Source organism: Ranitomeya variabilis, chromosome 2 (assembly GCF_051348905.1).
Source record: "Ranitomeya variabilis isolate aRanVar5 chromosome 2, aRanVar5.hap1, whole genome shotgun sequence".
Taxonomy (NCBI): domain Eukaryota; kingdom Metazoa; phylum Chordata; class Amphibia; order Anura; family Dendrobatidae; genus Ranitomeya; species Ranitomeya variabilis.
In genome coordinates this window covers 616,751,832-616,823,696 of record NC_135233.1, presented here as the reverse complement: position 1 = coordinate 616,823,696, position 71,865 = coordinate 616,751,832, and the positions used below count along the sequence as shown (strand labels likewise).

General features: G+C 48.8%; 3 protein-coding genes across 4 annotated transcripts in view; 1 reads left to right on the top strand and 2 right to left on the bottom strand.

The window, feature by feature from the left end:
* CYBA (cytochrome b-245 alpha chain) overlaps positions 1-8,758 on the bottom strand; it is a 10,193-nt gene extending 1,435 nt beyond the window's left edge. The window contains exons 1-4 of the mRNA XM_077288803.1: positions 8,607-8,758; positions 4,414-4,483; positions 2,268-2,342; positions 1,900-1,983 (exon numbers count right to left, since the gene is read on the bottom strand). Of these exons, the coding sequence (XP_077144918.1) occupies positions 1,900-1,983; positions 2,268-2,342; positions 4,414-4,483; positions 8,607-8,664 (287 nt within the window). The 5' untranslated portion in view covers positions 8,665-8,758. The remainder of the gene's footprint in view (positions 1-1,899; positions 1,984-2,267; positions 2,343-4,413; positions 4,484-8,606) is intronic.
* Positions 8,759-14,259: 5,501 nt separating this feature from the next.
* Positions 14,260-23,347, bottom strand: MVD (mevalonate diphosphate decarboxylase). 2 transcript variants are annotated; one of them, XM_077288802.1, is made up of 11 exons: positions 23,097-23,347; positions 21,641-21,709; positions 21,337-21,407; positions 20,916-21,030; positions 20,031-20,174; positions 17,826-18,025; positions 17,504-17,578; positions 16,539-16,757; positions 15,822-15,937; positions 14,846-14,954; positions 14,260-14,593 (listed from the first exon to the last, which is right to left on the bottom strand). In XM_077288802.1, the coding sequence occupies exons 2-11, from the start codon at positions 21,690-21,692 to the stop codon at positions 14,513-14,515; spliced, it is 1,182 nt and encodes a 393-aa protein (XP_077144917.1). In that variant the 5' UTR covers positions 21,693-21,709; positions 23,097-23,347; the 3' UTR covers positions 14,260-14,512. The 2 variants fall into 2 exon arrangements, with proteins under 2 accessions (XP_077144917.1, XP_077144916.1); XM_077288801.1 differs by having other exon boundaries at positions 21,513-21,709; positions 23,097-23,169.
* Positions 23,348-30,193: 6,846 nt separating this feature from the next.
* CA7 (carbonic anhydrase 7) lies at positions 30,194-55,674 on the top strand. Its single transcript, XM_077288800.1, has 7 exons — positions 30,194-30,328; positions 36,130-36,327; positions 37,830-37,948; positions 38,179-38,274; positions 38,611-38,673; positions 51,788-51,943; positions 55,095-55,674. The coding sequence occupies exons 1-7, from the start codon at positions 30,289-30,291 to the stop codon at positions 55,221-55,223; spliced, it is 801 nt and encodes a 266-aa protein (XP_077144915.1). The 5' UTR covers positions 30,194-30,288; the 3' UTR covers positions 55,224-55,674.
* Positions 55,675-71,865: the final 16,191 nt, after the last annotated feature.

Below are 71,865 nucleotides of genomic sequence, written 5' to 3'. Positions count from 1 at the left end.
CACTATAACTATCAGCTGTGACCACCCCTGAAATACTCTGTGCTCCTGGAGAACCTGCCCCCTCCACTATAGCGATCAGCTGTGACCACCCCTGAAATACTCTGTGCTGCTGGAGAACCTGCCCCCTCCACTATAACTATCAGCCTGTGACCACCCCTGAAATACTCTGTGCTGCTGGAGAACCTGCCCCCTCCACTATAACTATCAGCCTGTGACCACCCCTGAAATACTCTGTGCTGCTGGAGAAACTGCCCCCTCCACTATAACTATCAGCCTGTGACCACCCCTGAAATACTCTGTGCTGCTGGAGAACCTGCCCCTCCACTATAACTCTCATCTGTGACCACCCCTGAAATACTCTGTGCTGCTGGAGAACCTGCCCCCTCTACTATAACTATCAGCCTGTGACCACCCCTGAAATACTCTGTGCTCCTGGAGAACCTGCCCCCTCCACTATAACTATCAGCCTGTGACCACCCCTGAAATACTCTGTGCTGCTGGAGAACCTGCCCCCTCCACTATAACTATCAGCCTGTGACCACCCCTGAAATACTCTGTGCTGCTGGAGAACCTGCCCCTCCACTATAACTCTCATCTGTGACCACCCCTGAAATACTCTGTGCTGCTGGAGAACCTGCCCCCTCTACTATAACTATCAGCCTGTGACCACCCCTGAAATACTCTGTGCTCCTGGAGAACCTGCCCCCTCCACTATAACTATCAGCTGTGACCACCCCTGAAATACTCTGTGCTCCTGGAGAACCTGCCCCCTCCACTATAACTATCAGCCTGTGACCACCCCTGAAATACTCTGTGCTGCTGGAGAACCTGCCCCCTCCACTATAACTATCAGCTGTGACCACCCCTGAAATACTCTGTGCTGCTGGAGAACCTGCCCCCTCTACTATAACTATCAGCCTGTGACCACCCCTGAAATACTCTGTGCTCCTGGAGAACCTGCCCCCTCCACTATAACTATCAGCCTGTGACCACCCCTGAAATACTCTGTGCTGCTGGAGAACCTGCCCCCTCCACTATAACTATCAGCCTGTGACCACCCCTGAAATACTCTGTGCTGCTGGAGAACCTGCCCCTCCACTATAACTCTCATCTGTGACCACCCCTGAAATACTCTGTGCTGCTGGAGAACCTGCCCCCTCTACTATAACTATCAGCCTGTGACCACCCCTGAAATACTCTGTGCTCCTGGAGAACCTGCCCCCTCCACTATAACTATCAGCTGTGACCACCCCTGAAATACTCTGTGCTCCTGGAGAACCTGCCCCCTCCACTATAACTATCAGCCTGTGACCACCCCTGAAATACTCTGTGCTGCTGGAGAACCTGCCCCCTCCACTATAACTATCAGCTGTGACCACCCCTGAAATACTCTGTGCTCCTGGAGAACCTGCCCCCTCCACTATAACTATCAGCCTGTGACCACCCCTGAAATACTCTGTGCTCCTGGAGAACCTGCCCCCTCCACTATAACTATCAGCTGTGACCACCCCTGAAATACTCTGTGCTGCTGGAGAACCTGCCCCCTCCACTATAACTATCAGCCTGTGACCACCCCTGAAATACTCTGTGCTCCTGGAGAACCTGCCCCCTCCACTATAACTATCAGCCTGTGACCACCCCTGAAATACTCTGTGCTGCTGGAGAACCTGCCCCCTCCACTATAGCGATCAGCTGTGACCACCCCTGAAATACTCTGTGCTGCTGGAGAACCTGCCCCCTCCACTATAACTATCAGCCTGTGACCACCCCTGAAATACTCTGTGCTACTGACAAGTGCTGAATCCCGCATTATCAGATGCCACATACAATAATGAATGGATACCTGGACGCAGAGGGCAGAATCAGGCGCTGCGACATTTGCCCCTGGGACGTACTTACCCCGCGTGTAATATGGCGCGGACGTAGTAATTTCGTGTCAAGGGTCCGAACGCTTTCACCACTGACGACATGCACTGCTGACCGCTGCAAATACAAGAACAGCCTCCATTAGAGCACAGCATTGTGTGTGGGGAATCCACCTACTGGAGGCGCCATGTCCCTCCTGCTTTACACTGCAGCTCTGCCTGCTCAGTGCAGCACAATCTCAGCAGTGTATCAGTGCACAGAGAGATGAGGCCTCAGTGACAGCGAATTCTGCACAGATCAATGGGTTTTCACACCCCATTTAGAGCGCATGCATGCTCAGCTGAGCTGAGTGTGCACGTGTTTGGGGAGGACAGGAATAACGCTGTGGGATGACCACTCACCATCGCTCCATGGTCGAGCCCTTCTTCCTTCTGCTTCTGGGATACTCCAGCAGAGTAACGAAGACGCCGGCCGCACTGAGGGCGAAGGATAAGGATCACAGGTCGACCCCAATGTAGAGCCCCGGCCTAAAGGGGAACTGTGCACTGCATTACTGGGCGGACTGTAATCTGGGGTGGGGGGTATTATAGGGTGGTCCGACCAGTGTGCATTTCCCCTCCCCCATAGAGAACTGCACAAGGACCAATGGGGACTGAAAGTGAAGCTTTGCCAAAAACGATCAATTAGTTGTAAAAGTATCTGAATATAAAAGGAGGAGGAAGTGGCGCAAAATGACAGGGCGACACACAGCGGAAATCCCACTGACAATGCTACGTCATCGAGCGCCGCGCTTATTACAGGGCGGGATACTGTGGGAATCCCACCGACAATGCTATGACAAGCACCACACTAATTAATGGGCCACACACGGCCGAACTGCCACCGACAATGCTGACGATTGCCGAGCTAATTACAGGGCGACACACGATGGGAATCCCACCGACACTGCTATGATGAGCCGCGCTAATTACTGGGCGACACAGGGTGAGAATCCCACCGACACTGCTATGATGAGCCGCGCTAATTACTGGGCGACACAGGGTGAGAATCCCACCTACACTGCTATGATGAGCCGCGCTAATTACTGGGCGACACAGGGTGAGAATCCCACCGACACTGCTATGATGAGCTGCGCTAATTACCGGGCGACACACGGCGGGAATCCCACTGACAATGCTACGATGAGCTCCGCGCTAATTACAGGGTGACACACGGTGGGAATCCCACTGACAATGCTACGATGAGCTCCGCGCTAATTACAGGGTGACACACGGTGGGAATCCCACTGACAATGCTACGATGAGCTCCGCGCTAATTACAGGGTGACACACGGCAGGAATCCCACCGACAATGCTACGACAAGCGCGGCGCTAATTACAGGGAGACACACGACGGGAATCCCACCGACAATGCTATGACGAGCGCCGTGCTAATTAATGGGCGACACACGATGGGAATCCCAGCGACAATGCTGATAAGCGCGGCGCTAATTACAGGGCAACACACGGCGGGAATCCCACCAACAATGCTACGACGAGCCTCGCTCTAATTGCAGGGCGACACACGGCGGGAATCCCACAGACAATGCTATAACGAGCACCGCGATAATTACAGGAACATCATTTATAAGGTTATAATGCTCCGGCGCAGAACCTCCGGTAACCTTATAATGCTCTGGCGCTAGGCACAGAACCTCCGGTAATCTTATAATGCCCCAATGCTTGGCACAGAACCTCGGTAGTCTTATAATGCTCCGGCGCTCGGCACAGAACCTCCGGTAATCTTATAATGCTCCGGCACAGAACCTCCAGTAATCTTATAATGCCCCAGTGCTTGGCACAGAACCTCGGTAGTCTTATAATGCTCCGGCGCTCGGCACAGAACCTCGGTAGTCTTATAATGCTCCGGCGCTCGGCACAGAACTTCCGGTAGTCTTATAATGCTCCGGCGCTCGGCACAGAACTTCCGGTAATCTTATAATGCTCCTGCGCTCGGCACAGAACCTCGGTAGTCTTATAATGCTCCGGCGCTCGGCACAGAACTTCCGGTAATCTTATAATGCTCCGGCACTCGGCACACAACCTCCTGTAGTCTTATAATGCTCCGGCGAGCGGCACAGAACCTCCAGGAAAATCCACAATTACCACAGAATAACATCAGGATGATGAAGTTGTTACTATGTCAGCGCACAAGTGGTTAAACCTGATGGTGCTGCATTAATTAACTATTTCTGTTCCTCCTAAATTGACTTCCTTGTCCCCAGATTTCCCAGTTTCTAGGCTCGGTGACCTGATGTTGCAATGCGCACGGCCTTAAAGTGACACGGACGTCTGAATCACCTCTTGGAGGCCATTGTTCTGACCCCGCTGCCATACTCCAGAGCCCAAAGGTGGCAAAACGCAATGTGACAGGCAACCCTGATAAAGTGCGACATTTCATGAGATTTGGCCTCCTGGAGACAGGATTGGCTAAGAAGAGGCCGGCCCCCGAGGTACACGGACTGATACATTGTGTCACAGGAATGCTGACGCTTGTTACAAAGGATACATAGCATACGCTCCAAACTGCCAACCCTTAAACTGTCCGGCCACAGCAACGATCCCGCCAGAGAGGAGGACTGTGGAGACAGGAAGCAAGAGAATGCGGTCAGCACAGCGCCCCCCGGAGGTGGTCGTACACAAGACAAGCATTATGGTGCTGCATGAAAGTGCCAGGATTCTTCTTATTCTTTAAAGTAAAGCAAAATGGGAGAACACATTATAAGCTGCAACCAAATAGGAAGCAAAGAAAAAGAAATGCAAATGTCACCCCCTAAATATGTCCTTAGAGAGGAGGCGCCGTCACCGGCAGCGCTGTTCTGCGTAGCACAAGTTGTGCCCAATCTGCTGCTGAGAAATGATATTGGTCGTATGATGCAGCAGATGCCAGATGTTCCACAATGCAAGGACTTCGCCTCCCACAGTGCAATGCAGCCGCACATGCTGCGGATCTGCAGCCTGAGAACTAACAGCAAGGCAGCATTGCTGACGCTGCAGCCGGAGCGGACTGCACACACCACAGAGGCTGCAGCCGGAGTGGACTGCACACACCACAGAGGCTGCAGCCGGAGTGGACTGCACACACCACAGAGGCTGCAGCCGGAGTGGACTGCACACACCACAGAGGCTGCAGCCGGAGTGGACTGCACACACCACAGAGGCTGCAGCCGGAGCGGACTGCACACACCACAGAGGCTGCAGCCGGAGCGGACTGCACACACCACAGAGGCTGCAGCCGGAGCGGACTGCACACACCACAGAGGCTGCAGCCGGAGCGGACTGCACACACCACAGAGGCTGCAGCCGGAGCGGACTGCACACACCACAGAGGCTGCAGCCGGAGCGGACTGCACACACCACAGAGGCTGCAGCCGGAGCGGACTGCACACACCACAGAGGCTGCAGCCGGAGCGGACTGCACACACCACAGAGGCTGCAGCCGGAGTGGACTGCACACACCACAGAGGCTGCAGCCGGAGTGGACTGCACACACCACAGAGGCTGCAGCCGGAGTGGACTGCACACACCACAGAGGCTGCAGCCGGAGTGGACTGCACACACCACAGAGGCTGCAGCCGGAGTGGACTGCACACACCACAGAGGCTGCAGCCGGAGTGGACTGCACACACCACAGAGGCTGCAGCCGGAGTGGACTGCACACACCACAGAGGCTGCAGCCGGAGCGGACTGCACACACCACAGAGGCTGCAGCCGGAGCGGACTGCACACATCACAGAGGCTGCAGCCGGTGCGGACTGCACACACCACAGAGGCTGCAGCCGGAGCGGACTGCACACACCACAGAGGCTGCGGCTGGAGCAGACTGCACACACCACAGAGGCTGCAGCGGACTGCACATACCACAGAGGATGCAGCCGGAGCGGACTGCACACACCACAGAGGCTGCGGCTGGAGCGGACTGCACACACCACAGAGGCTGCAGCGGACTGCACACACCACAGAGGCTGCAGCCGGAGTGGACTGCACACACCACAGAGGCTGCAGCCGGAGCGGACTGCACACACCACAGAGGCTGCGGCTGGAGCGGACTGCACACACCACAGAGGCTGCAGATTCCTGCATTTTGTCTGCATGCTGCCTACGTGATGAGCGCCTGATTCTTCATCGCTCCTCTTATACCAGCATGGTGCAACATGAGCACAGGACATATTAGGAAATACCCAATGCAGCAACAGCCTTCCCCTCCACTTCCCTCCAGAAAGATGAACTAAATTATTTCTTCCATTTGTGTAATCGCCCAGACTCAACAGTCAGTGGAAATCTGGCAGAGCGGGGGAGGGGACCGCTATTAACCCTCACTATGCCCCAAAAGTGTGCAGAAGACAAACAAATGTATATGGAGTATAGGCTATGTGCAATGAAAAAGTATTCATACCCTGTGAACTTTTCCACCTTTTTCAGCTTACACCCACAAATTAAAACGTATTGAATGTCACATCAACATAAAGTAGCAAGTGTTTGTGAAGCGTAAAGGAAATGAGAAAAGGTTTTCTAAACATTATGACCAGTGCGCCTTCTTCTATGTGTCATGTACAGGGCACAGTAAGAATGTGGAAGAAGGTGCTCTGGTCAGAGGAGACTAAAGAAGATTTTTTGGGCTAAATGCAAAACACTGTGTGGTGGAAAACTAACACTGCACATCACCCTGAAAACACCATCCCCAACAACACACATGGTGGTAGCATCATGCAGTGGAGAGGCTTTTCTTCAGCAGGGGCAGGGAAGCTGGCAAGAGGTAATGGGAAGATGGATGGAGCTAAATACAGGACAATCCTGGAGAAAAACCTGTTCTAAGCTGTAGGAGACTATGGACTGGGGTGTAGCCTCACCTTCCAGCTGGACAACTACCCTAAACATTCTGCCAGAGCCACAATGGAGGGTGTAGATCAGAGCATATTCATGTGTGTGATTGGTGCAGTCACCGTCCCAGAGAATCTGCAACAATATGTGAAAATTACTGATCACAGACATCTCCATCCAATGCCACTGAGCGAGAGCGAGGGGTCAAAGAAGAAGGGGCAAAATGTCACCTCTAGAGACAGACCCCAAAAGACTGCAGAGAAAGGTGGGAGAGACCCGAAAAGACTGCAGAGAAAGCTGGAGAGACTGATCCCAAAAGACTGCAGAAAAAGCTGGAGAGTCAGACCCCAAAAGACTGCAACAGAGAAAGCTGGAGAAACAGACCCCAAAAGACTGCAGAGAAAGCTGGAGAGACAGACCCCAGAAGACTGCAGAGAAAGCTGGAGAGACAGACCCCAGAAGACTGCAGAGAAAGCTGGAGAGACAGACCCCAAAAGACTGCAGAGAAAGCTGGAGAGACAGACCCCAAAAGACTGCAGAGAAAGCTGGAGAGACAGACCCCAGAAGACTGCAGAGAAAGCTGGAGAGACAGACCCCAGAAGACTGCAGAGAAAGCTGGAGAGACAGACCCCAGAAGACTGCAGAGAAAGCTGGAGAGACAGACCCCAAAAGACTGCAGAGAAAGCTGGAGAGACAGACCCCAAAAGACAGCAGAGAAAGGTGGAGAAGCAGACCCCTGAAGACTGCAGAGAAAGGTGGAGAGACAGACCCCAAAAGACTGCAGAGAAACCTGGAGAGTCAGACCCCAAAAGACTGCAGCAGAGAAAGGTGGAGAGACAGACCCCAGAAGACTGCAGCAGTGATTGCAGAGAAAGGTGGTCCTACAAAGCACTGACTCGGGGGCTAAATACAAATGCACCTCACAATCTTCGGAAATCTATTATGACAATAATTAGTACACCCCGTATCATTTCCTTTACTTGTCACTAATACTTGTTTCTTTGTGTTGCAGTCACATAAAATCCCAATAAAAAGATTTACGTTTGTCGGCGACGTGTGGAAAATTTGATGGGGTATGAATACTTTTTCAAGGCCCTATAGGCTGTGTGTATGAGGGGTGAGGCATTAGGGGCCCCGGTGACCTCCCGGCTACGTGTGGAGCCACCATTGCTGGATGCACGATAGCGGCTCAGCGCCAGGTGCGGCTCCTGAGTGCGGCCACTTCCTCCTCTCACTTCCTCATTCACTTAGATCTGTGTTTACATTAGAGCAAAGAAAGAATCTTCCCCAAGTGAAAAACACAAGGAGCAAGAAACCCAAATTCACAGCCGCTATCCTCCCATGTGACCTGGGGGGGTACATACTGCTACCCTCCCACATTCTATGGTCTTACATGAGACTGCCGGCAACATATGCTACATTATCTGTCCTCAGGGAGTTATCACTGTGTTATATGTGGTGTTACATAGGACTGCATGTGACATCTACTACATTATCTGCACTCAGAGATTTATCACTGAGTTATATGTGGTGTTACATAGGACTGCAGGTGACATCTACTACATTATCTGCACTCAGATTTATCACTGAGTTATATGTGGTGTTACATAGGACTGCAGGTGTCATCTACTACGTTATCTGTCCTCAGAGTTATCACTGTGGTGTTACATAGGACTGCAGGTGGCATATACTACATTATCTGTCCTCAGAGTTATCACTGTGGTATTACATAGGACTGCAGGTGACATGTACTACATTATCTGTCCTCCGAGAGATATCATTGTGTTATCTGTGGGGTTACATAGGACTGCGCTGACATACTTAGATCCCTCCATCTATAATGTGACGGGTCCCGCACTGATGGTGACGACAGATACTCACTCAGTCCTGATGCCAGCGCCTGCTCGTTCGCCCACATTGCCCATTCTATCTGCCCCATGGCTGCAGCCAGCAGGAGAGTCTCGAGTAACTTGTGGAGTCAGTGTCACTTCCTGCTGACGAGAGGTTATATAGGGAGCAGCCTCCTCGCCCTGCCCTCCCTGCCAGCAAACTGTGCACAGCACCACCTCCCCAGCTCACCTCCTCCCAGCATCTTACCTCCTCACCTCTTCTCCTCCCCAGCTCACCTCCTCCCAGCATCTTACCTCCTCACCTCTTCTATTCTCCTCCAGAGCTCACCTCCTCATCTCTTCTCCTCCCCAACTTACCTCCTCGCCTCTTTTCTTCTCCTCCCCAGCTCACCTCTTCTTATCTCCTCCCCAAATTACCGCACCTCTTCTCCTTTCCAGCTCGCCTCATCTCTTCTCCTCCCCAGCTTACCTCCTCACCTCTTCTCTTATCATCTTACTTCCTCACCTCTTCTCTTATCATCTTACCTCCTCACCTCTTCGCTTCTCCTCCCCATCTTACCTCCCCACCTCTTCTCTTCCCCATCTTACCTCCTCACCTCTTCGCTTCTCCTCCCCATCTTACCTCCACACCTCTTCTCTTCTCCTCCCCAGCTCACCTCACCTTTTCTCTTCTCCTCCCCATCTTACTCCTCACCTCTTCTCCTCCCCATCTTACCTCCTCACCTCTTCTCCTCCCCATCTTACCTCCCCACCTCTTCTCTTCCCCATCTTACCTCCTCACCTCTTCGCTTCTCCTCCCCATCTTACCTCCCCACCTCTTCTCCTCCCCATCTTACCTCCTCACCTCTTCTCCTCCCCATCTTACCTCCTCACTTCTTCTCCTCCCCACCTCTTCTCTTCTCCTCCCCAGCTCACCTCCTCACCTTTTCTCTTCTCCTCCCCATCTTACCTCCTCACCTTTTCTCCTCCCCATCTTACCTCATCTCTTCTCCTCCCCATCTTAACTCCTATCCTCCCCATCTTACCTCACCTCTTCTCCTCCCATCTTACCTCTTCTCATCATCTTACCTCATCTCTTCTCCTCCCCATCTTACCTCCTCACCTCTTCTCCTCTCCATCTTACCTCACCTCTTCTCCTCCCCATCTTACCTCCTCTCCTCCCCACCTCTTCTCTTCTCCTCCCCACCTCTTCTCTTCTCCTCCCCAGCTCTTCTCTTCTCCTCCCCAGCTCACCTCCTCACCTTTTCTCTTCTCCTCCCCATCTTACCTCCTCACCTCTTCTCCTCCCCATCTTACCTCATCTCTTCTCCTCCCCATCTTACCTCTTCTCATCCCCATCTTACCTCACCTCTTCTCCTCCCCATCTTACCTCACCTCTTCTCCTCCCCATCTTACCTCTTCTCATCATCTTACCTCCTCACCTCTTCTCCTCCCCAGCTTACCTCCTCGCCTCTTCTCCTCACTTCTTCTCATCATCTTACCTCCTCACCTCTTCTCCTCCCCTTCATCAGTTCTATAATAGCAAAAAGTAAAGTTATTTCTCCTATGAAACGTGGGACAAAATAATCTGAATCGTCTCATTAGTTTTTGTCTAACACAAAGCAAAGAACAGAGGAGGCAAGAAAAGTCGTCAGAAGCCGCGGAAATGTGAGAAATGACATAGCCCCCCGATACCCAAGCAAAGGGAAGAGGTGGGGGAGAAGGGGCTTGAAAAGGGGTCGTCAAAGTCTCATAGATATCGCCTAACTATAGGTCTGCAGCTAACAAATGGGAAAGTGTAGTGGGCATCATCTGGGACCTGTGCAGAAGGAGGTGGTGAGCTGTGACATCTACTGTGAATGGTGGATCCTCTGTTATCTACTGTATATAGAGGTGTTATCAGTCATTGTACAGGAGGTGAGCTGTGACATCACCTATTGTGTATGGTGGATCCTGTGTTATCTACCTGTATATAGAGGTGTTATCAGTCATTGTACAGGAGGAGGAGGTGAGCTGTGACATCATCTATTGTGAATGGTGGATCCTGTGTTATCTACTGTATATAGAGGTGTTCTCAGTCATTGTACAGGAGGAGGTGAGCTGTGACATCACCTATTGTGAATGGTGGATCCTGTGTTATCTACTGTATATAGAGGTGTTCTCAGTCATTGTACAGGAGGAGGTGAGCTGTGACATCACCTATTGTGAATGGTGGATCCTGTGTTATCTACTGTATATAGAGGTGTTATCAGTCATTATACAGGAGGAGGTGAGCTGTGATATCACCTATTGTGAATGGTGGATCCTGTGTTATCTGCTGTATATAGAGGTGTTATCAGTCATTATACAGGAGGAGGTGAGCTGTGACATCACCTATTGTGAATGGTGGATCTTCTTGTCTCCTGTATAGAGAGGTGTTCTCAGTCATTGTACAGGAGGAGGTGAGCTGTGACATCACCTATTGTGAATGGTGGATCCTGTGTTATCTTGCTGTGTATATTAATCAGTTATTGTACAGGAGGAGGTGAGCTGTGACATCACATACTGTGAATGGTGGTTTCCGCGTTATCTACTGTATATAGAGGTGTTGTTATTGCAGAGGAGGAGGTGAGCTGTGACATCACCTATTGAGATTGGTGGATCCTGTGTTATCAGCTGTATATAGAGGTGTTATCAGTCATTGTACAGGAGGACGTGAGCTGTGACATCACCTATTGTGAATGGTGGATCCTGTGTTGTCGGTCGCTGTAATCCACAGAACATTAATTTCAGTCTAATGGTGGCTGTGCAATTGTTAGGGTGAAAACTACAAGATTTTTATTTTTTACCCTACATAATATTGGAAAGAAAATCTTAATGATAGTTTAAAAACGACGTTTCTTTATAAGTCTCTGAGCATCGACAAGGGAGATCCGTGGTCCGTCGTGTGCAGGCGCAGGCTCGCTATGGGGGACCCTCTGTCCCGCCGTCCCTCCTCTTGGGGGGGGGGGGGGTAAGGGATTTGACTGTTCCGGCGATATAATCATATCTTGATATCAAGGGGAACCCAGCAGTTGATTCTTGTTCCCAGACAAGATGCCGGAGATTCAGAGAAAACGTTCTACTATTTTTGCCCCATTTTCCTGACCAGATCCCATCTGATCACACAATGGCTCCCTCAGTATCGACCGAGATCAGGCTGCATGAGATCTAAGGAAAAGAACTCTGCAATGCAGAAATGTGAGAGCAGCGATGGTGGGGTCAGGGGGTATCAGCATTTAGGTTATGTGCACACGTTCAGGTTTTTTCGCATTTTTTCGTGATAAAAACGCTATAAAAACTCATTAAAAACGCATACATTATGCATCCTATGATTTAGAATGCATTCTGCATGTTTTGTGCACATGGTGCGTTTTTTTTCTGCAAAAAAAACGCATCGTGGTAAAAAAAGCAGCATGTTCATTAGTTTTGCGGATTTTCCGCAATTCTATGCATTTGGAAAAAATGCACAAAAAACGTGTAAAAAACGTGTGAAAAAATGCGAAAAAAACGCATGCGGTTTTCTGGCAGAAATGTCCGTTTTTTGTCAGGAAAATTTCTGCAAGAAATCCTGACGTGTGCACATACCATTACTGTTCCTTTGGAAAACATTACCACGAACCCCCCCCCCCCCCCCCCCCTTCCCCAGAGAGACATGGCTGATAACAAAGAGCAATTGTTTGCATTTAGCTGTCCTACAATCGCTCTCTCCACAGCCAAAAATACCAGAATACAGCAAACAGCAGATTGTATTCTGCATTCACCTGGCGTAAGGTCCCATACGCCGAAACCACCCGATATCATCTGAGAGACTGATGTGTACAGGGTGGGGGGCTCCCGAGAAGGAACCGGCCTGTTACATGGCCAATCCCTGGTTATCCAGGAAAGCAGCCGCTGCCAGAGGGGTCCAGATAATGTGGGGGGACCAAGAGGAGTCCGGATGATGGGGGGAGGGGGACAAGAGGAGTCCAGGGGGAGGACCAAGAGGAGTCCAGGGGGAGGGGGACCAAGGAGTCCAGATGATGGGGGGGCAAGACAAGTCCAGGGGGAGGACTAAGAGGAGTCCAGATGATGGAGGGGGGGGGGGGGGCAAGAGCAGTCCAGGGGGAGGAGGACCGAGAGGAGTCCAGGGGGAGGAGGACCGAGAGGAGTCCAGGGGGAGGAGGACCGAGAGGAGTCCAGGGGGAGGAGGACCGAGAGGAGTCCAGGGGGAGGAGGACCGAGAGGAATCCAGGGGGAGGAGGACCAAGAGGAGTCCAGGGGGAGGAGGACCAAGAGGAGTCCAGGGGGAGGAGGACCAAGAGGAGTCCAGGGGGAGGAGGACCAAGAGGAGTCTGGCAGTGGCTCTCACACAGTACTCAGCTGAGCTCCTGTATGGGGGAGACAGATTTCCGCTGAACATTCGCTTGGCTGACAGCCATTACTGTATGGGGGGCTTTACTGACTGGTACCAGGAGCACATGGAGAGATTTCAGGGACGCTTTCCTTATCCTATGCTAGGTGAAGAGAATGGGGCATCAGACTGCGCTGCTCGCCTGTCAGGATAATTGACCAGAGAAGTCCAGGACTATCCTGAGGAAGTGGTGTGATCACCACGAAATGCGTAGAAATAAAGTCTATTCTCGATTACATCTACTTGGGACTTCTCTGGTCCATGATCCTGACTGGCGAGCAGCGCAGTCTGATGCCCCATTCTCTTCATCTAGCAAAGGATCACCACACCGGGGCTTGCAGCAGCCGCCAATGCTAAGTGCAGTGGTTGTGTCTCACACAACCATAATAGGTGAGTGAATGTATATTATCTCTCACGAATATTCCCTTTATCTCGGATAAGACCCTATGTGCGCTCTATATTCCTCCTAGCTACCTTTCCTAAGGGTACCGTCACACAGTACCATTTTGATCGCTACGACGGTACGATTCGTGACGTTCTAGCGATATCCATACGATATCGCAGTGTCTGACACGCAGCAGCGATCAGGGATCCTGCTGAGAATCGTACGTCGTAGCAGATCGTATGGAACTTTCTTTCGTCGCTTGATCACCCGCTGACATCGCTGGATCGTTGTGTGTGACAGCGATCCAGCGATGTGTTCGCTTGTAACCAGGGTAAACATCGGGTAACTAAGCGCAGGGCCGCGCTTAGTAACCTGATGTTTACCGTGGTTACCAGCGTAAACGTAAAAAAAACAAACAGTACATACTCACATTCCGGTGTCTGTCCTCCGGCGTCTCAGCTTCTCTCCACTGTGAGCGCCGGCCAGCCGGAAAGCGAGCACAGCGGTGACGTCTGACGTCACCGCTGTGCTTTCCGGCTATGGCGCTTACACAGTGGAGAGAAGCAGAACGCCGGGGACAGACACCGGAATGTAAGTATGTACTGTTTGTTTTTTTTACGTTTACGCTGGTAACCAGGGTAAACATCGGGTTACTAAGCACGGCCCTGCGCTTAGTTACCCGATGTTTACCCTGGTTACCGGGGACTTCGGCATCGCTCCAGCGCCGTGATTGCAACGTGTGACCGCAGTCTACGACGCTGGAGCGATAATCATACGACGCTGCGACGTCACGGATCGTGCCGTCGTAGCGATTAAAATGGTACTGTGTGACGGTACCCTTATCCTATGACATTTATCTCGCCATCTATGGCCTCCGCATAATCCACTGTAGATAAGACAGAGAATATTCTCATTATCCCCACCTTCCAAATGAGTGAAAAATTGAGGCAAATTTATTTGTGTATTTTTTTAACATTTTCCCATTAAAACTGGGGAAATCGGATATAAAAATTTTATGATGCCAAGAAGTTGCATTTCTTTTTCCTGTAGAAATCCATCTGCTTTAAATAATTATTTTCCTGGAGATGTTCTGAGGAACAAACCGATGCTGCTGCCGTTAGAAAAATGTGATAAAACAATTGTCCTGTGACATCCGGTGACTTCAGACACTTGACTTGGGAAGGCCATCAGATCCCAACAGATCCAAGGAGAGATCTTGTGACTCCGTGGGGCCGGGTCCTGGCTGCAAAATAAATCCGTGAAGAGTCAGAAGACATCTATGCGGAGCGGACGCATTCATGGAGATTTAGTTTCGATACATTGAACAATATCTGAAGTTTTAAATACGGATACAATAACTTTACAAACGCTCTGATTATTAGTCACATCACGTCTCTAGTCACATTCGGAGCTGCAGTTACAATCTAAGTTCATATCCATGAACTCTGTGACGGCCGAGCTGTCTCGTTATCAGTAATGGATGGGCACAATATACCTGTGTGACAATGACGTAGCGCACTGCTCCTGGGCTCACATCCGTTTCTACAGCAGACAGAAGCTCCTGAGACAGATGAGCCGGAGCGACCGACAGTCCCTTCAGATATCTGTAGAGGAACAGACTATGGGTCAGACAAGGAGATGAATGTGGGAAAGTTCTGAGGGACGATCTTAAGCGTCAATGGAGTCACCCAGCTTTCCCAGGATTAGACAAACCTTCATATAATAATGGAGGATCTGCAGACGGGAATCCGCCTCTAAGACTTACACAATAAGAAGAAAGTTTACAGAGAAGGGTAAAAACTGTGTAACGTGTCTTGTGAAACGTGCGCTGCCTAATAGAGGATGAAGTCAGCGATGCGGAGGAAGGTAATGAGGCGAAGTCTCAGCTGGAGATTGCGAATTCCTCAATATCGTGCACTTTGCCGTTGTGATGATGATGATGGTGGATACTGTGACTACAGAACCTTACACAATCGCTCCCATACTGCACTACTGTAGTCATGGCATCCCGGGAGACATCTGACAGTAACACGATGGGAAAACTCACGCGGTGTTCTCTAGAGATCTCCCTGCGGTGAGCAGTAATGCAAAAAGCTAATAAAGTGCAAAGTATCGAGAGTCCAAGAACTAAGAGAAGCGACCGCTGTGCAGTCACTACTTAAGCGTTCCCCAATATGGCGGCTTTATGAATTCTGCATCACTCCCATGCGATTTTGGGATTTTCTGGAGCACAGAACTGTATATATTTGTTGCATAAATCTCTGTGAAGGCTCCATACATCGGAATGGGACTTATAAAACCCAAAACAGCCCCAATCAGATGAATAAAAAGAGATTTAGTTTCAGAGATTTCTACAACAAATCTGCTCTGTGTGAACGGACCTGGACAGAGCTTGTAGCAACATCCCAGTCCCAGTGGTCTCTCAGGCTGCGGGTCATCGTACCTGAGATGAGGGCGATTCTGTAACTTACGGGTCTCCGTTAGACTCCGGAGGGAAGGAACGCTTCACCACCTCCACAAACTCATTGACCGTTGGCTCCAGGGTGAAGATGACGGCGTTAGGACCTGCATCGAAGCTATAAGCAACCTACAAGACACGCAAAACATGGAAGGAGAGTGCAGGAAGAAGGGTCGGCAATAAAATCTGCACAGGCTGCAATAATAATCATCTTTATTTTTATATAGCGCTAACATATTCTGCAGCACTTTACACTCATTATCATCGCTGTCCCCAATGGGGCTCACAATCTAAATTCCCTATCAGTATGTCTTTGGAATGTGGGAGGAAACCGGAGTGCACGGAGGAAACCCACTCAAACACGGGGAGAACATACAAACTCTTTGCAGATGTCCTTGGTGGGATCTGAGGACTCCAGAGCTGCAAGGCTGCAGTGCTAACCACTGAGCCACCGTGCTGCCCAATCAGACCTGGGGTACAGAGATGGACGGTAAAGAGGGATCCTGCTGCCTTGTAGGAAGCAATAAGGACAGGCAGCAACTCTAATACACAACCGGAACAAAAAACCAAGGGGCTAGGAGGGAAACAGATGGAGGTGAGCAAGCAGCCAGCAGAACCAGCAGGCCACAAGCAGGTGAAATCCAACACAATCGATCAGTCAGGACACCCCATACACATTAGATGGTCAGCCGCTCCCGCCAAGATGGGAAGACGTTTGCCTAATATTTACCTTGGTCTGGCCATAGTGGGCATTGTACCGGTGAACCAAGCCAATGATGTTCTGGGAGACCTGATTAAGGTAAAAGATCGGGGGGTGGGTGTCCAGGCACGTAGCGTGGAACTGGTTACTGTCTTTCATAGTCAGCTGCCCAAAAGCTTCAAAGTCCTTTTTTTTAATAGCGTCGATCATCTCGACCATTCGTCCTGGCACGACCGATTCAGCCCGAAACTGCAGGAAAGTAGAACACAAAAGGTAACACGAGCGGATGTCTGCTCTGCCACCGCCACTGCCCGGAGCTCCAGGACTTATATTAGTACAGCAGTGACTCCCCTCGTCCCCCCATTAATCTAGATGCCTCGTCACCCCATTCATCTAGGCTCCCCTCATCCCACTTCATCTTGACCCCTTGTCCCCCCCATTCATCTAGACTCCCCTCGTCCCCGCTTCATCTTGACCCCTTGTCCCCCCATTCATCTAGACTCCCCTAGTCTCCACTTCATCTAGACCCCCACCCCTTTGACCTAGACCCCTCTTGTGCCCCCCGTCATCACATGCAGAAGTAAATATCCCAGGAGATCAGAGATATAAAGTCGTCATCGTGGGTGCCGCGGTTGTGACCTTCCTGCTGCACATTCAGCTGGAAATCTACAGACTGCATCTACCTTGGCTGATAACAGGGAACAAAAGACTGCGTTCTACTGTATAAGACATAGAAAAACAGACTGAAGGCATTAGGGTTGGTTCACTGTTGAAATCCTGAATTTCCCACCAGGCTTTTACTGCAGAGAACCCTTTCCAGAAAAAAAATAATTTGGAGACATAGGGCATGCGGCAGAGTATATTACACGTGCGGCAATAGTGGAATCCATGTGGGTAAGGGTTGCCGTGGGCTTACCTAGTGCCCGTATATACACCTGCTTACGCTGTTAACCCTTCAGGTGGTGCTGGACATTTTGCACGTAAATCTTACTTACCTTCAGCAGGGGACTTGTCTCTACACTCGTCTGCATGCCCGCTGTGCTGCCAACGTGCTTCTTCTCAGCGCTGGCCTGAAATAGTAGGTGCACAGCGTTTACTGCCATCCTGGGCACCATCAGGGCAGAGCGGTTTATAAGGTGACGGCACATTGCCGGGAACGTCGGTAATCAGGGACAATCGTCAGCTCATTGCTCTCCTAGCACTGCGACCCCTTTATGCTCAGGGCCACTGGAGGTCCCAGAGGCCAGGTCATACAATGGCGGCCCACCCTGGCGATACGCCATCACTGTGATGACCCCTTACTGCCCTCGGACGTACCACCATGATCAGAATCCGCAGCTCCGGCCAATGAGTCTCCGCTTCCACCAGCTGGGCCAGGCTGTCCTTTCCGTCTTCTCTCTCACCCATGACCCATTGGACAAATCCCCCATACATGCTCCTGCAGGCGCTGCCAGAACCCTGCCTGGCAATCTCCGACAGCTCACCGTCCACACCGTACAGCTTGGCCAGCGAGTACACTGAGGAATCAAGCAACCATGATTATAGAAAGAAAATAACAATCATCGTATGCCTCCACGTGTCACCAGCAGGACATGGACCGCAGCTCTGGATGTGAATGGAGAAATGGCAATGTGCAAAACGTTTACAATGTTAAAGGGAATCTGTCAGCAAGTTTTTGTCATGTAATGTGACAGCAGCACGATGTCAGGGCAGAGACCCTGATTCCAGCAATATGTCATTTACTTCACTGGAAGCAGCAGTTGTGATAGAGTCACTGTTTTCTCTGCTGCAGATCTAGCAATGCTCTGAATGCTGAGCTCTGTATAACCTCACACACACCACTGATTGACAGATTTCTGTGTACACTGTGCATAGGCAGAAAGCGGCTAATAAGTACTGGGGGCTGGGTTGGACTAGGGACACGAGACATCTAGTCCTGTAGTGATAATCTACTGATTACTCACAACCCAGTAAGTGACATCACTGGAATCAGAGTCTCTGCTACTCTCAGATTACACAGTAAAAACCTGCTGATAGATTCCCTTTAAAGGGAATCCGTGAAATCAGTGAGGGCCCCGGACAGCAGCCAGACAAACTGATTTCACCAGTCGGTCACAGATATGTATTGGGGCAGATGTTTTTGTGTATTTACATATATGCATCATGGATAATGCCTGCACCATGGACTCATTGCTGGGGAACAAGGAGAGCGTGCATATCATCAAACGATTCCTGCACGGTGGACTCACTGCTAGCGGTCGATGAGGGGAGCGTGCATATCATCAGACGATTCCTGCACGGTGAGCTTATTGCTATATTGCTAGCGGGGGGGGGATTGCGAATGAGGGGAGCGTGCATAACTGACGCTTCCTGCACGGTGGACTCATTGCCAGCGGGGGGGGCGATTGCGAATGAGGGGGGCATGCATATCAGACGCTTCCTGCAAGGTGGACTCATTGCTGGTGGTGAGGGGAGCGTGTATATCATCAGATGCTTCCTGCACGGTGGGCTTATTGCTAGCGGGGGATGAGGGGAGCGTGCATATCAGACGATTCCTGCACGGTGGACTCAGTGCTAGCGGGAGATGAGGGGAGCGTGCATATCAGACGATTCCTGCACAGTGGGCTTATTGCTGGTGGTGAGGGGAGCGTGCATATCATCAGACGATTCCTGCACGGTGGGCTTATTGCTGGTGGTGAGGGGAGCGTGCATATCAGACGATTCCTGCACGGTGGGCTTATTGCTAACGGGCGGGGGGGGGGGGGGCGGGGGGATTGCGAATGAGGGGAGCGTGCTTACCAGATGCTTCCTGCACGGTTGGCTTATTGCTAGCGGGGGTAATTGCGAATGAGGGGAGCGTGCCTATCAGACGCTTCCTGCACGGTGGACTCATTGCTGGTGGTGAGGGGAGCGTGCATATCATCAGATGCTTCCTGCACGGTGGGCTTATTGCTAGCAGGGGATGATGGGAGCGTGCATATCAGACGCTTCCTGCATGGTGGGCTTGTTGCTAGCGGGGGATGAGGGGAGCGGCATATCAGACTCTTCCTGCACAGTGGGCTTATTGCTAGCGGGGGATGAGGGGAGCGTGCATATAATCAGCCTCTTCCTGCACGGTGGGCTTATTGCCAGTGGGGGATGAGGGGAGCATGCATAGCATCAGACGCTTCCTGCACGGTGGGCTTGTACCTAGCGGTGGGGGGGGACGAGGGGAGTGTGCATATCATCAGACCCTTCCTGCACGGTCGGCTTGTTGCTAGCGGTGGGGGGGGGGGGATGAGGGGAGCGTGCATATCATCAGCCTCTTCCTGCACGGTGGGCTTGTTGCTAGCGGGGGGGGGACGAGGGGAGCGTGCATATCATCAGCCTCTTCCTGCACGGTGGGCTTGTTGTTAGCGGTGGGGGGGGGATGAGGGGAGCGTGCATATCATCAGCCTCTTCCTGCACGGCGGGCTCTGCTCACATGTATAGTGACAGCACAGCGGCACCCTGGTGATAGCCTGCAGTGAAGCCATTACTTACCCAGACAGGCATATCCGGCCGCAGAAGACGCCAGCCCGGCCGCCGTCGGGAAGTTGTTGGCTGAGCAGATGTGGACCTTGTAATTCAGGACCCTGGAGACGCCGTCCTCTCCGCTGCTTCTCCTCTTTCTGGCCAAACGGCGGACTGCAGCGAATCGGAAAGAAAACAAATAACGGTGGATATACTGGAAATATTCACTGGTGGTCACACAGGTCCTTAATGGCGAGATGAGTGGTGTAAATGATGGGTGAGTAGTGTTCATCTGACATTGTGTAATGGATCTTGTACTGAACCTCCACCTGTGCGACTCCCCAAACAGCAAATACAGCTCTGTTAGGGGTTACCGGAAACAGTCAGCAAGATGGTGAGACATCACTCGCCTCAGCCGAGCTCCGCAATGCAGATACTTTATCAGATGACTGCAGTGTCCGGTGTACAGACCAGAAAAGAGGAGAATCTGAGCTCCAGCGTCTGTAAGAGACTAAACTGTCAGGGGTCTGTATACTATGTCCAATAACACAGCAGAATAGTGAGTGCAGCTCTGGGGTATAATACAGGATGTAACTCAGGATCAGCAATGTAATGTATGTACACAGTGACTGCACCAGCAGAATAGTGAGTGCAGCTCTGGGGTATAATACAGGATGTAACTCAGGATCAGTAATGTAATGTATGTACACAGTGACTGCACCAGCAGAATAGTGAGTGCAGCTCTGGAGTATAATACAGGATGTAACTCAGGATCAGTAATGTAATGTATGTACACAGTGATTGCACCAGCAGAACAGTGAGTGCAGCTCTGGAGTATAATACTCAATGTAACTCAGGATCAGTAATATACTATATGTGAAGGTTATATACATTTTCATGCATTCTGTCACTTACTCTCACGTAAGCAGGACTGGAGCCTCGGGTGACTAATATTCTCCTCTTTGCCATTCAGCCAGATCCGGTCCTCGGTGAATTCCCGACTTGCACACACTGTGGTTGTGGTTTTTAACTGTGAATAACAAATCATATAATGAGTGGATGAGGAGATGGATTTTTCAGCTGCAGTTTGGGAGGAGCGGCCCCAGCTGGAGCCATGTTGTCCCCAGTACATGTAATGCTAATTCCCTCCTGTCACGTTAATACTGGCAGTGTGGGAAGTTCTGCTGATTATCGGGGGGAGTTCTCCGACCCTCACAGACTCTGCATTCACAGTCAGCACTGCAGAATATATCGGTGGTCTCCCTGCAGCCCCCAGTCTCCTACATTTACGTCACTTTTTGGACGTCTCCTGTATGTAGCAGCAGACATCACCCACCTGGTCCTGGTGCAGCGTGACACTGAGGGAGGAGTTAATTGGGAGAATCAGTTCCTCGTTCCTCTTCCCCCCTATGAATAGAGACAATTAGATGAATGTGAGATTTTTCCCGGCGCTGCGCCCCCCTCTGGCGTCTTCTCAGCACAGCGGCCCCCCGACGCTCGGCTGTGCAGGACCTGCGGTCGCCCCGTCGGCAGTAGGAGCAGAGAGCTGCCGGTCTCGTGGGGCCGGAGGTTTGGGCTCGGTGAATCCCCTTTGATGCTTTCTGTAAACGTCTCCCATCTTCCCACGTGCAGCCACTCACAGTATTTGATGACGGCGATGTTAACGGGAGCCGTGCAGGTCACCTTCTTCATCGTCAGAACTGTGTGCGCTGAAAAGGTGAAATAACGGTGAGAAAGTCCGATACATGTGTGTGCACTGTGACATACAGCCCCGCTGCCGCCATCACCAAGGACCCGCGGCACGGGCCGCCCTCCCGATACATCACACCTGGGCACGGGCCGCCCTCCCGATACATCACACCTGGGCACGGGCCGCCCTCCCGATACATCACACCTGGGCACGGGCCGCCCTCCCGATACATCACACCTGGGCACGGGCCGCCCTCCCGATACATCACACCTGGGCACGGGCCGCCCTCCCGATACATCACACCTGGGCACGGGCCGCCCTCCCGATACATCACACCGCGGCACGGGCCGCCCCCCCCCGATACATCACACCGTGGAGCGGGCCGCTCTCCCGATACATCACACCTGGGCACGGGCCGCTCTCCCGATACATCACACCTGGGCACGGGCCGCCCTCCCGATACATCACACCGCGGCACGGGCCGCCCCCCCGATACATCACACCGTGGAGCGGGCCGCCCTCCCGATACATCACACCTGGGCACGGCCGCCCTCCCGATACATCACACCGTGGAGCGGGCCGCCCTCCCGATACATCACACCTGGGCACGGGCCGCCCCCCCGATACATCACACTGTGGAGCGGGCCGCCCCCCCGATACATCACACTGTGGAGCGGGCCGCCCCCCCGATACATCACAGGCCGCCCTCCCGATACAGCACACCGCAATGTGTGTGTGGTGTCCGGCATGTGGGGGGGGCCGGTGTGTGGGGGGGGTCGTCTGGCGTGTGGGGGTGTCCGCCGTGTGGGGGGCCGGTGTGTGTGTGGGGGTGTCCGGCATGTGGGGAGGGCCAGTGTGTGTGTGTGTGTGTGTGTGTGTGGGGGGGGGGGGGGGGGGGGGGGTCCGGCATGTGGGGAGGGCCAGTGTATGTGTGTGGGGGGGTCCGTCATGTGGGGAGAGCCAGTGTGTGTGTGTGTGTGGGGGGGTCCGCCATGTTGGGGGCCGGTGTGTGTGTGGTGGTGTCCGGCATGTTGAGGCGCGTGCGTGTGTGTGTGCGTGCGTGCGTGTGTGCGTGGGGGTGTCCGTCATGTGGGGGTCCGGTGTGTGGGGTGGAGAGTGGATAGCATGTGGAGGGCTGGACGAAGGGGAGTCTGGCATGTGGGTCGGTTGACGTGTGGGGGGCCAGTGTGTGTGGGAGGCAGTGCCTGAGACCCCCAAAGGGAATAACTAGTAACACACCATGCCGGAGTGTCAGTAGTACAGCGGCGGTCAGTAGCAGCGTCTGTTCACACCGTGCGGTCTTATACAGCGTTAATCTACCACTATAATGCCAGTGTAACAATTACCACTGACAGCACCACCCTCCCTATACCGCCAGTGTAGCCCCCGCTGCCGCCATCTCCTACCTCCTCTGCTCTCCGCTCCTCCGTGCTGTTCTCCGCTGTCACACACTGACTGCAGCCTCCACACTGTCAGCACATCGCATGCTTTGTTACTATTGGTCAGTTCACCACCGGCTGCTTCCACTCTAGCCAATGTCTGCCCAGAATCCTCCCAAGCTCCGCCCTCACGTCACCCTGCGACCAATAGAACTCATCGGAAGACTAAAGTCAGAGCCTGTTCGGAACAAACATCCCCCGGAACCAATGTGTCCTGTGATCTGTGTCAGATCGGGGCGGTCTCGATGTAACATTCATCGTCAATGAAGTTCAGCATCAGGTGGTCATGGTCACATGACCTGCATGGCCAGCAGAGCTCCTGAGACTTGTAGTTCTTGACTTTTTTTGTCCTGGTTATTGAGCATTTCTTGTATGTAATTTATAACCAGGACCAGGTCCCTCCTTCCCCATAATCTGCTGCACTGACAAGGATTTTAGACACCAGGTTGTCGCATACTGGCCGCTGTACGGTCTGAAGGGACCGGTGACCTCTGCGCCGTGATGTGGCTCTGGTTTCTCCTCTTCCCGCCGCGTCTTTTTCCCATTTTTGAGGTTTCCTCCTTCCGTCAGCCGCAGTTTTGCATTTGTCCGCAGACGCAGCCATCTTACGGGGCTCGGTTTTTCCAGGATGATTTGTACTTTTGATTTTCCATATAATTGTGTTTTTCTGGCGCTCACGGCTCAATGTCGCGGCTCCTGAGGCTGCTGCTCTTTACACTATGGCTGATGTCCAGAAGGGGTTAATCCCGATCTGCAGAAATGCTCTGTCTTCATTCCTCACCCTATTTAAGATCTCTGCTTGCTGTCAGTGAGCGCTGCCTTTTACAGGGTTTACATCGTGACGATCCCCTGCCGGATTCCCTGACGCGCGTCGCCATCTGTGGCACATTGGCTTCCTTCCTAATATCGAGTCCTTCACTGCAGAGATCTCGTTTTCACTGGATGCCTTCATATTGGGCAGCGCCGTCTGCGGCACGATTTACCCAGGAGCTGCACGGCGACGAGTCGCGCCACGTCGGGATCGTGGCAGCATCATTCCCTATAATGTTGCACTGCGACCTGTGACCCTATTGCTTTATCTATGTCTCCATGCAGATAAAGGGTGGAGATGACACTAAAGTTTTGCCATGCGGTTACTACTATCCGTCACCAGATGGCACCACAGTATCCCAGTACCGTACTGGGACGCGCCAAATGTCCATTTTTATGGAAGAGCCGTCTTTTGTGTCATACAATCGGCAGAATTGGAAGAAATGTCTTCACTGGATAAAATCTACTAAACTCCAATAAAAGACAGCGAAGGGCAAGGGGTTGAACAAAAATATCCTGTGGAACGTTTAGAACTACAACCATTTTTCTACAAAGTCTCCTCATTTCAGGGCTCAAAAGTAATTGGACAAATTAACTTTACCATGCACTAAAATGTTCATTATTGATCCTTTGTAGAAAACCCTTTGCAGCAATGACGCCCTGAAGTCTGGAGGCCATGGCCATCACCATCGCTGGTCTCCGGTGTGAGGCTTTGCAGCAATGATGGGATGGCTGGAGTTTGGAGGCCCTGGACATCACCATTGCTGGCTTCCTCTGGTGTGAGGCTTTGCAACAAAGATGGCTGAAGTCTGGAGGCCGTGGACATCACCACCGCTGGTCTCAACCAGTGTGAGGCTTTGCAGCAATGACGGGATGGCTGAAGTCTGGAGGCCATGGCCGTCACCACCGCTGGTCTCCTCCGGTGTGAGGCTTTGCAGCAATGACGAGATGGCTGAAGTCTGGAGGCCATGGCCGTCACCACCGCTGGTCTCCTCCGGTGTGAGGCTTTGCAGCAATGACAGTCTGGAGGCCATGGACGTCACCATTGCTGGTCTCCTCCATTGTGAGGCTTTGCAACAGTGACAGTAAATCTGAAGGCCATGGACGTCACCATCACTGGTTTCCTCCAGTGTGGGGTTTGGCCACCTTTACTGCAGTGACTTCAGTTTTTGTTTTTTTGTGATTCTTTCTGCCTTCAGTTTTGTCTTCAGCCTGTGAAATGCGGCTCGTTGGGCTGAGATCTGGTGGGGACTCGGCCATTGCAGAATATTCCACTTTTTGCTTTCGCAGGATGTTTTGAGTGATTGTTCATCTGAACTGTGAAGCGTCATCCAATTAACCTTGTTGGATTTGGTGAATTTGAACAGAAAGTACGGCGCTGTACACACAGGCTTCATCCGGCTGCTTCTGTCTTCAGTCACATCATCAATAAACACTAGCGACCCGGTGTCATTGGAAGCCATGGTTGCCTGCACCATCACACCACCTCCACCATGTGTTACACAGGATGTGATGTGCGGAGGATCAGGAGCCGCTGCAAACCTTCTCCAGACTTTCTTCTTCCCATCATTTTAGTACAGGTTGATCTTAGTTTTGCTTTTCCAGAACTGGGCGGCTTTTTTAGATTTTTTTTAGGCAAAGTATAATCTGTCCTTTCTATTTTCAGGCTGATTAATGGTTTGCATCTTGTGCTGAACCCTCTGTATCTGCTTTCATGAAGTCTTCTCTTTTTTCGTTGACTTAGATACTGAGACACTGACTTCCTGGAAAGTGTTCGTCACTTGGGTGGATGTTGTGAAGGAATTTTTCTTCATCATGGAAAGGATTCTGTGATCATCTACCACTGCTGCCTTCCGTGGACGTCCTGGCCTTTTAGAGTTCCCAAGCTCTTTTTGTTTTGCAGAATGTACCAAACTGTTGATTTACCTGCTCCTAACATTTTTGCTATGTCTCTCATGGATTACTTTTTTTTCAGCCTAATGATGGTGCGTTTCTCTCCCAATGAGAGCTCCTCTGATCTCATGTTGTGGGTTCACAGCAACAGTTTCCAAATGCAAATGCCACACCTGGAATCATAACCAGACATTTTATCTGCTTAATTGATGATTGATTAATGAAGGAATAACCCATGATGCTCATTAAAGAGCTTTTGATATAGATATCCAATTACCTTTGCTCCTTTTAAATATAGGCAGCTACATATTAAAGCTGTAATTCCTAAACCCTTCCTCAAATTAGGATGTTAATATCTTCAAATTAAAGCTTAGAGCTGGCACTTTATTATTATTATTATTATTGCACCATTTGTTCCATGTTTACATTAAGCTCAGACTGATTATAGAACTGGGTCTGGAATAAGTTTTGATAAATGGGTAAAATGCCAACATTTGTGTCACCGTCCAAATATTTCTGGACTTAACTGTGTTTATATCGGTGACAACCTTTATCTTTTCATATCGACTAAAGGTTGTCACAGCCCCTCCCCCACATCTTATACCACTATCACCGGACAAGTGTAAGCTCGTTCACGATGTCAGTGCCTTGTATAGAGGTACAAAGGGAGAACCACCGCAGGCTCCGCACTAGGACTAAAGGGCTTAGCCCTGTTCTTGTGGTTTTCGGGATGGGTGGGGTTCTCAGTGATCAGACCCCTAGGGATCAGTCCTCCATCGCCTATTCTCTAGGGACTAACCCTGTAGCACAGTGCATCAATTCGGCTTGATGTGTTCTCTGGGTAAAAACCAATATGGCAGCACCTTCCAATGGCGCCGGATAAAGTTCTGCCTGGTCCTGTAGTAACATTAGAGAGGGAATATACAGTATTACTCAGAGAGCTGAACAAAAAGATTTGCAGGAGCCCAATTTAATATGCGCATAGAACGACCTGAAATAGATCTGTAATCTTTCATTTAGCGCGCACAGGTCGCCATGATTCTCGGCAGCATGGTTACACGTGATGATGTGCTGCCGAGAATGATGATGGTTGGCAGCTCATTTACACGGCACCATTATTATCGTGTTCCTAGGATAGTGGGGCAGCGTAAATCCAGCATTAGTGACAGGCGAGGACGACCCAGTGACCAGTCCTGCTATCTATTCCCATAGTCACTACTGGTTCTTATCAGCAGATTTACAGCTCCTAGATGGATTGTACATATATAAGTATAATAACCTGAGCTCCTCCTGACATGTAGAGATATAAAGCCGCCTGAATTTACCTTCACATGATCCTGCCCAGTATGGTGGCTGTTAATCTGTCTGGCCGAGCAATCCATCATCAGCAGTAAGGAAACGTTCCTATTCCAGGGATCATCCATGATCAGAGCGCCGGGTCCTACTATAGGCGGCACTTTCACCACACCAGGGGCAGTTACTATAGACTCATGGCTGTCAATTGGGAAGCATGCTGGGAGTTGTTGTTCAGCATGGGATCCTCATCCAGTACTGGACCGTGATCCTCTTCTGACCTGTCTAATGACCCCATACACATTACTAGGGTTGGATAACGGACTCATTTGCAGTCTGATGAGCATGGGGCCTCCTGACTCGTCCCCAGCAGATGATGTCGAGGAGAGAAGGATCCAGTACGTGTGATTTCGGATGGCCGATCCCCTTGTTCTCGGTGAGATAAGTCGCCGGCGGAGGAGTCTCATGTTTGGCTGAGACAAGCGCTTCTATGTATGGGGGAGTTGGGAGAGCGCTGTCCGATTTAGGTTTTAATATGCCCAATCTTGGGTTCTCCTGGGAGATAAAATGCCCTCCAGGGTCGGACTTACCATTGGTGCAACCTATGCAGCCACACAAGGGCCCTAGAGGTAGGGGGCCCACATCTATTCACAAAGCAGGTGAAAATGTGCATTAAAATGAACTATTGGCATGCAAAGGGCCCGTATACTCTTCTGGCACAGGGACCCTCTGTCTGTCCGCTCCTACTGCCCCCAGAGGATTCTGGAGGGTACAGAGTCATCTGTTGTGATGGGGGCTTTGTGGAGTTTGGAGGATACAGAGTCGTCTGGAGTGATGGGGGCTTGGTGGAGTTTGGAGGGTACAGAGTCGTCTGTTGTGATGGGGGCTTGGTGGAGTTTGGAGGGTACAGAGTCGTCTGGAGTGATGGGGGTTTGGTGGAGTTTGGAGGGTACAGAGTCTGGAGTGATAGGGGCTTGGTGGAGTTTGGAGGGTACAGAGTCTGGAGTGATGGGGGCTTGGTGGAGTTTGGAGGGTACAGAGTCTGGAGTGATGGGGGCTTGGTGGAGTTTGGAGGGTACAGAGTCTTCTGGAGTGATGGGGGCTTGGTGGAGTTTGGAGGGTACAGAGTCTGGAGTGATGGGGGCTTGGAGGAGTCTGTAAGGGATAGAGGGGTCTGGGGATCATGGGGACTTGGAGGAGTCTGGGGGCGACGGAGTTTGAAAGAATCTGGAGGTGACGTGTCTAATAGCAGCTCACTCCCCTCTCCCCATTAGGAATACATGCCGGCTCAGTAGACCCCTATATGTATTTGCACTGGGGAGCTGGGAGGAATAGCTGCCAATGGAGAGCAACATGTTTGTGGCATTTTGTCCACAGCGGCCTTGTCAGCATGGAGGACGGTGGGTGTCAGAGGAATGAGTTTGTTCCATCATTAAACCCCCTGCAATGAGCCGATCTCTGTGAGTCCAGATCCACTGAAACAAATGAGTGATCGTCAGTGTCAAAACTTGAATCCTGTGGGCCCCAATGCAAAAGCTACAACGGGGCCCCCGATTATTGCAAGTCTTTAATAGTAATGGTGTTTTCTTATGCCTGTACGCTCCTGGGTAGGAGGCTCCGCTCCCTATATGCCGCCCACCGGCCATAATACAGGAGCCCCCGTAACGCTCGGTCCCTGTGGGCACAGCCGGCCCCGGCTCTCATGGCTTTCACTGCGGTAACGAGATTTAGGTCTCCGATCTGTTAATAATTGGCTTATGGAGACAGGTCCCGGCCGAATGTCAGGGTGACAGGGGATGGATGGCCCTGAGATTACACATAGCGCTGAGCTGATGATTAACATCCCGATGACAGCTCGTCAGCCTCTTCCTCTTTCTCTGAACTCCAGCATGGCGGTACAATGTGTCAGCGCTGTAATACGGATCCCCAGCGGACATCCTCCATTGTCCGGGCTCATCGTGTCTGGGTATGGAGTCGCCCTTTAAGCGTATTCTTCCCTGGAAACAATGGTGATTTTGTGTCAATACTTTACCATTGAATGCAGTGAAAACCCTGAAGAATGGGAAATGCGATGTGATCCCCCCGGCACACAGCCGCTTTCTGGGGACCCTTTGTCCTGTCCTCTATACATTGTCTATAGGGGCCGGTATATGTGTACACACAATGGCCAGATCTTGTCTCGCTGCTATTTCCACCCCATTATTTGTCTGACACTGGATCCCTGTAACCCTTCAATGCCTGGACAGAACCAGACGTCCCTGTCTCGACCATATTAAGGACCCCGTTTCCTGCCTCATCCCAGGGGTCCGCGGCCAACATCAGACATTCGCACGTTGCAGTCATGTGATTTTTTTGCTGCAAAGATAATCTGCAGGGTAAATGGATCGATACAGCGGAATAAAAATCCACAGCTGCAGATACCATTACACATTGCATCCTTTGCAGTCCGACGTTGCTTGTTTCTTTTTTTTGTTGCTGGGGGTCCTTTGGGCACATACCCTTCAAAAGGGAGCTCGTCAGCAGGTTTTTACACCTGGTAGTAATGGTATCACTGTGTCCCCCAATCAAAATGACACCTTTTTTGCAGAGATCCAATGCACCAGTCATGAGAAATCTAGTGTAGAAATCATATGCAAATCAGGTTGGATGTGCATTGGGGGCGTGTGTGAATTTCTTCCACATGTCTGGACACGCCCCCAGTGCACACAATCGTATCTAGTCCATAGGATACCTGTGATGTAACCTCCCAGGACTCCGACTGATGTTATCCATCACCATTAGTTGCATTGCCTGAACTGATACGATTGGAACAAATCTTCAGCTGTGAGAAGCATTAGGTTTGTAGTTTTCTCTGGGGGTAAAACAAAAAAAAAGTTTCTATTCACTGCCAGCAAGCAGATAGTGAAGGATTATAGCGCAGAGTTGTATACAGTCATTATGAAACTCCATGATAGTGAATGGACACAATAGAGCACAGGACGGCCCCCCATAGTGGCATACACCCAGAGGGGAGGAGAGGTGGGTAAAGACTCCTGCAGTCAGCTGACCTCCCCCCCCCACCTGTTACTGTCTCTTTAAGAGGCTGAGAACAGGTACTGTGTGATATAAAGCAACAGGTCTAGAGAGCGGGGACAGATCCGGAGACTGACTGCAGCCTGTGACCATGACCGGCCAACACTGCTGGGGATACGGAGAGGAGGACGGTAATTCATCAGCCTTTTTCCTTCCTTCCTCGGTGTAATATCTGTAGGAGATCAGATCCCTGGGTCCATGATTGTCTGCAGCGCCGGTGACTATATCCACTCTGCAGCTAGCGATCCCTGTACCATCTGATATAACCCAGCGTTCCGTATCTCACCCATCACTCGCCGCTTGTCGCAATGTGTCACGTTTCTCAGCTCTCATCCACCATCGCTCATCCGCCTCATCTATTATCAATCTTCCTCCATTCTGGATCCGCCATCTGCGACATTTATCAGACACTTTTTGCTTCTCACCGGACACTTTTGAGAAGGGTCTTATGATGTTTGTTAAATGCTCCAGATTTGCTCCACGTTTTTGGCTTCAGGGTGGTCTATCAGTAATAGAATTAGTAGCTTTCTCGTCCCCCCGAGCCCCTGCGATATGTGCGGTGGGAGCTTTAGTGACACCGGATCAGTAACCCCCCCCTGTATTTCTGATTATCTGATTTCCCCTGGTTTCTCCGCTCCGGTATTTCCCTTCTCACCTGTCCGTCACATCAGGATTCCTTGCAGCGAGAACAATCCCCTTTATTATCCTCCTGGTTGGCGGTGCTGGAAATGAGAACACAATGTATTAATTAGTATTTGACGCTGGTCCCAGGCGCTCGTGTTGTGTGCAGATTATCACTCCAAACTGCTTCATTACCAGATTACTGAGAGCCCGGGGGGAAGATAATAAGATTATGGCAGAAAACACTGAACTATAGAAATTTCCACAAGACAGGAGATATTAAAATATGTAAAAAAAAAAAGAAAAAAGGCTGTAATGTTACAGGGTTCAGCTACATTCCTCATACACATGCACGCTCCGATCAGCTGAGTGTTCATGTCTCGTCAGTGAGGAGGAAGCCTCTTCCAAACATCTGTCCCCTCCAGACTCCTCTGTCCCCCTCCACCACCAGACTCCTGTCCCCTACAGGCACCTGGTACCTCCATACCCTCTAGAGTCATCTGTCCGTTGCAGACCCCTCTGTCTTCTCCAGACTTCTCTGTCCCCTCTGGATTACACTGTCCCCTACAGACCTCTCTGGATTACACTGTTCCCCTCCAGACTCCCCTGTCCCCCTCCAGACCCCTCTGGATTACACTGTCCCCCTCCAGACTCCCTGTCCCCCTTCAGACCCCACTGTCCCCCTCCAGACTCCCCTGTCCCCCCTCCAGACACCAGTCTCCCTCCAAACTCCCCTGTCCCCCTCCAGACTCCCCTATCCCCCCTCCAGACACCACTGCCCCCCTCCAGACTCCCGTCTCCCTCCAGACTCCCCTGTCCCCCTCCAGACTCCCCTGTCCCCCTCCAGACTCCCCTGTCCCCCTCCAGACTCCCCTGTCTCCCTCCAGGCTCCCCTGTCCCCCTCCAGACTCCCCTGTCCCCCCTCCAGACACCACTGCCCCCCTCCAAACTCCCCTGTCTCCCTCCAGACTCCCCTGTCCCCCTCCAGACTCCCATGTCCCCCTCCAGACTCCCCTGTCCCCTCTCCAGACCCCACTGCCCCCCTCCAGACTCCCCTGTCTCCCTCCAGACTCCTCTGTCTCCCTCCAGACTCCCCTGTCCCCCTCCAGACTCCCCTGTCCCCCTCCAGACACCACTGCCCCCCTCCAGACACCACTGCCCCCCTCCAGACTCCCCTGTCTCCCTCCAGACTTCCCTGTCCCCCTTCCAGACCCCACTGTCCCCCTCCAGACCCCACTGTCCCCCTCCAGACCCCACTGTCCCCCTCCAGACTCCCCTGTCTCCCTCCAGACTCCCCTGTCCCCCCTCCAGACCCCACTGTCCCCCTCCAGACCCCACTGTCCCCCTCCAGACTCCCCTGTCCCCCTCCAGACTCCCCTGTCCCCCTCCAGACTCCCCTGTCTCCCTCCAGACTCCCCTGTCTCCCTCCAGACTCCCCTGTCTCCCTCCAGACTCCCCTGTCCCCCCTCCAGACTCCCCTGTCCCCCTCCAGACTCCCCTGTCTCCCTCCAGACTCCCCTGTCCCCCTCCAGACTCCCCTGTCCCCCTCCAGACTCCCCTGTCTCCCTCCAGACTCCCCTGTCTCCCTCCAGACTCCCCTGTCTCCCTCCAGACTCCCCTGTCCCCCTCCAGACTCCCCTGTCTCCCTCCAGACTCCTTTAGACTCATCTTTCCCTTGCACTTACTGTCCTACTGCTCCAGACCCCTCTACCCTTTCCAGACTCCTTCATCCTCCTCCAGATCCCTCTGGAAGCTGATTATCTACCCTGAGAATGAAGGATTGGTCATATTGACATTCACCTTGCCCAATCACTCCATGCCCCAACATTTCCTGAGAAAACAGGAGTCCAATATTTAATATTAGGAGTCCAGTAGGCGGTCCTAATCAGTGACTGACAGTCCTCTCCGTATGCATGCTCATTGAAGGCTGTCGATCGGCGGAGGTCAGGAAGAGCAGCCATTCTCTCAGCCTACAGCCGTCTGTATGGCCACCTTTAGCCTGGAATAAATGATAACAGAGAACAATAGACCGCCCAGTAGGTACACTTGTCACTTATGGCTGCTCCCTCAGTTTAGTGTTTATGGCTTCTTTACAGGCAGAACAGGTTCGTTTCTTTGGTGTCTTTGCTTTTCTGCCTCTGATTGTATTTCCACAACAGATGAATGAACCTTTATTGTTTCTAAATGTAGAATCGTAAAAGGTGAAAGGTGAATGAAAACTAAAGGACAGAAGTGTCTCGGCTGGAGAGATAAGACGAAGACTACAACCCCCACTGGACAGATCAGTTCCCGCAGAAATAAGCACCGTTCTCCCAGAAAATAACGAATCTGGAGCACCTTTTCCCAGCAGGTTGTTCCGTTCCTCTGTTATTCCTCCTGGAAATTAACGAATGACCTGATAATGGTGACAATTACCATCTTGGGGGCAGGTCTGACATTGTCCAATCAGGGCTGAGAGTATTAGATTGTCACACCCAGTTGCCAATTTATTCTTGAATTTCCAGGAGGTTTAACAGAGGAACGGCACCGAGCGGCCCCCTAAGATAAGATCATGGGGGGGGAGTAAAACAGACAGATCAGGAGAGATGAAATTTGTCCCAAATTGAAGCGTAGCATAGCATCGCGCCGTCCTGTAGAGAAGCTATGGCTGTGCGGGTCCCAATCCATATTACTGTGATTTATTGCTCTCTGTTATCAGCAATAACAGGTTGTTAAAGGGCTGATGTCAGAAGAGATTGCGGAGAAGTGAATGTTGATTATTGCTTACTGTTAACAGAGACAGGTTTTAGGACAGGTGAATATAATCTATTGCTCTCTGTTATCAGCCATTACAGACTGGGGTGAAACCGATTCATAAAATAAGTAATGGAAAATGTAGGAAATTCCCTTCCCTCCATGATAACAGCTTTATATCACGTATCTATATACCTGTTCTATATCCCCTGATCATCGCTGGAGGTTGCTGGGGTTGCTCGCCATTTATCACAGGGACAGACGCCATTTCTTCTTGCTTTTCGTCTTTTCCTCAGGCCCCAAGTGAATGGAAATCTCATTAGCTGCACAATATGAAATGCTGGGCTCGTTGCACTACATTGCACCACAGTCATTTAGCTCTGGAGCCTGAAAGATTAAAGCATGCCTCTACAGTGTAAAGAAAGCAATATAATAGTGCAGGATGGTGCTGTAAAGAAAGCAATATACAGGTGCAGGACGGAGCTGTAAAGAAAGCAATGTAATAGTGCAGGATGGTGCTGTAAAGAAAGCGATATACAGGTGCAGGACGGAGCTGTAAAGAAAGCAATGTAATAGTGCAGGATGGTGCTGTAAATAAAGCAATATACAGGTGCAGGATGGTGCTGTAAAGAAAGCAATATAATAGTGCAGGATGGTGCTGTAAAGAAAGTGATATACAGGTGCAGGACAATCCTGTAAAGAAAGCAATATACAGGTGCAGGATGGTGCTCTAAAGAAAACAATATGTAATAGTGCAGGATGGTGCTGTAAAGAAAGCAATATACAAGTGCAGGATGGTGCTGTAAGGAAAGCAATATATAATAGTTCAGGAAGGTGCTGTAAAGAAAGCAATATACAGGTGCAGGAAGGTGCTGTAAAGAAAACAATATAATAATAGTGCAGGATGGTGCTGTAAAGAAAGCAATATAATAGTGCAGGATGGTGCTGTAAAGAAAGCAATATAATAGTGCAGGATGGTGCTGTAAAGAAAGTGATATACAGGTGCACAGCGGTCTGTAAAGAAAGCAATATAATAGTGCAGGATGGTGCTGTATGATCATTTTTCAAATTGTTTTGCAATTTACCCACAGCACAGATCGGACCGCCGGCTATGTGCGGAGGGCTGCACTAACCTAGGATGCACCCTGATCCTAGTTTTTCCATGCAGATTTGGTGCAAAAATTAAATTTGCAGCATCTCAATTCTTTCTGCAGATTTCACCCAAACTAATGAGTGGGGAAAAATCTGCAACAAAAAAAAAGCATCTACAGGTGCTGCTCACAATAGAATATCATCGAAAAGTTGAATTTATTTCAGTTCTTCAATACAAAACGTGAAACTCCTATATTCTATCAATTCATTACACACAGCGTGATCTATTTCACGTGTTTATTTCTGTTAATGTTGATGATTATGGCTTACAGCCAATGAAAACCCAAAAGTCATTATCTCAGTAAATTAGAATAATTAATAATAAACACATGTAAAGGCTCCTAAGCGTTTATAAAGCGTTTATAAAGGTCCCTTAGTCTGCTTCAGTAGCTCCACAATCATGGGGAAGACTGCTGTCCTGACAGATGTCCAGAAGGCGTCACTGACACACTCCACAAGGAGGGGAAGCCACAAAAGGTCATTGCCAAACAAGCCGGCTGTTCACACTGTGCTGTATCCAAGAATATTATTATAGGAGTTTCACTTTTTTTATTGAAGAACTGAAATAAATTTACGTTTTGATGATATCCTAATTTAGTGAGAAGCACTTGTATTTTAAGCTGCATTTTTCCTGCCAAGAGATGCAGAAATGTGCGTATTCTGCGACACGGACCTGTCAAGTGCTGAGTCACAATATATCACAGCCCCATGCGAACTGGACATGCTGCTCCAGGGTCCGTCTTGTCCGCTGCGGGGATTTTCTGTACAGGCTTATGGAAATATATTCACACAATTATATTAATACAATTACCTAAACAACTGTACCAAACCATCTGCTGTGAGCAGACAATGTCCAACTTAAGGCTAGTTTCACACTAGCGTTTGTAGGAGCTGCGGAGGGCTGCGGACTTCCTCTGTGAAGCCCCGCCCTCGGCCGCACCTCCGCCACTAGCTCCGCCTACTTCTGCATGTGGCCTGCGTACCTATCTTTAACATTAGGTACGCAGGTCGTGTGGCTGTATGCGGATGCTGCCGCATGCGTCGTTTTGACGATGCGGAAAAAAAAAGAAATTGCTACAAGCTGCGTCCTACGCTGGTCGCCGCATCGTCAAAACGACGCATGCGGAAGCATCCGCATACTGCGGCACGACCTGCGTACCTAATGTTAAAGATAGGTACGCAGGCCGCATGCAGAAGTAGGCGGAGCTAGCGGCCGAGGGCGGGGCTTCACGGAGGAAGTCCGCAGCTCCTACAAACGCTAATGTGAAACCGGCCTAAAAGGGTTGTGAAAATCGGAGAACCCATTTTCATAAACCCCATTTGTAGGCATGATCTCTGGGGGTCACAGCGGGGGCTGCACTTTATGATCATCCTGTGAACCTCTAGTCTTTTATCTGGCGCTCATTTTGTGCTGTTCCTCCCGTAGGTCCCTCCGAGTGGTACCGATACTTCCCCATCGCCCAGGGCAATCGTCAGTCTCCTATTAATATAGTCGCCAGTCAGGCCGTCTTCAATCCCAGCCTGAAGCCTCTGGTGGTGTCCTATGATCAGTGCACGTCCATCGACATGTCCAACAACGGGCACTCGGTCACGGTGGAGTTTGACGACAATGACGATAAGACAGGTGAGATCCAAGGGTGGTGGAATCTGTCTGACATCTGTGGTGTGCGTCCATTACCGGCCCCAGAGACTGACCCCCTCTGCTCCAACTCTCGTCTCCTTCTGTCCGAATGGTAATATATACTCAGTCCATATTCAGTGCAGACCACACACATCACAATTGGATCTTAGGACACGTTTTCTATGGCAGCACCATAGCAGTAGCGATGTATCCTCAGTAATAGCCAGACCCATCAATAGCATGAGGGGTCTTACTACACCCCCATAACTTCACAACGGTCCGGCCCTTTCTCCAGGTGACGGATTCTGCTTCCCTATAAGATCCCGCATGGATAACACAGATTACATTCATGTGGTGCCAGGCGGTCAAATATTTGCTGAGCGGGTGGATTCGGAGTAATGAACTGATTAGGAAGCTGCCAGAAAACTGAGTAAGACATTGCAGATTTCCTCTGAAATCTCGCACCTGACAAGTTCTGTGAGACGCCATTTGCCTTTTTTTACCCTTTGGTTTCATGCAGACGATCTTTTAACTTGGACGAGCGCTGTCTGTGGTAATGACGAACAGCACTTGTACCCATCTTATTCTATGGGGCTGTGCACATGACCAGTTATTTCCTTGGTCACTCCCACTCACCAGCTGGTCCTTCTCACCCGGGACAGTCCCTTCCAGGGACATAACCTTTGGTGACACAACATATACTGCTGATGTACCTGTCCCCCAATTACAAGTGGCAGGCTGTTCAGGATGGGGAGTTCCATCCTGGGACATAACCTGTGGCAGCACACCATATACTGCTGATGTATCTGTCCCCCACTTACAAGTGGCAGGCTGTTCAGGATGGGGAGTTCAATCCTGGGACATAACCTGTGGCAGCACACCATATACTGCTGATGTATCTGTCCCCCACTTACAAGTGGCAGGCTGTTCAGGATGCGGAGTTCCATCCTGGGACATAACCTTTGGCAGCACACCATATACTGCTGATGTATCTGTCCCCCACTTACAAGTGGCAGGCTGTTCAGGATGGGGAGTTCCATCCTGGGACATAACCTGTGGCAGCACACCATATACTGCTGATGTATCTGTCCCCCACTTACAAGTGGCAGGCTGTTCAGGATGGGGAGTTCCATCCTGGGACATAACCTTTGGCAGCACACCATATACTGCTGATGTATCTGTCCCCCACTTACAAGTGGCAGGCTGTTCAGGATGTGGAGTTCCATCCTGGGACATAACCTTTGGCAGCACACCATATACTGCTGATGTATCTGTCCCCCACTTACAAGTGGCAGGCTGTTCAGGATAGGGAGTTCCATCCTGCGGCTCATCCCTCTGTGGGATGTTCACAGCGTTTCCTACACTGTTTGCAGCCACCATGCCATGCCAAAGTACTCAGTGACTCTTCCCACCACATGGGCCTTATGGCATCTTCAATGCAAAAAATATAAAATAAAAAATGCAAGTATTAGATTTCTGCCATGTTTGCTGTTTGGCTCTTGCAGTGATCACCGGAGGACCACTGAATGATTCCTATCGCCTCAAGCAGTTCCACTTCCACTGGGGAACCCAACACAATGAAGGATCTGAGCACACGGTGGACGGCAAGTCTTACCCCTGCGAGGTATGGATGAGCCTTATTACCAGAAACTCCGGCTGGGCATTTTTCTAGTTTTCTAGGTGTGGGCTCTTGAAATAGTCTCCACATTACAGATTTCATGGGCTCGTGACACTTTACAGCAGCGTTAACAACCCATTATAACACCGATTATGAATTTCACACCTTACAACCTTTTTACAAAACTTTTTACAACTTCTGCAAACTTTTATGACTTTTTCCCATTGTGCCCGCAGCTTCACCTGGTTCATTGGAATGCAAAATCCTTCCTCAGTTTTGGAGAGGCGGCAGCTGCATCGGACGGACTCGTGGTTATCGGGGTCTTCTTGGACGTCAGTATTAAATGTTTCATATTCAGGAATTTTGCACTTGTAGAAAACTTTCTATGGACAAAAGGAAAGAATAAAGTCCTAAAATGAAAGTGTCCTTCAAGGACCGATCATGTAATCCGCAGATTATTACAGCTAGATGGTAAACTACAGGAGAGGAAATTAGTGTAGAGAGGGCAAGGCTATCACATGGGCTACACCTGCAGCTCCCCAAATCTTGGGGAACTACAGCTCCCAGCATGCCCAGACAGACCTCATTCAGGTGCAGTGTGTCTATGTTGCAGTGTATGATTCGTTACTTTGTATCTCCTTCATGGATAGTCTTATTTTTGTGTTCAGATTGGGCAGAAGCATCCGGGACTGGACCGACTGACAGACGCCTTGTACATGGTCAGATTTAGGGTGAGTGACCGCTGCGAGCTGTCGGTGCCCCCCATTGTGCAGTGTCAGGTGTGTGGGGGCACGCCTTGTATTGTACGCTTTCTATGCCTTTCTATATAGAGAGAAATGTCCATATCGTCTTTATTCCATGCGTCCTCTCAGGTTTCCTCCCGCACGTACTTGTCCCCGTACATCTCCCTATTTATAGCCTCGGACCGCAGAGTCTTTGTCACCGGCGCATTGTGTGAATTCTCCCGTCTTTGTGTCCGGACGTGAATTGCGTGTTTTTCCTTCTTGAACAGTGTATTATTCCACCCATTCCCCCTTTCACATCCCGTGCACTCACGTCTCGGGTATTATGGTTCGGCTTATGTCACTTTCTGGGGATCATATACACATACAGATCACATAACGTCCGCCGCACATTATGTTATCGGCCCAGTGTTTGCTGATGGGAATTTCATTTGGGGCTGGAGTGCTGGGTGATGATATGAAGGTCCGGAGCGACAGAATATCACATCTGACAAGAGCCGGGGTCATAAAAAGCAGGAACAGGAGTGGTGAGAACTCAGGGTCATGCCCCTACTGCCATCACACCAGACCTAACATCTGGGGATCATTGGGGCAGAGAAAAAAACTGAAATTACATCAAACTATCCGTAACAGCCTGCCCGTGCTCTCATCAGGGCCGGTATTAGGCAAAAATTTAAAGTTGGGAACTAAATGCTCACATATTGCTCCATCACACAAACATTTCAGTTGTATTTACACGTGCAGAGTTCAGGCCAATAAACGAGAGTAATCGACAATAATGAAGTCGTTTGATGCTCGTTTCCGGTCTCTTTATACCGTCTGATGAAAAGTTATGGGGACAGAACAATCACTAGTAGATCAATCTGTCTCCATACAGCATCATGTTAGCAGCAGCACATCGGTGGCTTACACCGGGCGATGTGCTGCCGAGAACAAGGATTTTAGATCCAGCATAAACAATATAATCACCATGAATAAGCAGTATTTTACTCATTCGTTGAACGATTGATGACATGGCTTGTCTATGCAGCTGGAATTTATAAATGTGGATACACATACATACACACACACTCTCTTGTATGCACAGAACACATACACACTTGCTTGTATGCACAGAGCACATACACACTCATATGTATGCACAGAGCACATACACACTCATATGTATGCACAGAGCACATGCACACACTCATATGTATGCACAGAGCATACACACACACTCATACTGTATGTATGCACAGAGCATACACACACACTCATATGTATGCACAGAGCACATACACACACTCATATGTATGCACAGAGCACATACACAGTCATATGTATGCACAAAGCACATACACACACTCATATGTATGCACAGCACATACACACTCATGTATGCACAGAGCACACACACACTTATGTATACACAGCGCACATACACACATGTATACACAGATCACAGACACACACTCATATGTATACACAGATCACACACACACACGTATACACAGATTACATATGGTATAAATTCCCTCTGCTTTCTGTCTCCTGCAATACATTCAAATGGTGCAACTTCCTACCTCTGATAGCTGTCTCATCTGCTGCAATAGACTCTAATGGTATAAACTCCCTCTGCTTGCTGTCTGCTGTCTGTCATCTGCCACTCTAGCATCTAGCAACATATTTAAATGTGCCTGCTTAATGATTGGTATAATTCATTTGTTGCATTGTACGTTTTACTCACTGTTTGATGTATACCCATGACTGTGGTCACTCTAGATATTATCTTGTTGAAGGTGTTAGGCCATGTGCACACGTTAAGTATTTTTCGCGTTTTTTTCGCGTTTTTTCGCTATAAAAACGTGATAAAAATGCGAAAAAAACGCTTACATATGCCTCCCATTATTTTAAGTGTATTCCGCATTTTTTGTGCAAATGTAGCCTTTTTTTCCGCGAAAAAATCGCATCGCGGAAAAAAAAGCAACATGTTCATTAAAATGCGGAATTGCAGGGGATTCCGCACACCTAGGGGTCCATTGATCTGCTTACTTCCCGCACGGGGCTGTGCCCACGATGCGGGAAGTAAGCAGATTATGTGCGGTTGGTACCCAGGGTGGAGGAGAGGAGACTCTCCTCCACGCACTGGGCACCATATAAGTGGTCAAAAAATAAGAATTAAAATAAAAAATAGTCCTATACTCACCCTCGATGTCTTCCCGCCTCCACTGCATGCTGTCGCTTCGGTTCCTGTAGCTGATGTGCGGTGAAGGACCTTGCCGATGACGTCACTGTCCTGTGATTGGTCGTGAGCGGTCATGTGACCGCTCACGTGACCGTGACGTCACGGAAGGTCCTGCGCGCACAGACCAGCTATAGGAAGAGGAACGGAAGCCGCTGAGGAGATGTCTGGGTGAGTATAACCTTTTTTTTTATTTTTTTTATTATTTTTAAACATTCTATCTTTTACTATAGATGCTGCATAAGCAGCATCTATAGTAAAAAGTTGGTCACACTTGTCAAACGCTATGTTTGACAAGTGTGACCAACCTGTCAGTCAGTTTTCCAAGCGATGCTACAGATCGCTTGGAAAACTTTAGCATTCTGCAAGCTAATTACGCTTGCAGAATGCTAAAAAAAACGCGAAAAAAACGCAAAAAAAAAATGCGGATTTCTTGCAGAAAATTTCCGGTTTTCTTCAGGAAATTTCTACAAGAAATCCGCAACGTGTGCACATACCCTTATAGCATATAGATGTTGCCAGCCACAATGTGTTTGATCATTTAATCACCCCCTGGTGTGCTGGCCCCAGCTGCCAAATTATCCCCACCCTGGTCCCACAATCCATCTCTTCTGACCCAGCAGTCTGGACTATAAATTTAGAACCATCCTTAGGGGTGCAAGCATGTGGGGGTGCACGCAAGCGTCCCAGAAGGAAAGCGTCACGAAGATAAGCGTTGTGATACAGCAGTTATTCCATGGCACTTAGTCAGGGAAGGAGTCAGGTAACCCACACTCTGCTCTCCCTTCTATCCATGTGCTTTATTGCTATCCTCCTATGCTCCCTTGCAATCCACATTCACCGCCCAATCCCCCCTCCACCACGACTCATATACATCAGCTCCTCTCTCCTTCCCTCTCCTATGTACAGCTCCCATGCACTTCTCACCTTCCTGAAAAACCTCAGCCCATCTCGCCCAAACACACTGCACAAAAAAACTTCGTACACTTCCAAAACGACTTGCTTTTTATCTTCCTACTCCTACTGATTTCGGGGGACATCTCCCCCAACCCCAGTCCCCCATCCCCCAACCGCTACCCTACCTCATATCAAAACCATACTAACCTTATTAATGTTACTTGCACTCCCTCATCTCTCTCTTTCAATTGTGCCATTTGGAATCCATGGTCTGTATGTAACAAGCTTCCTTTCCTGCACAACTACTTTCTGAACAACTCTCTGAATCTGTTGGCCCTCACTGAAACCTGGATCCAGGACTCTGACACTGTCTTACCTGCTGCCATTTCCCATGGTGGCTTACAATTCTCCCATTCCCCAAGACCCACAAACAGACCTTGTGGTGGAGTCGGCATACTCTTGTCCCCACAATGCACATTCCAGGTTATACCCCCATTTCCATCACTCTCATTCCCTTCTTTTGAGGTCCACACCATCAGGCTCTATCGTCCCCTTTCCCTCAGAGTAGCGGTCATATACCGGCCCCCAGGCTCACCCACCCACTTCCTGGACCATTTCTCTGCCTGGCTGCCGCATTTTATGTCCTCAGAACTCCCAACCCTTATCCTGGGAGATTTCAACATCCCCATTAACAGCCCCACTTCCACATCTGCATCCCAGCTTCTATCACTAACCACTTCTCTAGGCCTCTCACAGCTCTCAACCTCTGAAACACACAAAGACGGTAACACCCTAGACCTGGTCTTTGTCCGGCTCTGTTCAATCTCCTTCCTAGATAACTCACCGCTTCCCCTCTCTGACCACATCATTCTATCCTTCACACTCAATTCCTCGCCCACCCCAGCACTCTCCTACCTAGCACACATTCAGAAATCTACAAGCCATTAACCCTCATACACTTTCAGACTCCCTACACTCATCATTGTCCCCAATCTCTTCTTTTTCCTGTCCTGATCTGGCTGTACATCACTACAACGACACTCTTAGAAGCACCTTTGACCAAGTAGCTCCCCTCACCCTCAGAACCCCCAAACACAGAGTGAAACAGCCCTGGCTCACATCGCAAACCCGATTTTTCCAGCGATGCTGGAGGAAAACTCGCACACAAGAAGACTTCATACACTTCAAATTTATGTTAAGGACCTATAACTCTACCCTTCACCTTGCCAAACAGTCCTACTACACCACCCTGATCTCCTCACTATCCAACAACCCCAAGAAACTTTTTTTTAACACCTTTCACTCCCTCCTCAGGCCAAAAGCACAAGACCCTATCACAGACATTTGTGCTGATGACCTGGCTTCCCACTTTATAGAGAAAATAGACAATATCCGTCAGGAAATCCGCTCCCAGACACCAAGTGCAATGACTCCCATCCCTCCCTGCATCTCCCCTGGCTCACTCTCCACATTTGATCCCATCACAGAAGAAGAAGTCTCCAAGCTCCTCTCCTCTTCTCGTCTGACTACATGCACCACCGACCCCATTCCCTCACACCTCCTCCAGTCTCTCTCTCCAGTCGTCACAACTCACCTAACTACAATTTTTAATCTCTCCCTCTCCTCTGGCATTTTCCCCTCCTCCTTCAAACACTCTATCATTACTCCATTACTAAAAAAAACCCACCCTCCACCCATCCTGCACAAACAACTACAGACCGGTCCCCAATCTCCCCTTCATCTCAAAACTCTTGGAGCTCCTGATCTACTCCCGCCTTACCCGTTACCTTTCCATTCATTCCCTCCTAGACCCTTCACAGTCCGGTTTCCGCCCCCTACATTCGACAGAAACTGCACTCATTAAGGTGACCAATGACCTGACAGCAAAATGTAACAGTGACCACTCTCTGCTCATTCTCCTCGACCTTTCTGCAGCTTTCGACACTGTTGACCACCCTCTCCTACTCTCTAGGCTCTAGTCTCTAGGCATTAAGGACACTGCTCTCTCCTGGTTCTCCTCCTACCTTTCTGACCGCTCCTTCAGTGTTCTGTTCTCTGGCTCCACTTCATCTCCTCTTCCTCTCACTGTTGGGGTACCTCAGGGCTCAGTCCTTGGCCCCCTTCTCTTCTCCCTCTACACAGCCCCAATTGGACAGACCATCAGCAGATTTGGCTTTCAGTACCATCTTTATGCTGATGACACACAACTATACACTTCATTCCCTGACCTTACCCCCGCTGTACTACAGAATGCCACTGACTGTCTGTCTGCAGTCTCCAACATCATGTCCGCTCTCTATCTGAAACTCAACCTCTCCAAAACTGAACATCTGCTCCCGCCTTCTACTAACCTCCCTAAATCTGACATTTCCCTCTCCGTGGGTGGCACCATAATAACACCCCAGCAGCAGGCACGCTGTCTGGGTGTTATGTTTGACTCCGATCTCTCCTTCACCTCCCACATACAATCTCTTGCCCGCTCGTGCCGCTTACACCTAAAACATCTCTAGAATCCGCCCTTTTCTCACCATGGAGACAACAAAAACCCTCACTGTCGCCCTAATCCACTCCCGCCTGGACTACTGCAATGCTCTATTAACTGGCCTCCCCCTTACCCGACTTTCTCCTCTCCAGTCTATCCTTAATGCGGCAGCCAGGGTTGTCCATCTGGCTAATCGTTACTCAGATGCATCCGCTCTTCGCCAGTCATTACACTGGCTGCCCATTCATTACAGGATACAATTCAAAGCACTTGTTCTCACCCACAAAGCTCTCCACAGTGCGGCACCTGTTGTGAATTTGCTTTTTGCTCCCTCTAGTGGTTACTAGTTTTTTGACTCTGGTTTTTCTGTCTTTCCTTTTATCCGCACCTGGGTCGTTAGTTAGGGGTGTTGCTATATAAGCTCCCTGGACCTTCAGTTCAATGCCTGGCAACGTAGTTATCAGAGCTAGTCTGCTGTGCTCTTGTCTACTGATCCTGGTTCCAGTTATATCAGCTAAGTCTGCCTTTTGCTTTTTGCTTTTTGTTTTGGTTTTGTATTTTTGTCCAGCTTGTTCCTAATCTATATCCTGACCTTTGCTGGAAGCTCTAGGGGGCTGGTGTTCTCCCCCCGGACCGTTAGACGGTTCGGGGGTTCTTGAATTTCCAGTGTGGATTTTGATAGGGTTTTTGTTGACCATATAAGTTACCTTTCTTTATTCTGCTATCAGTAAGCGGGCCTCTCTGTGCTAAACCTGGTTCATTTCTGTGTTTGTCATTTCCTCTTACCTCACCGTCATTATTTGTGGGGGGCTTCTATCCAGCTTTGGGGTCCCCTTCTCTGGAGGCAAGAAAGGTCTTTGTTTTCCTCTACTAGGGGTAGCTAGATTCTCCGGCTGGCGCGTGTCATCTAGAATCAACGTAGGAATGATCCCCGGCTACTTCTAGTGTTGGCGTTAGGAGTAGATATATGGTCAACCCAGTTACCACTGCCCTATGAGCTGGATTTTTGTATTCTGCAGACTTCCACGTTCCTCTGAGACCCTCGCCATTGGGGTCATAACAGTTTGCCAGGCCAGTATTAAATGTTTAATGCATTGCAGAAGAGGGATTATAAGAAAGAAGATTCTGAGTTTTTTTTTTTTTCTCCTTCCCCTTTACCTCAGAGTGGCTATGCTTGCTGCAGACATGAATGTCCAGACCTTGATTACAAGTGTGGACCAGCTGGCTACTCGTGTGCAGGGCATACAAGACTATGTTATCAGAAATCCTAGGTCAGAACCTAAAATACCGATTCCTGAACTGTTTTCCGGAGACAGGTTTAAGTTTAGGAATTTCGTGAATAATTGTAAATTGTTTTTGTCCCTGAGACCCTGTTCATCAGGAGATTCTGCTCAGCAAGTAAAGATTGTTATTTCGTTCTTACGGGGCGACCCTCAGGATTGGGCTTTTTCGCTGGCGCCAGGAGATCCGGCATTGGCTGATCTTGATGCGTTTTTTCTGGCGCTCGGTTTACTTTATGAGGAACCCAATCTTGAGATTCAGGCAGAAAAGGCCTTGCTGTCTATGTCTCAGGGGCAGGACGAGGCTGAAGTGTATTGCCAAAAATTTCGGAAATGGTCCGTGCTGACACATTGGAACGAGTGTGCACTGGCCGCTAATTTTAGAAATGGCCTTTCTGAAGCCATTAAGAATGTTATGGTGGGTTTTCCCATTCCCACAGGTCTGAATGATACTATGGCACTGGCTATTCAAATTGACCGGCGGTTGCGGGAGCGCAAAACCGCAAATTCCCTCATGGTGTTGTCTGAACAGACACCTAATTCGGTGCAATGTGATAGAAAAACCGCAAATTCCCTCATGGTGTTGTCTGAACAGACACCTGATTTAATGCAATGTGATAGAATCCTGACTAGAAATGAGCGGAAAATTCATAGACGCCGGAATGGCTTGTGCTACTACTGTGGTGATTCTACACATGTTATCTCAGCATGCTCTAAACGTATAGCTAAGGTTGTTAGTCCTGTCACCGTTGGTAATTTGCAACCTAAATTTATTCTGTCTGTAACTTTGATTTGCTCACTGTCATCTTATCCTGTCATGGCGTTTGTAGATTCAGGTGCTGCCCTGAGTCTCATGGATCTCTCATTTGCTAAGCGCTGTGGATTTACTCTTGAACCATTAGAAAATCCTATTCCTCTTAGGGGTATTGATGCTACACCATTGGCAGCAAATAAACCGCAGTATTGGACTCAGGTTACCATGTGCATGACTCCTGAACACCGCGAGGTGATACGTTTCCTGGTTTTACATAAAATGCATGATTTGGTCGTTTTAGGGCTGCCATGGTTACAGACCCATAATCCAGTCCTGGACTGGAAGGCTATGTCAGTCTCAAGTTGGGGCTGTCGTGGTATTCATGAGGATTCCCTGCCTGTGTCTATTGCTTCTTCTACGCCTTCGGAAGTTCCGGAGTATTTGTCTGATTATCAGGATGTCTTCAGTGAGTCTGAGTCCAGTGCACTGCCTCCTCATAGGGACTGTGACTGTGCTATAGATTTGATCCCAGGCAGTAAATTTCCTAAGGGAAGACTGTTTAATCTGTCGGTACCTGAACATACCGCTATGCGTTCATATATCAAGGAGTCTCTGGAAAAAGGACATATTCGTCCGTCTTCTTCCCCTCTTGGTGCGGGATTCTTTTTTGTGGCAAAAAAGGACGGATCTTTGAGACCTTGTATTGATTATCGGCTTTTAAATAAGATCACTGTCAAATTTCAGTATCCTTTACCGCTGTTGTCTGACTTGTTTGCCCGGATTAAGGGTGCCAAGTGGTTCACCAAGATAGACCTTCGTGGTGCGTACAACCTTGTGCGCATTAAGCAAGGTGATGAATGGAAAACCGCATTCAATACGCCCGAAGGTCATTTTGAGTACTTGGTGATGCCTTTTGGGCTCTCCAATGCGCCTTCAGTTTTTCAGTCCTTTATGCATGACATTTTCCGGAAGTATCTGGATAAATTTTTGATTGTTTATCTGGATGATATTTTGGTTTTTTCTGATAATTGGGATTCGCATGTGGAGCAGGTCAGGTTGGTCTTTAAAATTTTGCGTGAAAATTCTTTGTTTGTCAAGGGCTCAAAGTGTCTCTTTGGTGTACAGAAGGTTCCCTTTTTGGGGTTCATTTTTTCCCCTTCTGCTGTGGAGATGGACCCAGTCAAGGTCCGAGCTATTCTTGATTGGACTCAGCCCTCGTCAGTTAAGAGTCTTCAGAAGTTCTTGGGCTTCGCTAACTTCTACCGTCGTTTTATCGCTAATTTTTCTAGCATTGTGAAACCTTTGACGGATATGACCAAGAAGGGCTCCGATGTAGCTAACTGGGCTCCTGCTGCCGTGGAGGCTTTCCAGGAGTTGAAACGCCGGTTTACTTCGGCGCCTGTTTTGTGCCAGCCTGACGTCTCACTTCCCTTTCAGGTTGAGGTGGATGCTTCGGAGATTGGGGCAGGGGCCGTTTTGTCGCAGAGAGGCCCTGGTTGCTCTGTTATGAAACCTTGTGCCTTTTTCTCTAGGAAGTTTTCGCCTGCCGAGCGAAATTATGATGTGGGCAATCGGGAGTTGTTGGCCATGAAATGGGCATTTGAGGAGTGGCGTCATTGGCTCGAGGGTGCTAAGCATCGTGTGGTGGTCTTGACTGATCACAAAAATCTGATGTATCTCGAGTCTGCTAAACGCCTTAATCCGAGACAGGCCCGCTGGTCATTGTTTTTCTCCCGCTTTGATTTTGTTGTCTCGTATTTACCAGGTTCAAAGAATGTGAAGGCCGATGCTCTTTCTAGGAGCTTTGTGCCTGATGCTCCTGGAGTCGCTGATCCTGTTGGTATTCTTAAAGATGGAGTTATCTTGTCAGCTATTTCTCCGGATCTGCGACGTGTGTTGCAGAGATTTCAGGCTGATAGGCCTGAGTCTTGTCCACCTGACAGACTGTTTGTTCCGGATAAGTGGACCAGCAGAGTCATTTCCGAGGTTCATTCCTCGGTGTTGGCAGGTCACCCGGGAATTTTTGGCACCAGAGATCTGGTGGCCAGGTCCTTTTGGTGGCCTTCCTTGTCAAGAGATGTGCGGTCATTTGTGCAGTCCTGTGGGACTTGTGCTCGAGCTAAGCCTTGCTGTTCTCGTGCCAGCGGTTTGCTCTTGCCCTTGCCTGTCCCGAAGAGACCTTGGACACATATCTCCATGGATTTCATTTCTGATCTTCCGCTATCTCAGGGCATGTCCGTTATCTGGGTGATATGTGATCGCTTCTCCAAGATGGTCCATTTGGTTCCTTTGCCTAAGCTGCCTTCCTCTTCCGATCTGGTTCCTGTGTTTTTCCAGAACGTGGTTCGTTTGCACGGCATCCCTGAGAATATTGTGTCAGACAGAGGATCCCAGTTCGTTTCCAGGTTCTGGCGATCCTTTTGTAGTAGGATGGGCATTGATTTGTCGTTTTCGTCTGCTTTCCATCCTCAGACTAATGGACAGACGGAGCGAACCAATCAGATTTTGGAGGCTTATTTGAGGTGTTTTGTCTCTGCTGATCAGGACGATTGGGTGACATTCTTGCCGTTGGCTGAGTTTGCCCTTAATAATCGGGCTAGTTCCGCCACCTTGGTTTCGCCTTTTTTCTGCAACTCTGGTTTCCATCCTCGCTTTTCTTCGGGTCATGTGGAGCCTTCTGACTGTCCTGGGGTGGATTCTGTGGTGGATAGGTTGCAGCAGATCTGGAATCATGTGGTGGACAACTTGAAGTTGTCACAGGAGAAGGCTCAGCGCTTTGCCAACCGCCGCCGCGGTGTGGGTCCCCGACTACGCGTTGGGGATTTGGTGTGGCTTTCTTCCCGCTTTGTTCCTATGAAGGTCTCCTCTCCCAAATTTAAACCTCGTTTTATTGGGCCTTACAAGATATTGGAAATCCTTAATCCTGTATCTTTTCGTCTGGATCTTCCTGTGTCGTTTGCTATTCACAATGTATTTCATAGGTCCTTGTTGCGGCGGTACATTGTGCCTGTAGTTCCTTCTGCTGAGCCTCCTGCTCCGGTGTTGGTTGAGGGCGAGTTGGAGTACGTGGTGGAGAAGATCTTGGATTCTCGCCTCTCCAGGCGGAGGCTTCAGTACCTGGTCAAGTGGAAGGGCTATGGTCAGGAGGATAATTCCTGGGTGGTCGCCTCTGATGTTCATGCGGCCGATTTAGTTCGTGCCTTTCATGCCGCTCATCCTGATCGCCCTGGTGGTCGTGGTGAGGGTTCGGTGACCCCTCACTAAGGGGGGGGTACTGTTGTGAATTTGCTTTTTGCTCCCTCTAGTGGTTACTAGTTTTTTGACTCTGGTTTTTCTGTCTTTCCTTTTATCCGCACCTGGGTCGTTAGTTAGGGGTGTTGCTATATAAGCTCCCTGGACCTTCAGTTCAATGCCTGGCAACGTAGTTATCAGAGCTAGTCTGCTGTGCTCTTGTCTACTGATCCTGGTTCCAGTTATATCAGCTAAGTCTGCCTTTTGCTTTTTGCTTTTTGTTTTGGTTTTGTATTTTTGTCCAGCTTGTTCCTAATCTATATCCTGACCTTTGCTGGAAGCTCTAGGGGGCTGGTGTTCTCCCCCCGGACCGTTAGATGGTTCGGGGGTTCTTGAATTTCCAGTGTGGATTTTGATAGGGTTTTTGTTGACCATATAAGTTACCTTTCTTTATTCTGCTATCAGTAAGCGGGCCTCTCTGTGCTAAACCTGGTTCATTTCTGTGTTTGTCATTTCCTCTTACCTCACCGTCATTATTTGTGGGGGGCTTCTATCCAGCTTTGGGGTCCCCTTCTCTGGAGGCAAGAAAGGTCTTTGTTTTCCTCTACTAGGGGTAGCTAGATTCTCCGGCTGGCGCGTGTCATCTAGAATCAACGTAGGAATGATCCCCGGCTACTTCTAGTGTTGGCGTTAGGAGTAGATATATGGTCAACCCAGTTACCACTGCCCTATGAGCTGGATTTTTGTATTCTGCAGACTTCCACGTTCCTCTGAGACCCTCGCCATTGGGGTCATAACAGGCACCCCCTTACATCTCCTCCCTCATTTCTGTCTATCGGCCTAGCCGACCGCTGCGCTCTGCAAATGACTTTCGACTAACCTCTGCACTAATCCGTACCTCCCACTCCCGACTACAAGACTTCTCCCGTGCTGCGCCAATCCTCTGGAACGCTCTACCCCAAGATATTAGGACCATCCACAACTTGCATAGTTTTAGGCGCTCGCTCAAAACACATTTGTTCAGAGCGGCCTACCACGTTAACTAATCAAAGTCATTTTATGTTTGTCTGTGTGTAGCCCATTCACTATCTCCATCTACCCCCCACCCCCTGAAGATGGCTGGACCATCATTGGAAATACATCATTGTAAATACACACCTGTACTTTGTATCTCCCCCACCTCATTGTAGATTGTAAACTCTCACGAGCAGGGTCGTCTTATTTTGCTTTACTATTGTATTGTTAACGTTGTTACCTATGACTGTTGTGTTTGAAACTGTTAAACTGTAAAGCGCTGCAGAATATGTTGGCGCTATATAAAGATTATTATTATTATTATTATTACATACACACAAATATAGGTGCACCCTAGCTAGATTTGTTCCCCGCATTACTTCTGATTGTGAAGACACCAGGGCCACATACCTTCCTTCAGCTCCTGAATTCGCCCACAGTCTGTACCCTTCCACGACCCAGTGAATAGCGGAGTAGAAGTGTACTGAAATACACCAGACTAACAAGGTAATACAAACAGGAATAAAAGAAAATTCCAATCATACAAATATACACACATATACAACAGAGGAAAATACCGGGAGTGTAGGATGGGAAAAAGCGAAGTAGAAGAAAAAGGGGATTAGCACTCAACCAAAACCTTGCAATAGTCTTAGATAAATCCAAACACATACTCAAACAACAACAGCAAACCACCATCTCTTAAACCATGCAGCATGAAGCTAGCTCTGGCAATGAGTGCTTGCCAGGGCCCAGAATATATAGGAGAAGTGAAGGGGCCAACAGTGAACAGCCTAGAGCCTTAATGCAGGAAAGCTTCCAAGAGCTCTCAATGAAAGAAACCTGGACTGCTTAATATGAAGGTGAAGTGTTTCAGATCAGTGCAGGAGTAGGAAAAAAAATCAGAGGCCACGGTCTTCTGGCTCCTCTCTGTTGCGGTAAACCCGTGGGAACCCCATTATATCCATGATCCATTGCACATGAACAGCCCCCATAACAACCACAGCTAAAGACAGAGCAGTGAGAAGCTGCCAGCCATATCTATGGGGAGCTGCCTAATTACTGGCTCCGTTATCGAGACCATGCAGCAATCACAGATTCATTAGAACATAATGTGACCCTCTGATGTGGCGCTGAGGAGGGTGGACGCGATACTGGTGGGTTTATATCGGTTTGTCTTCGAGTCTGATATTCACCACTGACGTTTTGCTCTTGTTAAGGGAACCAAAGCGCAATTTAACAGCTTCAATCCAAAATGTCTGCTGCCATCCAGCCTGGAATACTGGACGTACCCAGGCTCTCTTACCACTCCGCCCCTGAATGAAAGTGTCACGTGGATTGTCCTGAAAGAGCCGATAACAGTTTCAGAAAAGCAGGTAAAATCCCAAGTTGTTGGAGGTGTTACATTAAAACATGCAGATAACACACATCCCCCTGCTGGGAACCCCAGCGGTGAGCTTCAGTCTGTGGGGTTTTCTCCTGCAGTGCCGCCACAGGGGAAATAAAACATTGCGTAAATTGGAGGTCTGTGTAATACAGGACAGGAGGGGTCCTCCATAGAAAGGGACAATCGTTGTCACCATTTTCAACTCTGGCTAAGATATGAGACTTCTCAGAGGATTCCTTTAATTAATGCAGAGGTAAGTGGGGTGTACTGTATGGAGGGACGGCGCCATCACACACAATGTAATGTGGCTTCATGATCAGGTGCACAGAGAGCCACAGCAGCTATGTGATCCCTAAAGCTGTGACTGGCAGCAAAGTATCAAGGTCAAGAATCTCTGGACTATAGGCCCCAATAGACATTTGATCATTGATCCAACAGCTTTCTCTCCTGACCCGCCAATCACAGGAACCAGGGCCGGACTGGCCATTTGGCAAATCTGGCAAATGCCAGAAGGGCCAGTCTGGTTGTGGGCTGCCTTGTGTGCTACGTTGTTAACAGAAACAATGTTCTCAAGACACCCATACTGTTAACAGTTGTGACAGAGCACAAAGCCAGTCACTCCGTCTCGTACCCCAGCAGGCCGTGGTATAATTAGAAATATTGGTCTTGTAGTAAATCTTCCTTTCCTCCATCCAGGGTAATATTAGTAATATATTCCATCTGGATCTTGGGGACGGGGACACCATGAACCTGTGTGATTTCAAATGCCAGGGCTGAATTTCTTCCCCAGTCCATACCTGACAGGAACACATGGCCGAGCGCTCCTGTATTCTCTATGAGAGCCGCTGCCACACTATTCTGTCCACCTCTCATCCAAACTCATCTGTCCTCCTTCCACCAAACTTCTCTGTCCTCCTTCCACCAAACTCCTCTGTCCTCCTTCCACCAAACTCCTCTGTCCTCCTTCCACCAAACTCCTCTGTCCTCCTTCCACCAAACTCCTGTCCTCCTCTCTGCAGATTCCTCTGTCTACCTCTCATCCAAACTCAGCTGTCCTCCTTCCACCAAACTCCTCTGTCCTCCACCTCCAGACTCCTGTCTTCCTCTCTGCAGACTCCTCTCTCCAGATTCCTTTGTCTACCTCTCATCCAAAATCCTCTGTTCTCCTCTCTCCAGAATCCTCGGGCTTCCAGACTCCTCTGTCCTGCAGACTCATCTGTCTTCCTCCTCCCTCCTCTCTGATGGTGAACTGTGATGACTTTAGTTACAGGAAACATGGTGGACAGAGGCCTTATGAAGTGGTCACTCTTCTTAATTTGGCATAGTGCCATCACTTAAATAGGTTTTCCAGTCCAATAACCTGGCCCAGAGGGGGTTCTAAATAATAAAAGGAGGAATACTCTGTCCCCGACCACCCACAAGTCCCGTTCTGACACTTCTCCGGTCCACGTTTTTCTCAGCTTCTGGGTCCTTGACACCCTTTAATATGGTCAACGTCTGCCCAGCCAATCACAGGTGGGGCAGGTCATTTGATTGGCTGAGCAGATATTTTCAGGTTGTTGAGGACGGGACCTGGAAGCACAGACTAGGACTAAGTAAGTGCCAAATTGGCGGATTGTTAACAGTACTGCTTCATTAATTATTTTTGACCAAAGTAATTTTATTGTAAAATTTTAATCTGGTGGAATAAGACCCTGCAATGAAAGCTACAAGTGGGGGGCTCAACACTGGACATCATATTTGGGGAGTAGGGAATAGTGGGGGCATTAACTCCCCTCCTACTGACTTTAGTTGTGTCAGGATTAATGTTTTCTTTCATGGTGTATTTGCCTTCAGATTCAAACAAAATAGATTATGGCCGCACTCATCTGTGCTAAAGTAAGGAAATGTGAAATATAAGGAATATGAATAGCATAATGGCTTATGAACTTTATGAAAAAACACATGAGATATTTAGCACAAGATTTGGCCAAACGTTGTGAGCCCTTCACCATGCTGGTATTTTAATTACATCTCAACACAGTTGGTTCTGAGCCTCCTATATAAGTAGGCTTTATCATGTCATTAGCCACAAGTAAGTGTTCACATTGGGCAGTTAGCTCAGATACCATAGGTAAGTGTTCACACCAGGCAGTCAGTGTAGTTACCCATTCGATCTGAGATTACCTTGACGTTTGGTGAATGGGCTCACAACGTTTGGCCAAATCTTGTGCTAAATATCTCATGTGTTTTTTCATAAAGTTCATAAGCCATTATGCTATTCATATTCCTTATATTTCACATTTCCTTACTTTAGCACAGATGAGTGCGGCCATAATCTATTTTGTATGTGTGTTTTTTGGCTATGCACTAGCATAAATTATTATATATATATATTGTTCAGTCAGTTTACTTATTTTTTTTTTATTTGCCTTCAGATTGTGAAGGTGGAAAGTAACGAGGAGTAAACTGATATTACTGCCACCTGAGGTTTGCAGGGTCCGGGCCGTGTACATTCAGGGCAGGAGCTGTGTAAATGGCGCTGGCGCCTATTATTAGGTGAACCGAGGAGCTGCCAGGGTGACGCATGTCACAAGCAGGAGGCGACGCAGTCACTTATCTTCAATGATAGGGAAAGGGTGACACTCCCTGAGCTGAGAGTACCCTCATTGCTTTGCTACATTATAGTCATGTGTGAACACAGGTAAGACACAGGAAGCGGAGGGTCAAAAAATGGTGTGAACGGGGCAAAGTATGCTGGAACTTGTAGTTCAGCCAGAAAGCTACAAGATGACCATTTTGCTTTGGTCGTGGGTTTGTCTTGGCTGCAGTGATATCAAAAAGTTGGAGACAGTGCTAAGGCTATGTTAAAACAGGATTTTATTGAGTTTAGAAATGGTCCCTTTTTTTGTGGAGTTTTTGTAAAAGTTTTTCTGCAACATTTTTTAAGAGGTTTGGAAGAGGATCCGCTTCAATGAAATGTCAGTTTTTGTTTTTTTTCCTCACCAGTCGTGTTTCAAAACTTAATAAAACCCTCTCTTTTTTCCCCTCATTATTTTGGAGCAGGTACACTAAAGGAAAAAAAAACTGAACATAATTCAAAAATGTATTGTTTTTGGTAATGGAGCGATCGGTGTCTGACGGCCCCTGTGTATTTCTAGATGGAGAGATTCAGGAAGACCCTCCTGTTTAACGGAGAAGATGAGGACGAGAGGGTCCACATGGTGAACAACTTCCGGCCTCCGCAGCCTCTGAATGGGAGAAAAGTACAAGCCTCCTTCAAGTGTTGATGTCAGTCAGACTGGAGACTTTATCAAGGACCAAACTTGCTGTCTGCCGGGCCCCTGGGGGCCGCACTTTGCCTTCTCTTTTTACAGTAATCAGATTCAGGCCCCGCTCTAGATTTTCGCTCTTCTCTTTTGATTTGACCCTAATATTTACAATAATTGAATGGTAATGATGGATTTTCTGTAGATAACGCACAAGCTTCACAGTCCTCATTAATGAGAAAAGAATCTGCTCCGTCCTGAATAGAATTCTGTATTATAGTCATAATTCTGCTCCTTCAGAGCTGAAATCCCTCCGCATGACCTGCTTGTTCAGGGTCTGCACAGAGCTGATGGTCTCACTGCCTCACTTCGGGACGCTTTATGATTATTTATGTCTCTTGGTCTGTGGAAATAGGTGACATTATGGGTGTATGATCCCCCCCCCCACAAATAAATTATGTTTTTTACTAAATTGTGTCACATTTCACATCCATCATTTATCATAAGCGCTCGCCGGTCATCGGATTCTGGAGTCCGTCACGTGATTGTCCTGGTATCGAATCCAGGGCTGCGTGTAATAAAAGGTGCATTGTGTGATCCTGTCTGTCTGCAGAGGATGATGGACGCCAACACGCTCTCGTCTGACTGTTATAATGGATAGATCCTAGAAGGCGACCTGCGATCTGTACAGTCACGTGTCCCAGCAGTGCGGACTGTGCTGTCCTGGTATATACAGGTGCATCTCACAAAATTAGAATATCATCAAAAAGTTAATTTATTTCAGTTCTTCAACACAAAAAGTGAAACTTATTAGATAAATCACTCAATTTGTAATGACTATTTCAAGTGTTTATTTCTGTTAATGTTGATGATTATGGCTTACAGCCAATGAAAACCCAAAAGTCATTATCTCAGTAAATTAGAATGCGTTATAACACCAGCTTGAAAAATTATTGTAAAATCCGAAATTTTCCATACTAAAATGTACGCTCAGTAAATGCACTCAATACTTGGTCCTTTGGCATTAATTACTGCATCAATGCGGTGTGGCATGGAGGCGATCAGCCTGTGGCACTGCTGAGGGGTTATGGAAGCCCAGGTTGCTTTGATAGCAGCCTTCAGCTCGTCTGCATTGTTGGGTCTAGTGTCTCATCTTCCTCTTGACAATCCTCCATAGATTCTCTATGGGGTTAAGGTGAGGCAAGTTTGCTGCCAATCAATTACAGTGATACTGCTATGTGCATACCTCCCAATCATCCCGGATCCAGCGGGACTGTCCCGATTTTGACAGTCAGCCCCGCGATCCCGGGCGGGACATTAGTTGTCCCGCACTGGTTGGGAGGTGTGTATATCACCCGGTCAGCTCCCTGAGCTCCTGCACCCGCAGAGCAGTATATTGGCTGCTCTGTGCACACAGGACCTGTGATGAAGTCACAGGAAGGGAGGAGTCAGGGGGTCACATGATCGGGAGGACCTCCATGTACAGGACTCTGCTGGTTGTCATGGCGCTGGAGGAAGGTAAGCGTATGTGTGAGGTCAGGAGGTGTTTACAATGTGGATGTAGCATAGCCATGTGTGTACGAGGTGTATGGATCGGAGCAGCGTGTGAAAGGTGTATGGAGCGGAGTCGTGTGTGTAAGACATGTACGGAGTGGAGCCACGTGTGTACGAGGTGTACGGAGCGGAGCAGCGTGCGAAACGTGTATGGAGCGGAGTCATGTGTGTAAGAGGTGTACGGAGCGGAGCCACGTGTGTACGAGGTGTGCGGAGCAGAACCATGTGTGTACAAGGTATAAGGAGTGGAGCAGCGTGTGCAATGTGTATGGAGCGGAGCCGTGTGTGTACGAGGTGTATGGAGCAGAGCCGTGTGTGTACGAGGTGTATGGAGCGGAGCCGTGTGTGTACGAGATGTATGGAGAGGAGCCGTGTGTGTATGAGGTGTACGGAGCGGAGCCGTGTGTGTATAAGGTGTATGGAGCGGAGCCGTGTGTGTACAAGGTGTATGGGGAGGAGCCGTGTGTGTATGAGGTGTACGGAGCGGAGCCGTGTGTGTGCAAGGTATACGGAGCAGAGCAGAGTGCAATGTGTATGGAGCGGAGCTGTGTGTGTACGAGGTGTACGGATGTGTGTACGAGGTGTACGGAGTGGAGTCGTGTGTGTATGAGGTGTATGGAGCGGAGCCGTGTGTGTACGAGGTGTACGGAGTGTAGCAGTGTGTGTACGAGATCTATGGAGAGGAGCCGTATGTGTATGAGGTGTACGGAGCGGAGCCGTGTGTGTGCAAGGTATACTGAGCGGAGCAGCGTGTGCAATGTGTATGGAGCGGAGCCGCGAGTGTACGAGGTGTACGGAGTAGTGCCGTGTGTGTACGAGATGTATGGAGCAGAGCCATGTGTGTATGAGGAGTACGGAGCGGAGCCGTGTGTGCAAGGTATACCGAGCGGAGCAGCGTGTGCAATGTGTACGGAGCGGAGCCGTGTGTGTACGAGGTGTACGGAGTGGAGCCGTGTGTGTGCGAGGTGTACGGAGTGGAGCCGTGTGTGTATGAGGTGTACGGAATGGAGCCGTGTGTGTATGAGGTGTACGGAGCAGAGCTGTGTGTGTACGAGGTGTACGGAGCGGAACCGCATGTGCAAGGTGTATGGAGTGCAGTCGTGTGTGTACGAGGTGTATGGAGCGAAGCCATGTGTGTACGAGGTGTACGGAGTGGAGCCGTGTGTGTGTGAGATGTATGGAGAGGAGCCGTGTGTGTAATGAGGTGTACAGAGCGGAGCCGTGTGTGTATAAGGTGTATGGAGCGGAGCCGTGTGTGTACGAGGTGTATGGGGAGGAGCCGTGTGTGTATGAGGTGTACGGAGCGGAGCCGTGTGTGTACGAGGTGTATGGAGCGGAGCCGCATGTGCAAGGTGTATGGAGCGGAGTCGTGTGTGTACGAGGTGTATGGAGCGGAGTCGCATGTGTACGAGGTGTACGGAGCGGACGCTGGCTGTGTCGGATTGGAGCAGATTCTGCTCCTCGTTCTGACACTGGCACAGGAGACACAGGAGGTCTTTATCAGTGGTGTATCACAGCTGCAGCGACGTGAGCAGTCAGCGGCGCAGCTGGATGACACCATTCAGCGCCGTGGGAGTGGAAGCTGCCAGCTGCTGTGAGGGAGCGCGGTGAAAGGTGTGTGTGTGTAGTGATGGAGAAGGCAATGATGGGGGTGGGGTAACCATGTGTGGCCATTATACTGCACCCAGCATTGTGTGGGGCCATTATACTGTATGGAGCATCGTGAGGGGCCATTATACTGTACCCAGCATTATGTGTGGCCATTATACTGTACCCAGCATCGTGTGGGGCCATTATACTGTACAAAGCATCATGTGGGGCTATTATACTGTATGGACCATCACGTGGGGCAAGTATACTGTACGCAGCATCATGTGGGGCTATTATACAGTATGGAGCATCATGTGGAGCCATTATACAGTAAGGAGCATCATGTGTGGCCATTATACAGTATGGAGCATCATGTGTGGCCATTATACAGTACGCAGCATCATGTGTGGCCATTATACAGTACGAAGCATCATGTGGGGCTATTATACAGTATGGAGCATAATGTGGCCAATGGCCATTATACAGTATGGAGCATCATGTGTGGCCATTATACAGTATGGAGCATCATGTGGCCATTATACAGTATGGAGCATCATGTGTGGCCTTATACAGTATGGAGCATCATGTGTGGCCATTATACAGTATGGAGCATCATGTGTGGTCATTATACAGTATGGAGCACTGTGTGGCCATTATACAGTATGGAGCACTGTGTGGCCAATATACAGTATGGAGCATCATGTGGAGCCATTATACAGTATGGAGCATCATGTGTGGCCATTATACAGTATGGGGCATCATGTGGAGCCATTATACAGTATGGAGCATCATGTGTGGCCATTATACAGTATGGAGCATAATGTGGCCATTATACAGTATGGAGCATCATGTGTAGCCATTATACAGTATGGAGCATCATGTGGCCATTATACAGTATGGAGCATCATGTGTGGCCATTATACAGTATGGAGCACTGTGTGGCCATTATACAGTATGGAGCACTGTGTGGCCAATATACAGTATGGAGCACTGTGTGGCCAATATACAGTGGAGCATCATGTTCGGCCAATATACAGTATGGAGCATCATGTGGAGCCATTATACAGTATGGAGCATCATGTGTGGCCATTATACAGTATGCAGCATCATGTGGGCCCATTATACTGTATGGAGCATCACGTGGGGCCAGTACACTGTACGCAGCATCATTTGGGGCCATTATACAGTATGGAGCGTCATGTGTGGCCATATTTTTTTTTGTTTAGAATTATTGTTTACGAAACATTGTGATCAGAAGTGCTAAATGGGTGTGGTTGGGGCGTGACTAGTTGTGAAATGGGTGTGGTCAGAGGTGTGGCCTAAAATTTGCCGCTGCGTGCGCCGCTGACTTTGTCCCTCTTTCCCTTCCTCGAAAGTTGGGAGGTATGCTGTGTGTAAACCAGGTATTGGTACTTTTGGCAGTGTGGACAGGTGCCAAGTCCTGCTGGAAAATGACATTTCCATCTCCATAAAGCTTGTCGGCAGATGGAAGCATGAAGTGCTCTAAAATGTCCTGGTAGACGGCTGCGCTGACTTTGGTCTTGATAAAACCCAGTGGACCTACACCAGCAGATGACATGGCTCCCCAAACCATCACTGATTGTGGAGACTTCACACTAGACCTCAAGCAGTTTGGATTGTGGCCTCTCCACTCTTCCTCCAAGGTCTAGTTTGAAGTGGAGTGAACCGCAGCAGCACAAAACCAAACATGGGGGATCAGACCCCGATATATGGACCAATGTGTCCATACTGTGTCCTATGGCGGACAGTATCACACAGAATAGGATTAGATACACGGCTCAGCAGTCAGTATCACACAGGATAGGTTTAGATACACAGCTCAGCAGACAGTATCACACAGGATAGGATTAAATACATGGCTCAGAAGTGTCACACTTGTCAAGGTTAGATACAGAGGTTTAGATACTTCACACTTTCTTTTTTTGTGGTAAGTGCAGCCACTTCTGCTAATTGTCGGCCGCTCTTGGAGTAACAGGATCTGCGCTGTTGGATTTCATCCAGAGTCTTGGGTGCAGGTTGTGAAAACAGAGCCGGGTATTTAATCCGTGGTGGGCATCTCACACCCCCGGTGCCAGTGTTGAGCGGAGGGCACAAGCTCACACCTCCAGATTACAGCATGGAGGGCTCCTCGGGGGTTGAGTTTCATTCTCTGGGTATAAGGGATCTTGAGGAACCTTCTCTGGTTTTCATTTTCCTAGAAGAAAACCTAAGTGTGGTGTAGAAGCGGTCGGGGGGCAACTCCAGGCTTGTGGCCCCCAGTGCAGTCTCCAACAGCCCCCCAACTATCACTAGTCTTTAAAAGCCTTTTTTTATGGGGCAAAGGGACCTTTTGGACCCCCCCTTGTCTCCAGGGTCCTGTTCAAATGGTTAAAAACGGGTGAAAAAAAGCTTTTGGACCCATTTACAGGCACAAAATACGGATGTAAACACCTGACAGAGACGGAATAGTAAGGTGGGAACATCCTGGTAACGCTTGCAAAATGTGCCAAGTGTGCAGCACCGGGATCTATTTGAAGGAAAATGGCAAAAAACCCAAACAAATGACGTCGACAACCCCTTTATAAAGTCAGCTAGACTCGCAGCGGTAACTCAGCAGGTCACTTAAAACATCGGAAATGAAGAATGGATCCGTCAACAGCAGCTTGCTTCCACGTTTCAATAGTAATATGTTCATGGCCGACTTCAGGGAGGTCGCAGAATTATCCTCAATCTGTCATCAAACCCAAGTCCTGTCCCCCCTGCACTAGAAGGGTTAATCAGTTCTGCATTATAATGAGGCTGACACAGATCTGGGCTCCGGTATAAATATTGCAGCAGTGGGAGGTCTCCTCGGCTCAGGTGGGACCTCTCCTCCAGAGCCCCCCGCATGGGGAAGTAGCAGTGTCTCTGTGCCTCGCTGACCACATCCAAGGACGGAAAGGAAATCTAAAGGACAAGAGATGTCACAAATATATTTATTCAAACACTAGAAAAAATAAAATAAAAAATCCTTGAATCTTTCACGACTCTGAGGTCACCCAAGGTTCCTCTTTTGGGGAACAGATTCACATTATTAAGTTGATTTCAGATGACAGAAATGTTCCGAGTTCTGGAACTTGTGAAAGAATAAGGTAAAAAAGAATAAAACCATCCAGAACGGAGCGCGGACCCGTCTTCAGCCCCCCTGGCAACACAGGGGCCGTTTTGGCAGTCCCATGTCAGATGCTGATATAAATATGGCGATGGGTAATTTTTGTTCCTTCTTTGTCTCCATTGAACTCAATGTGAAAACCAATGGAGATGGCTGTGGTGCTGGGTGATGAGCGTCCTCGGCCATGCTCTCCCGATAGGTGGGGGTCTCACCTCTGGGACTGATCATATAGCGGTAGCCTATTCGGTGATGATACAATCCATATCTGATGGCCATTTCCATGATGTTATATTACAATCTTTGTACACTGCTGCGGAATATGTTGGCGCTATAAAAGCTTATTAATATGGGACAGGTGACATCACTGCTGGTTTGTCTGGGGAAGTGATTATATCATTGTTCAATTCTGCCATCTAGTGGCCAGGTGTGGTAGTAATCCTGCAGCTATACACAGGGTGCCCACCTATCAGTGCGGCCCCAGGGGCTCACAATCCAGTCTCCTCACCTAGAGACAGGAGCTTCTGCGCTCACTCATCACAGGAGACATCTTCCTCCAGTGTTTTAGAGCATAAAGCATTTATGGTCAGCGTCTTCCCCACATGTAGCCCTGCATATGTATGGGGGCCTGTAGAGGAGTAGCTGTGCAGAATCAGCCCTGTCCACATCTCCGCACATTGCCAGACGCAATGTACAAAAGGATAATGCACAATATACAAAAAAATATATTAGCCCCCACTAATTCATGTCCAGCGGTGAGCCCCCATTAATTTATGTCCAGCGGTGAGCCCCCACTAATTCATGTCCAGCAGTGAGCCCCCACTAATTCATGTCCAGCGGTGAGCCCCCATTAATTTATGTCCAGCGGTGAGCCCCCACTAATTCATGTCCAGCAGTGAGCCCCCACTAATTCATGTCCAGCGGTGAGCCCCCATTAATTTATGTCCAGCGGTGAGCCCCCACTAATTCATGTTCAGCAGTGAGCCCCCACTAATTCATGTCCAGCAGTGAGCCCCCACTAATTCATGTCCAGCGGTGAGCCCCCACTTATTCATGTCCAGTGGTGAGCCCCCACTAATTCATGTCCAGCGGTGAGCCCCCACTAATTCATGTCCAGTGGTGAGCCCCCACTTATTCATGTCCAGTGGTGAGCCCCCACTAATTCATGTCCAGCGGTGAGCCCCCACTACTGCCTGTCCAGCGGTGAGCCCCCACTAATTCATGTCCAGCGGTGAGCCCCCACTAATTCATGTCCAGCAGTGAGCCCCCACTAATTCATGTCCAGCGGTGAGCCCCCATTAATTTATGTCCAGCGGTGAGCCCCCACTAATTCATGTCCAGCAGTGAGCCCCCACTAATTCATGTCCAGCAGTGAGCCCCCACTAATTCATGTCCAGTGGTGAGCCCCCACTAATTCATGTCCAGTGGTGAGCCCCCACTAATTCATGTCCAGCGGTGAGCCCCCACTAATTCATGTCCAGCGGTGAGCCCCCACTAATTCATGTCCAGTGGTGAGCCCCCACTAATTCATGTCCAGCGGTGAGCCCCCACTAATTCATGTCCAGTGGTGAGCCCCCACTAATTCATGTCCAGTGGTGAGCCCCCACTAATTTATGTTCAGCAGTGAGCCCCCACTAATTCATGTCCAGCGGTGAGCCCCCACTAATTCATGTCCAGTGGTGAGCCCCCACTAATTCATGTCCAGCAGTAAGCCCCCACTAATTCATGTTCAGCGGTGAGTCCCAACTACTGCCTGTCCAGCAGTGAGCCCCCATTAATTCATGTTCAGCAGTGAGCCCCCATTAATTTATGTCCAGCGGTGAGCCCCCACTAATTCATGTTCAGCAGTGAGCCCCCACTAATTCATGTCCAGCGTTGAGCCCCCACTAATTCATGTCCAGCAGTGAGCCCCCACTAATTCATGTCCAGCAGTATATCTGGGCGAACGCGCTGTTCGGGGCTCTGGGAGAGCAGGGTGATGCCTTTGGCTCTATTTATGACCGGCTTTCCTCTGCTGTAGATTGACCTGTCACCTGGATGCTACATTTCATCATTTGTGCTCTGTCCGGACCCCTCGCTTTCAGTTTTGACCTGACCACGTGTCACGGATCATACACATGTTTTTGCCTTTTCTTCTTATTTCGTCAGTCTGATGTTATTCTGGATGTTCTGTTCTCCATAATAAATACATGCATGTGCAGTTGGCCGTACACCGCCGACGCTTATCCACTCAACAGCCATCTCTCCAAAACACCTCTAGTCACAGATCAGCTGACTGGGCGGCATGCTGACATTAGTCTCATGGGTATGGGGGTCTTTAGACAACCACTCAGTAATCCCTCCAAAATGCCCAAGCATCAGAGACAATGGAGGAGCATCCATGTCCTGGTGGGAGTCATGCATACGCTGCTGCCCTGTATCTATGTATTTATATACACTGACATGTGCTGTGCTATAGGGGTGCTGTATACACTGCTGCCCTGTATCTATGTATTTATATACACTGACATGTGCTGTGCTATAGGGGTGCTGTATACACTGCTGCCCTGTATCTATGTATTTATATACACTGATATGTGCTGTGCTATAGGGGTGCTGTATACGCTGCTGCCCTGTATCTATGTATTTATATACACTGATATGTGCTGTGCTATAGGGGTGCTGTATACGCTGCTGCCCTGTATCTATGTATTTATATACACTGATATGTGCTGTGCTATAGGGGTGCTGTATACGCTGCTGCCCTGTATCTATGTATTTATATACACTGATATGTGCTGTGCTATAGGGGTGCTGTATACGCTGCTGCCCTGTATCTATGTATTTATATACATTGACATGTGCTGTGCTATAGGGGTGCTGTATACGCTGCTGCCCTGTATCTATGTATTTATATACACTGACATGTGCTGTGCTATAGGGGTGCTGTATACGCTACTGCCCTGTATCTATGTATTTATATACACTGACATGTGCTGTGCTATAGGGGTGCTGTATACGCTGCTGCCCTTTATCTATGTATTTATATACACTGACATGTGCTGTGCTATAGGGGTGCTGTATACGCTGCTGCCCTGTATCTATGTATTTATATACACTGACATGTGCTGTGCTATAGGGGTGCTGTATACGCTGCTGCCCTGTATCTATGTATTTATATACACTGACATGTGCTGTGCTATAGGGGTGCTGTATACGCTGCTGCCCTGTATCTATGTATTTATATACACTGACATGTGCTGTGCTATAGGGGTGCTGTATACGCTGCTGCCCTGTATCTATGTATTTATATACACTGACATGTGCTGTGCTATAGGGGTGCTGTATACACTGCTGCCCTGTATCTATGTATTTATATACACTGACATGTGCTGTGCTATAGGGGCGCTGTATACGCTGCTGCCCTGTATCTATGTATTTATATACACTGACATGTGCTGTGCTATAGGGGTGCTGTATACGCTGCTGCTCTGTATGTATTTATATACACTGACATGTGCTGTGCTATAGGGGTGCTGTATACGCTGCTGCCCTGTATCTATGTATTTATATACACTGACATGTGCTGTGCTATAGGGGCGCTGTATACGCTGCTGCCCTGTATCTATGTATTTATATACACTGACATGTGCTGTGCTATAGGGGTGCTGTATACACTGCTGCCCTGTATCTATGCATTTATATACATTGACATGTGCTGTGCTATAGGGGTGCTGTATACGCTGCTGCCCTGTATCTATGCATTTATATACATTGACATGTGCTGTGCTATAGGGGTGCTGTATACGCTGCTGCCCTGTATCTATGTATTTATATACACTGACATGTGCTGTGCTATAGGGGCGCTGTGTACGCTGCTGCCCTGTATCTATGTATTTATATACACTGACATGTGCTGTGCTATAGGGGTGCTGTATACGCTGCTGCCCTGTATCTATGTATTTATATACATTGACATGTGCTGTGCTATAGGGGTGCTGTATACGCTGCTGCCCTGTATCTATGTATTTATATACACTGACATGTGCTGTGCTATAGGGGTGCTGTATACGCTGCTGCCCTTTATCTATGTATTTATATACACTGACATGTGCTGTGCTATAGGGGTGCTGTATACGCTGCTGCCCTGTATCTATGTATTTATATACACTGACATGTGCTGTGCTATAGGGGTGCTGTATACGCTGCTGCCCTTTATCTATGTATTTATATACACTGACATGTGCTGTGCTATAGGGGTGCTGTATACGCTGCTGCCCTGTATCTATGTATTTATATACACTGACATGTGCTGTGCTATAGGGGCGCTGTATACGCTGCTGCCCTGTATCTATGTATTTATATACACTGACATGTGCTGTGCTATAGGGGCGCTGTATACGCTGCTGCCCTGTATCTATGTATTTATATACACTGATATGTGCTGTGCTATAGGGGCGCTGTATACGCTACTGCCCTGTATCTATGTATTTATATACACTGACATGTGCTGTGCTATAGGGGTGCTGTATACGCTGCTGCCCTGTATCTATGTATTTATATACACTGACATGTGCTGTGCTATAGGGGTGCTGTATACGCTGCTGCCCTGTATCTATGTATTTATATACACTGACATGTGCTGTGCTATAGGGGTGCTGTATACGCTGCTGCCCTTTATCTATGTATTTATATACACTGACATGTGCTGTGCTATAGGGGTGCTGTATACGCTGCTGCCCTGTATCTATGTATTTATATACACTGACATGTGCTGTGCTATAGGGGCGCTGTATACGCTGCTGCCCTGTATCTATGTATTTATATACACTGACATGTGCTGTGCTATAGGGGCGCTGTATACGCTGCTGCCCTGTATCTATGTATTTATATACACTGATATGTGCTGTGCTATAGGGGCGCTGTATACGCTACTGCCCTGTATCTATGTATTTATATACACTGACATGTGCTGTGCTATAGGGGTGCTGTATACGCTGCTGCCCTGTATCTATGTATTTATATACACTGACATGTGCTGTGCTATAGGGGTGCTGTATACGCTGCTGCCCTTTATCTATGTATTTATATACACTGACATGTGCTGTGCTATAGGGGTGCTGTATACGCTGCTGCCCTGTATCTATGTATTTATATACACTGACATGTGCTGTGCTATAGGGGTGCTGTATACGCTGCTGCCCTTTATCTATGTATTTATATACACTGACATGTGCTGTGCTATAGGGGTGCTGTATACGCTGCTGCCCTGTATCTATGTATTTATATACACTGACATGTGCTGTGCTATAGGGGTGCTGTATACGCTGCTGCCCTGTATCTATGTATTTATATACACTGACATGTGCTGTGCTATAGGGGTGCTGTATACGCTGCTGCCCTTTATCTATGTATTTATATACACTGACATGTGCTGTGCTATAGGGGTGCTGTATACGCTGCTGCCCTGTATCTATGTATTTATATACACTGACATGTGCTGTGCTATAGGGGCGCTGTATACGCTGCTGCCCTGTATCTATGTATTTATATACACTGACATGTGCTGTGCTATAGGGGCGCTGTATACACTGCTGCCCTGTATCTATGTATTTATATACACTGACATGTGCTGTGCTATAGGGGCGCTGTATACGCTACTGCCCTGTATCTATGTATTTATATACAATGACATGTGCTGTGCTATAGGGGCGCTGTATACACTGCTGCTCTGTATCTATGTATTTATATACACTGACGTGCTGTGCTATAGGGGTGCTGTATACGCTGCTGCCCTGTATCTATGTATTTATATACACTGACATGTGCTGTGCTATAGGGGTGCTGTATACGCTGCTGCCCTGTATCTATGTATTTATATACACTGACATGTGCTGTGCTATAGGGGTGCTGTATACGCTGCTGCCCTTTATCTATGTATTTATATACACTGACATGTGCTGTGCTATAGGGGTGCTGTATACGCTGCTGCCCTGTATCTATGTATTTATATACACTGACATGTGCTGTGCTATAGGGGCGCTGTATACGCTGCTGCCCTGTATCTATGTATTTATATACACTGACATGTGCTGTGCTATAGGGGTGCTGTATACACTGCTGCCCTGTATCTATGTATTTATATACACTGACATGTGCTGTGCTATAGGGGCGCTGTATACGCTACTGCCCTGTATCTATGTATTTATATACAATGACATGTGCTGTGCTATAGGGGCGCTGTATACACTGCTGCTCTGTATCTATGTATTTATATACACTGACGTGCTGTGCTATAGGGGTGCTGTATACGCTGCTGCCCTGTATCTATGTATTTATATACACTGACATGTGCTGTGCTATAGGGGTGCTGTATACGCTGCTGCTCTGTATGTATTTATATACACTGACATGTGCTGTGCTATAGGGGTGCTGTATACGCTGCTGCCCTGTATCTATGTATTTATATACACTGACATGTGCTGTGCTATAGGGGTGCTGTATACGCTGCTGCCCTGTATCTATGCATTTATATACATTGACATGTGCTGTGCTATAGGGGTGCTGTATACGCTGCTGCCCTGTATCTATGCATTTATATACATTGACATGTGCTGTGCTATAGGGGTGCTGTATACGCTGCTGCCCTGTATCTATGTATTTATATACACTGACATGTGCTGTGCTATAGGGGCGCTGTATACGCTGCTGCCCTGTATCTATGTATTTATATACACTGACATGTGCTGTGCTATAGGGGCGCTGTATACGCTGCTGCCCTGTATCTATGTATTTATATACACTGACATGTGCTGTGCTATAGGGGCGCTGTATACGCTGCTGCCCTGTATCTATGTATTTATATACATTGACATGTGCTGTGCTATAGGGGCGCTGTATACGCTGCTGCCCTGTATATATGTATTTATATACACTGACATGTGCTGTGCTATAGGGGTGCTGTATACGCTGCTGCCCTGTATCTATGTATTTATATACACTGACATGTGCTGTGCTATAGGGGTGCTGTATACGCTGCTGCCCTTTATCTATGTATTTATATACACTGACATGTGCTGTGCTATAGGGGTGCTGTATACGCTGCTGCCCTGTATCTATGTATTTATATACACTGACATGTGCTGTGCTATAGGGGTGCTGTATACGCTGCTGCCCTTTATCTATGTATTTATATACACTGACATGTGCTGTGCTATAGGGGTGCTGTATACGCTGCTGCCCTTTATCTATGTATTTATATACACTGACATGTGCTGTGCTATAGGGGTGCTGTATACGCTGCTGCCCTGTATCTATGTATTTATATACACTGACATGTGCTGTGCTATAGGGGCGCTGTATACGCTGCTGCCCTGTATCTATGTATTTATATACACTGACATGTGCTGTGCTATAGGGGCGCTGTATACGCTGCTGCCCTGTATCTATGTATTTATATACACTGATATGTGCTGTGCTATAGGGGCGCTGTATACGCTGCTGCCCTGTATCTATGTATTTATATACACTGACATGTGCTGTGCTATAGGGGTGCTGTATACGCTGCTGCCCTTTATCTATGTATTTATATACACTGACATGTGCTGTGCTATAGGGGTGCTGTATACGCTGCTGCCCTGTATCTATGTATTTATATACACTGACATGTGCTGTGCTATAGGGGTGCTGTATACGCTGCTGCCCTGTATCTATGTATTTATATACACTGACATGTGCTGTGCTATAGGGGTGCTGTATACGCTGCTGCCCTGTATCTATGTATTTATATACACTGACATGTGCTGTGCTATAGGGGTGCTGTATACGCTGCTGCCCTTTATCTATGTATTTATATACACTGACATGTGCTGTGCTATAGGGGTGCTGTATACGCTGCTGCCCTGTATCTATGTATTTATATACACTGACATGTGCTGTGCTATAGGGGCGCTGTATACGCTGCTGCCCTGTATCTATGTATTTATATACACTGACATGTGCTGTGCTATAGGGGCGCTGTATACGCTGCTGCCCTGTATCTATGTATTTATATACACTGATATGTGCTGTGCTATAGGGGCGCTGTATACGCTACTGCCCTGTATCTATGTATTTATATACACTGACATGTGCTGTGCTATAGGGGAGCTGTATACGCTGCTGCCCTGTATCTATGTATTTACATACACTGACATGTGCTGTGCTATAGGGGTGCTGTATACGCTGCTGCCCTGTATCTATGTATTTACATACACTGACATGTGCTGTGCTATAGGGGCGCTGTATACGCTGCTGCCCTGTATCTATGTATTTATATACACTGACATGTGCTGTGCTATAGGGGCGCTGTATACGCTGCTGCCCTGTATCTATGTATTTATATACACTGACATGTGCTGTGCTATAGGGGCGCTGCATACGCTGCTGCCCTGTATCTATGTATTTATATACACTGACATGTGCTGTGCTATAGGGGTGCTGTATACACTGCTGCCCTGTATCTATGTATTTATATACACTGACATGTGCTGTGCTATAGGGGTGCTGTATACGCTGCTGCCCTGTATCTATGTATTTATATACACTGACATGTGCTGTGCTATAGGGGTGCTGTATAAGCTGCTGCCCTGTATCTATGTATTTACTGTATATACACTGACATGTGCTGTGCTATAGGGGTGCTGTATACACTGCTGCCCTGTATCTATGTATTTATATACATTGACATGTGCTGTGCTATAGGGGTGCTGTATACGCTGCTGCCCTGTATCTATATATTTATATACACTGACGTGCTGTGCTATAGGGGTGCTGTATACACTGCTGCCCTTTATCTATGTATTTATATACAATGACATGTGCTGTGCTATAGGGGTGCTGTATACACTGCTGCCCTTTATCTATGTATTTATATACACTGACATGTGCTGTGCTATAGGGGTGCTGTATACACTGCTGCCCTTCATCTATGTATTTATATACACTGACATGTGGTGTGCTATAGGGGTGCTGTATACACTGCTGCCCTGTATCTTTGTATTTATATACACTGACATGTGCTGTGCTATAGGGGTGCTGTATACACTGCTGCCCTGTATCTATGTATTTATATACACTGACATGTGCTGTGCTATAGGGGTGCTGTATACACTGCTGCCCTTTATCTATGTATTTATATACACTGACATGTGCTGGGCTATAGGGGTGCTGTATACACTGCTGCCCTGTATCTATGTATTTATATACACTGACATGTGCTGTGCTATAGGGGTGCTGTATACACTGCTGCCCTTTATCTATGTATTTATATACACTGACATGTGCTGGGCTATAGGGGTGCTGTATACACTGCTGCCCTTTATCTATGTATTTATATACACTGACATGTGCTGGGCTATAGGGGTGCTGTATACACTGCTGCCCTGTATCTATGTATTTATATACATTGACATGTGCTGTGCTATAGGGGAGCTGTATACACTGCTGCCCTGTATCTATGTATTTATATACACTGACATGTGCTGTGCTATAGGGGTGCTGTATACACTGCTGCCCTTTATCTATGTATTTATATACACTGACATGTGCTGTGCTATAGGGGTGCTGTATACACTGCTGCCCTGTATCTATGTATTTATATACACTGACATGTGCTGTGCTATAGGGGTGCTGTATACACTGCTGCCCTGTATCTATGTATTTATATACACTGACATGTGCTGTGCTATAGGGGTGCTGTATACACTGCTGCCCTGTATCTATGTATTTATATACACTGACATGTGCTGTGCTATAGGGGTGCTGTATACACTGCTGCCCTGTATCTATGTATTTATATACTGTGACACGTGCTGTGCTATAGGGGTGCTGCATACACTGCTGCCCTGTATCTATGTACACATGTGGTCAAAATTGTTGGCCCCCTCGTTTAATGACAGAAAAACCCACAATGGTCACAGAAATAACTTGAATCTGACAAAAGTAATACAATTTATAAAAGATCTATGAAAATGAACAAATTAAAGTCAGACATTGCTTTTCAACAATGCTTCCACAGAATTAAAAAAAAAATAAAACTCATGAAATCGGTCTGGACAGAAATGATGGTCCCTTAACTTAATATTTTGTTGCACAGCCTTTTGAGGCAATCACTGCAATCAAACGATTCCTGTAATGGTCAATGAGACTTCTGCACCTCTCGACAGGTATTTTGGCCACTGCTCCAGAGCAAACTGCTCCAGTTGTCTGGTGTGTGAAGGTCGCCTTTTCCAGACAGCAGGTTTTAGCTCTTTCCAAAGATGCTCAATAGGAGTTAGGTCAGGGCTCATAGAAGGCCACTTCAGAACAGTCCAATGTCTTCCCTCTGTACCAGGCTATCATTGTTTGTTCACT

What these genes read in the sequence shown, in the direction of transcription:
- MVD (XM_077288801.1), bottom strand. Translation starts at nt 21,618, where the DNA reads ATGGGAGACGTTTACAGAAAGCATCAAAGGGGATTCACCGAGCCCAAA. An exon ending in TCACGCTGCACCAGGACCAG is followed by an intron (nt 21,031 to 21,336) that starts GTGGGTGATGTC and finishes TGTTATTCACAG; the next exon opens with TTAAAAACCACAACCACAGT. An exon ending in GGCCGGATATGCCTGTCTGG is followed by an intron (nt 18,026 to 20,030) that starts GTAAGTAATGGC and finishes TTGATTCCTCAG; the next exon opens with TGTACTCGCTGGCCAAGCTG.
- CA7 (XM_077288800.1), top strand. Translation starts at nt 30,289, where the DNA reads ATGACCGGCCAACACTGCTGGGGATACGGAGAGGAGGACG. An exon ending in GGGATACGGAGAGGAGGACG is followed by an intron (nt 30,329 to 36,129) that starts GTAATTCATCAG and finishes TTCCTCCCGTAG; the next exon opens with GTCCCTCCGAGTGGTACCGA. An exon ending in TTATCGGGGTCTTCTTGGAC is followed by an intron (nt 38,275 to 38,610) that starts GTCAGTATTAAA and finishes TTTTGTGTTCAG; the next exon opens with ATTGGGCAGAAGCATCCGGG.